The sequence below is a fragment of the Pipistrellus hanaki genome (assembly GCF_964339955.1).
Source record: "Pipistrellus hanaki genome assembly, chromosome: 2".
In the NCBI taxonomy this organism is placed as follows: Eukaryota; Metazoa; Chordata; class Mammalia; order Chiroptera; family Vespertilionidae; genus Pipistrellus; species Pipistrellus hanaki.
The window spans coordinates 185,522,282-185,581,022 of NC_140504.1; the positions used below are offsets into that span (position 1 = coordinate 185,522,282).

A 58,741-nucleotide genomic window follows, 5' to 3' on the forward strand; every position below is an offset into this window, starting at 1 on the left:
AGAGTTAAAACTTCCTACCTAGGAGATGGGGAGGGGGGAGAGGTAAGAGGGGAGTGAAAGGCAATGTGAAATAAGCCCCAAAGGAGAGGCACACACCAGTATCCCAGCAACTGAGAGGGAGCAGAGACCCTTCGGGACTGGAGGGATCAGGAAATTTCCTGGAGAGAAAGTGAGGACCTAGAGGAATATTCAGGGAAGAACAGGATTACACAGGCAGCAGGCAGGGCAGTGTACCCAGTGGAGGGAAGAGCACGAGTGTGGAAATAACAGTGAGAACCTGATTCATCTGGAGGATGATGATGAGGGAAGTGTAGCTGGGAACATAGCCGAGCAGGAGAGAAAGGGTTCCTGTGAAAGAGGAGCATGAGCAACCCTTTCTGGAGAAGGTGGCGGCAGTTGGGGAAGGCCTTGGATGCCAGGCTGAGAAGTTGGAACCTCACTCAGTAGGTAGTGGGATGTCATTGAACGTTTCTGAGCTGCTTGAATGATCCAACTGTCTTTTTGTTTTAACGTTATTTTTACAATATTTTTGGAAGTACATGTTTTTTAAACATGTTTTTAGAGAGAGAACTTTTGATGAGAGAGAAACATCAGCAATTGGCTGCCTCCTGCACAACACCTACTGTGGACTGAGCTCACATGAGCCCTGACCGGGAATCAAACCTGTGACTTCTTAGTTCATGAGTTGATGTTCAACCATTGAGCCACACTGGCTGAGCTTAGCTATTTTTACAGATGTCCTCTCCCCCCACCCCCACCAAATTTCTTATGGAAGCTTACAAGACTCTTGAGGATGTGGTCCTGCCTATTCCTCAGGTCTCTCTCTCTCTCTCTCCCTCCCTCCCTCCCTCCCTCCCTCCATTTTATCCCTCACATTGTGTTCCAGCAGAGTGTAAAAAGTTCTTCCCACTCCTTGTATTCCTAAATTCTATTCCTTCAGTTTTCAACTTTAACTTCTAAGAGCTCTAAGAAGCCTTGCTGACTTCATTCCCCTTGGGAAGGTACCACCTTTCAAGGCTCCCACAACCTGCCGAGTTCCCCCATTCCAGTACATATCACTGTGTGAAATTATTTATTTGTTGGAATCCTCTGCCAGACGGTGAATTCTTTTGAGGCTGCGGATGGCATATTGCTCACCAGTGTGTGCCTAAGTACCAGCACAGAGCCAGCAAGGTGAGGGTGGATGGAGGGATGGGGCACGGGAGAACCGTGATCCCTCACGTTTCTCTTGTTCCTGGAGAAGGACAATGGCAACTTACTAGAGCCAACAGGTAACGGTTGGTAGGAAATGCGCACTTTACTTGAATGATCAGTCTCTTATTCTCACAGGCAACGAAGCTGGGGCGGGGCGGAAACGAAACAAGTTCCCACCTCCCTAAAAATAGAGCAAAGCCACGCTATTTCTCGGCACGCCTGGGAATTATTGAAGGAACAGTGAGGCTGACCGTTGCTAATAGGACTAAATGCAGAGCCTTGTCACCATGGAGGTGGCTCCTTAACCACCAGGGGGAGACATTGCATCGCATCGCGGGCCTTGGGCGGTTTCTCCCAACGACAAAGGGCCGCGTAGAACTATGGGAAGTGTAGTCCTCGGGTAGCAATGATCGATCTTGCGCGGTGCACCACGGGAATTGTAGTTCTAGCTAGAGAGTCGGAACGTGCTTCGTAAGCACCAATGTTGAGTTCTGGAAACTACAACTACCACAGGGCCGTGGGCTCCTGGGCAGTTTCTCGGTTCCGTCGAAGTGACCGTCTGGGCTGTTTCTGAGAGGTCAGCCTGACTGGTAAGTTGGAGAGGGGGAAGCTCCCGTTCTGAACGGAGGTGTCCGCAGGCTTTTTCACATCCCAGCCCGGTACGGTGCTCTTCGTCTCCTCCCAGGAACTTCTTATCAACCTCTCCTCCTTTCTGGCTCCTGTTCGGACGCCTCCAGGAGCCGCCCACACCCTGACTCTCCCCCTGTCTCCTCCAGCCGGCGCTCCCTCCCCGCGCCCCTGGAACGCCTCCGCTCCGCGCTCTGGTCTCAGGACCCAGCCCCCCAAACCCCGCTCTGAGCCCCAGCTTCACCGCTCCGAAGCCTGGACTTCTGCGCCTCGCCCGTGTGCTTCCCTGCTCCCCTTCCTTCGCTGTTTCTCATGCTGGTGGAAGGAGGCTCGCCATGGCTTCCCAGTCCGGGGAACGCCCAGCAGGACTGGAAGTCAGCGGATCCGGGTTCCAGTCCAAACCCTCAGCTCGGACCTTGGGCACACCATCCTTCCCCATCCACCGAATGGAGATGACAGTGGTGCTGTCACTCCCAGGAGGAGGCTGTGCTGTGCAGCCCATGAGCTCGTCTGCGGGAAGGTGCTATGTAAACTGTAAAGCCTCCGCGAGCGAGGGAGATTATTTTTATTAGAATGATTAACGCTCTGGAACCATCTTATCTTGGCTCCCTTTTTTTTTTTTTTTTTTTTTTTTTTAGCTCTGCCCCCTTGTTGCCCAAGCCTGTCCCCCGAGTGCTGGGTGTCTCTAAGCGCAGGATGATATTTCCTCACTTCCTCCAGAGACCAAAGGTCAGACTAATGAGCTCTCAGTCCCCAGAGAGCGTTCCCTGAAAGGCGGCTCCAGAGAAGAGCTTATCTTGGACGCGGGCCTGAAATAGTCAGAGTTGAGAAGTCCACACAGCTGGCGGAGGGAGGCTTCTGCTGCCTGGAAACGGGCCGGCAGGAGATGGACAGCTGCGGCCTAAGCCTTATCCCTGCCCTCTCGGTTCTTCTGGGCCTGGTCTGCAGATTGTGCTCTCGCAGGGCTGTCTCAGGCAGGAAAAGGCTGGGAGGAAAGAATGCATTTTGCCAAAGACTTTAATCCAGAAAAAAAAAATTAGAGACCTTGGCTTGGGATGATAAAAGAGAGACATAGCATTGTTAATTAATTCCTAACATTTTATGAGCACTTCGAATGTACCAGGCCCTATGCGATATTAATTGAAAAAAAACATTTTTATTGACTTCGGAGAGGAAGGGAGAGGGAGAGAGAGATAGAAGCAACAATGATGAGAGAGAATCACTGATCGGCTGTCTCCTCTACTCCTCCTGCTGGGGATTGAGCCTGCAACCTGGGCATGTGCCCTTGACCAGAATCGAACCTGGGACCCTTCAGTCCGCAGACCGATGCTCTATTCACTGAGCAAAACTGGCTAGGGCTCAATATCAGTTTTTTAATTTAAGTTTTACTGTGCCCCCATTTTATATTCTGATTCCAATCCCAAGCATTGTTCTCTGTGGGGTAAGACCAAACCTCTTCCCATAAGAAGCTGCTGTCATTCTACCCAGTTCTGAAACCTGACTCCTAGTTGGCTCTTCCTTCTCCCTTGACTCCCAAATCCACTCAGTTGCCAACTCTTATTTCTACTTTTCAGTCAATCAATAGATATTTCCTGGATACTTTCTAAGAGCCAAGGACCACACTAGGTGCTTTAAATGCATTATGTCGTTTATCCCCATAGCAACCCTGTGAAGATGGATAGTATTCTCATTGTACAGATGGGGAATCAGGCTTAGAGAGATCGGATAACTTGCCCAAGGTAAGGAAGCTAGGCAGCAAAGGAGCCAGGGCTCCACTCCTGAGCTAAAGAAGCTCTCTTTCTGAGAACTGCACTGTTATCTGACCCTGCACTGCTGACCTCTTTTATGGCGGTTAGAACGCTCTGCTGCTTCACTGTCATGTGGGTGGCATGTGTCTTGTGCCCTTGTGTAGGTCTTCCTTTTGTATGCGGTCAACAACAGGGGAAAGGTCATGTCTGAGACTAAGCAGCACACATGCAATTTCACAGGCTACATAGTCCACCGATTGCATCAGTCATTTCTGACATATGTAGCCATAGTCCATTCCTGCACATGCCCCGTCTGGCCTGGGGATCAAACCTGCAACCCAGGGACATGCCCTTAGCTCAGCTTCTTAAAAAGAATTGAGTTTACTTTTAAATTTGCTTCAGAGAAAGGAAGTCTGTAATAGAAAGGAAGTCATTTATTATCTTCCAAAGTTAAGTAGATTGACACTAGGATTATTGGTTGTTTGGGGTTTTCCACTGGACCAGATGGTTGGCAATCAGGAGATCTATGAGTGATAATAGTTCTGCTTGTGACCTTGAACTGCTCACTTAACCAAGTTGGACCTTGACTTCTTCATTAGGAAAGCACATGTAGGTTACTGGGCCAGTGGGGAGGTGGGGGAGGGCGAAGATGATTGTGAGAAGGATTGATGAAAATTATCTCTAAGTTCTCTTCTTCTTCCTTTTTTTTGTTAATCCTCACCCAAGGAAATTTTTTCAATCGACTTTTAAAAATAAATAATTTTTATTGATTTCAGAGAGGAAGGGAAAAGGAGAGAGAAATATCAGTGATGAGAATCATTTATCGGTTGCCTCCTGCATGCCTCCTACTAGGAATCGAGCCCAAAACCTGGGCATGTGGCCTTGACTGGGCTTGAACCTGGGACTCTTTCGTCTCCAGGCTGATGCTCTGTTCACTGAGCAAAACTGGATAGGGCTCCATTGACTTTTAGAGAGAATGGATGAGAAGGAGGGAGTTGGGGGGTGGGGGGAGAAAGAGAGAAACAGAAACATTAGAAACATTGATGTAAGAGAGACACATTGATTGATTTGCCTCCTGTGTGCGCCCCACCTGGCCTGGGGATTAAACCTACAACCCAGGTACATGCCCTTGACTTGGAATTGAACCCATGATCCTTTGGTGCATGGGCCAAGGTCTAACTACTAAGCAACACCTGCCAGGGCTAAGGTCTCTTATTGCTTTGACTTGTACTTTCTTCTTTTATTTTTTATTTTTTATGAATTGAACTTTCTGATCTATCTCAGAGTAATGTAATGATTAAAAATGTGGGCTTAGGGCCCGTCTAGCATTGTTCAGTGGATGAGCTTCAACCTATATGACCAGGAGGTCATGGTTAGATTCCTGGTCAAGGGGACATGCCTGGGTTGCAGGCTCTATCCCTAGTGTGGAGCGTGCAGGAGGCAGCTGATCAATGATTCTCTCTCATCATTGATGTTCTTTCACTCCCTTTCTAAAATTAATAAAAACATATAATAAACAAATAAGTAAAATAAAGAGATGTGGGCTTAGAACTGTTTAAATGTGTGTGGTGTTTTAATTGATTTCAGAGAGAGAGAGAGAGAGAGAGAGAGAGAGAGAGAGAGAGAGAGAGAGAGAATCATCCATCACTTGCCTCCTGCACACCCTACTGAGGATCCAGCCCAAAACCTAGGCATGTGCCCTGACTGGGAATCCAACCATGACCTTCTGGATCATGGGTTGATGCTCAACTTCTGTGCCACACTGGCTGGGTGTCAGTGTATCAGTTTAGATGCTTTTGGTTCAAGCAATAGAAATCTAAACTCAGTTGGTTTAAACAAAAAAGGGGATTTATTGACTTATGTAACTGGAAAATCTAGGATTGGGTCAGGCTTCAGGTGTAGTCTATTCCAGCGATTCTTAATGCCTGCATGAATGTGACTTTCTCTGATTCTCTTAGCTCTGCCATCCTCTGCAGGTAGCTTCATCCTCAAGGTAGCAAAGTGGCCACAACAGCCAATTCAGGGCTTCAGATCTGCACATTACTCTAGTTCAAAACAAAGCCTTTTCCACCTGTCACCATCAAACCAAACGGATCAACTTATGTGACCAGGGGATACCAGGGCTGCTGATTGGCTCAGATCAATTAAGGCCCAACTCAAAAGGTTAGGGATCAGTCAGCCACCACCAGATCCCGAAGCTATTGTGTTAGAGGGCAAGATAGAATGGATATGGAGAGTGACAATCCTTTCCTCAGGGGCAGCCATATTACCCATGATCAGATTCAGGTTTTGCTAGCTGTATGTTCTTGGATAAACTACCCAACTTTATCATGCATCATGTTCCTCATCTGTAAGAGGAGATAACAGTATCTCAGAGGATTGTTGAAAGGATTCAATTAAATAATTCATGTAAAGCATCTAGTGTAGCTCCTGGCACAGAGTAAGTGTAATGATGATGGTGCTGGTGGTGATGAGATTGAAGAGGGACGGGGAGCCATGGCACTGGCCCCAGAGCAGAAGCAGCCAAGTCACAGGAATGTCTTCTCCGCAGAAGCGTGCGCAGCTGCCACACTGAAGGCTCCCGTTGAACTACTGACCTCATCATCCAATTTCCTATTTCTGCCCCATTTTTCTCTTTTATTATGTCCTGTCTAGAAATGTGTTTTTTTTTCTTCCCCACCTCTACGTCTTCCTCGTGTTTCAAGGCCCAGCATAAGTGCCACCTTTATAACCAATAGTTTAAGTCAGTGATTCTATAAATATACAACGGCTCTTGAACAATGTGAGGGGATTAAGGCTACCAACCTCTCATGCGGTCAAAATTCATGCACAGCTTTTGACTCCCTCAAACTCAATTACTGTTGTGTCTCAGCATCTGCAGGGGATTGGTTCCAGGACCCTAGCCCCCTCCTCGATCTGCAGATGCTCAAGTCTCTTATATAAAATGGTGTAAAGCAATGCACACAGTCAGCCCTCCCTCCTGCAGATTCCCACACACAGATAGAAAATGTTGTTGGATCTGCAGTTTGTTGAATCTGAGGATGGAGGGTTGACTGTATATTTATTGGAAAAAAAAAATTCAGGTATAAGCGGACTTGTGTGGTTCAAACCCATGTTGCTCGAAGGTCAACTGTTTCACATGAGCAGGATCAGTAAGGGTTGAGAGCTCAGGTCCGGATTAGACTGACCTGTGTTTTTCCACCTGTAAGCAATGCGACTTGGGCACATTATTCAACTTCCCTCTGCCCTGTTTTCCTCATCTCTATACCAGGGTCTTAGTGACTAAGCACCTTCTGCAGCTGTTTGTTGAGAGAAGGAAATGAGGTGGTTTATGTAAAGATCTTAGTTCAATGCTGACACAGTAATATATGTCTAAGTAGTTATTATTCTTTGCCTCATGAGGACAAGGTTTGTGCTAAATTCTCGCAGCAATTACATCTTCTTACCACCCCTCCCCCATCAACAACAACATCAAAATCTTGGCAAAGGCAGGGTAGCAAAGCAGACGATGTGAAAGACTGAAAGAGCCACCCTGGCAGAGAGATGGGGTGATAAGGAAGGGTGGTCAGGGGGGCAGATGACAGCAACAGGAAGCTAAGAGGGAACCAGCGAGAGCTTGTTCTGTGTTCCACCCTCCAGCATCAAGGTCAGCACTGCTCAAGCCGTTCGATTCAACTGCTGATGAGATGGGGGTCAACCAGTCCGTGGGCTTTCCACCTGTCACAGGACCCCACCTGGTGGGCTGCGGGGATGTGATGGAGGGCCAGAGTCCCCAGGTGAGTGTCTGCAGTTCCAGCCCTGGGCACCTGCACTGCTTCTGCTGCGGGGTGACTTACCAATAGCCATTCTGACGTTGCAGTTCCAGGGCCAGGGAGGAAGCTGGGTTAGAGCTGGGCTGGATTCCGTTGTAGAGCCCCCAGGTCTGTCCTCCGGGATTTTTCTTACTCCTTTCAGTGAGGAGCCTCTCATAGGGATGAACCTCAGCAGAGTTCTTTTTCCAGCTGGGAACCAAGGGGGTTCTGCCTTCAATAGCAGCTTTCAGATCCTTGCTCCCATCTTGAGAGCAGATGCCTAATCCTGGAAAGGTTTCTGATCTTCTACTAATCTGAGTGTCAGAGGAGAGCAGTGGACCATTTGCCATTGGCCTATGACTCCCAACCTGGATGGGAAGACAGCCCCTTTTCCTCCTCTCCTGCCTTCATTTATTTCCCCCTGCTGCTTTGGTTCCAGACTTTTCCCCCAAGAGTTCCCAGGTCCTTCTCTGCTGGCCCTCGGACTCCACTCTCTCTTGTGAGAGGCACACACTTCCTGGTGAGCTCTGGCTGCTGTGTGAGAGGAGTGTGCTGCTGCTTCTGAAGGGCCAGCCTGGAGGTGATCCCTCAGTGCCATCCCATTCAGCACGCGGGCTAATTTCTCACCCCTGGGGTTCCTCCAGGCTTGGGCTCATTTGCCAGATCTTTCTTTCTTTCTTTCTTTCTTTCTTTCTTTCTTTCTTTCTTTCTTTTCTTCTTCTTTTTTAAAAAAAATATATATTTTATTGATTTTCCACAGAGATGAGGAGAGAGGGATAGAGAACTAGAAACATCGATGAGAGAGAAACATCAACAAGCCGCCTCCTGCACACCCCCTACCAGGGATGTGCCCGCAACCAATGCACATGCCCCTGACCGGAATCGAACCTGGGACCCTTCAGTCCGCAGACCGACGCTCTACCACTGAGCCAAACTGGCTTCGGCTAGATCTTTCAATGTCCCAAGTACTGAAAATGCTTTGGTGATCCCAGATGTAATTCAAAATACAGTTAGCTATTTGAAATAACATAAGCCTTATATGTATTCTAAAAATAAAATTGCTTCTTCCTGGATTTTCTGAATGCAAAATTCAGGTTCATGAATTGAAGCTCAAGGTTTCCCATGTTGGTGCTTTGCTCTTGCCCCGGACACCCACAGAGTGTTTGCTGGGAAATCTAGCAGCGCCGGGGCCTCTAGCTGTGAGAGCCGCTCTCTTCTTCCCCACAGGGGAGCTTCTTCCGACTCTTCTACCCCTGCCGGTCAGAGACCATGGAGCAGCCCCTGTGGATCCCCCGCTACGAGTACTGCGCTGGCCTGGCCGATTACCTGCAGTTCAATAAGCGCTGGGGGGGTCTGCTCTTCAACCTGGCTGTGGGTAAGAGCTGGCCTTGCCCCCAGACGCTTCCCAGCTTCTTGGTTATGGCCCTAGGACATCGCCAGGGAGACGCAGTACCTTACAGCTAGCTTTGTCCAGCGCCTTTGCAGCGGGACATCCATCAGCCAGCATGGTGCGGAGAGCTGGAGAGGGTTATATAATAAGAGCTTTTATTCTAGAGTTAGGTTGTCCTGGATTTGAGTCCAGACGTGATCATTTACTAGCTGTAGGGCTTGGGCACGTTATGTAACCTGCCTGAATATCTGCCTTTGCAGCTTCTGGGCTGTGGTGCAGGTAAAGCCTCTAGAGCAGGGCCTGGGACAGAATGTGTTCCAGAAATGGTGGCTATTACTCATTCATCCGGCATGTGATTCCCACTCTGCCAGCTGGGAGAGCAAAGAAACGTGCCTAACTGCCAAAGACCGCACCGTCTCCCGCAGCTCCCCCTCCAGCTCTCTCCTCTTCTCGGGAGGGTCACACTGAATCATCCAGTGACCCCACCACCAGGAACTCTACCCACTGCCTCGGCATCTCAGGGATTTACCCCCCTTTCTTCCCATTCAGATTTACCTTCCCATTTTCTGTTGTGTTCATGCTGGCCAGGGAACACAGAAAAGGTGATTGGTTACCCTGGGCTACTCAGGGGTTCATGCTAGTCCTCCAGAAAGGGGATTACAGCTTTTGGGAAGCCAGAGATTCTCTAGCTCCTGTCTCTGCTAGGATCTTGTCGCCTGCCTGTTAGCTGGAATGGCCCTTTTAAGAGAAAGGACTCTGGATACCCTTTGATCATCTTCTCCCACGGCCTGGGAGCTTTCAGGTAAGAGCCCTTCCCCTCAGGCCTTGCCATGTTCCTTGCCTGGTGACAGCTGTTGAGACTGACTCTGAAAGGGCAGAGAAACAGACATTCCCATCTGCCAGCTGTCTTACCTACCGTCTGCCTCATTCCCTGGCCTGGGGTCCACCTTCTCTCAAAGGCCTTTTTAAAGTTCCTTTCACCTGATGGAGCCTTTCAGTGGGCTTCTCATGTTCCAGCATTTATATAAGTTAATACTTCTGGTTTTCTTTCAACACAACAGCACAGGCATATTAGAAGGAGTTTGAACTTTATAGTCAGACTAGAGGCCCAGTGCATGAAATTTGTGCACGGGGATGGGGGTGTCCCTCAGCCTGGCCTGCACCCTCTCCAATCTGGGATTCCTTTTGCAATCCAGAATTACTGGCTCCTAAGTGCTCACCTGCCTGCCTGATGCCCCTAACTGCTCCCCTGCAGGCCTGATCCTCCTAACTGCTCTCCCCTCCTTGTCTGATCCCTCTAACTGCCTATCTGTTCTCCCCTCCTGGCCTAACGCCCCTAACTGCCCATCTTCTCTCCCTTGCTCTCCACACCTTCAGACCCCGGCGCAGGAGTACTGAGAGCTTTCTGCCGAGGCCCTGCCCCCATCCTGATGCCCCCCTCCAGGCCGGGCATCATGCACATGCCTCCACGGCGGGGGTGGGAGAGGCCCTGCAGTAGCTTCATGTCCCAGTGGCGCAAGTCCCGGCCCTGTCCCCACCCACCAGCTCCTGTGCTCACACAGCCTGTTGAACGGTCATGACTGGGACACCATTATGACCAATTAGCATATCACCATATCACCTCTTTATATATATAGATAGTTATTTATTCAACATAACTAGTCGTTGAAGGACGACTGCACTGAATGAGAGGCTCACTTCCTGCCCTCATGGAGCTCTCAGCCTCACCTCCAAGTCTTGGCCAGACCCCCATGCTCTGTGTGAGCTTGGGTGGCTGTAGAACTCCTTCACCTGTCAAATGGGGACAGATGCTGCTCCCACCGGGCAGGCTGTGAGGATTCAGTTGGACTGACTAGTAGGAGCACACACGCAGTTCTCTTCATTCTAGCTGGAGGAACATGGGCTGGTGAACTGTAGGGTCCCTGTTACCAGAGACTCTTTAGTGTTTGTAAGCTCCATGAAGACAGAGACCATACCTGTCTTCTCTCTCTCCCAGGGCCGAGGGCAGTACCTGGACAGTAGTTGTTTCCCAGTAAATATTTATCAAATGAAATATTTTTCTAGGTTCTCATTCATTCAGAAAATACCTGTGGAGTACCTGCTCTGTGCCAGTCTCTTGGTGTGAGAGGAAGGTGGGATATACAGATATAAAAACAAGGAATTCACATTCACTAGAGATGCCTGAATATGGACTCACATGACTATAGCTTATGGCAGGAAGTGGAGAGTTGATGTGAGATGAGGGTAGAAAGACAAGTAGATGGTTTTCCATATTGCTTTCTTGGTCAATAAATTAGTATCTGCTGTGTGCCAGGACTTATGCTGGGATGGGGTACTCAGTAGTGAATGAGATAGAGTACCTGCCCTCAGAAAGATCGTCTAGTGGGGAAAGAAGCTAAGAAACATTCTCTCTCGTGTTCACAGGTATTTATATAGTCAGCAGGAAAGCACATGACTTTGGAGAGTGATCTTTTTTGGTCTCAATCTGTATTGAGACTTCTCACCTCAGTAGACCTGTGAACTCGTTATAAATAAATACTCTTCTTTAACCTGAGCAAAATTCCAAGGAAAGGGGAGGGAAAGGGACATGGTTTCCTTTCGTAGTTTCTGTGGTTGATTCAAGCTCTGAAACCCACGTCCCATAGACTCATGTTTCCCATCCCAGGGCAGGGAATGTGCTTTCCACGCTACTTAACCATTTGCAATGTGCCATTGTCTCCCACACCGCTGGCTTCCACACCGTCCTTCGGGGCAGGCAGGGGAGGGTGCGAATTTTACAGAGGAGCAGACAGGCTCAGAAAGGCATACTTGCCCCAACTGACCTCCCTGAATCAGTTAGGACATGGGGAAGTTGTATTTAACAGAAAACCCCCAAATAATAGTGACCTAAAGGACACTGATTCCTTTGGCAGATAAAAGACAGCTAGAAGTAGACGGCTGATATGGAGCTCCGTGCAGTGTTCAGAGAAGCAGACTTCTTTTATCGTCTTGCACTGCTATGGTGGCTTCCAGTTATGAAGATATCATGGCCCGTGGTGGCTGTTTTAGCTCCAGCTGTGACATCCATATTCTGAGCAATGGGAAGGGCGTGCTCTTCTTTTTGAGATTTCCTCAAGAATAACACAACGGCTTGGCTCCCATTGACTAGAGCTGCTATGCCCGCTATAATAACTTCTAGCCACATATGGCCATTGTACATTTGAGATATGGTTGGTCCAAAATGAGATGTGCTATAAATATAAAATATACACTGAATTTCAAAGGTTTTGTATTTTTCAAAAGTAATAAAACACCACATTATTTTTTAATTTAAAATATATTTTTATTGATTTCAGAGAGGAAGGGAGAGGGGGAGAGAGAGATAGAAACATCAGTAATGAGAGAGAATCATTTACTGGCTTCCTCCTGCATGCCTACTACAGGGAACGAGCCTGCAACCCGGGCATGTGCGCTTGACCAGAATCGAACCCGGGACCTTTCAGTCTGCAGGCCGATGTTCTGTTCACTGAGCCAAACTGGCTAGAGCTTTAAATTTTGTTTGTATGTTGAAGTGATCATGTTTGGCTGCATTGAGTTACATATATTATTAAAATTAATTCTACCTGTCTCTTTTTACTTTTAGAAATATATCTACTAGAGAATTTTAAATTACTCAGGGTAGTATTACATTTTATTTTTTTAGTATATTTTTTTATTGATTTCAGAGAGGAAGGGAGAGGGAGAGAGAGATAGAAACATCGATGATGAGAGAGAAAATCATTGATGGGCTGCCTCCTGCCTGCCCTATACCTGGGATCCAGCCTATCACCTGGGCATATGGCCTGACCAGAATGGGAATTGAACCATGACCTCCTGGTTCAAAGGTCAGTGCTGAACCACTGAGCCATGCCAACTGGGCCAGTATATTTATTTTTCTGGACTAGAATTTAATCACAATCAAACCTGGTTGTAGAGGAGGCTGGGAAATGTCATATTTTGATGGCATGACAATGTCTTTAGCTGACATTAGATTATTTTATCAAGGAGGAAGAAAATGTTTGGGATGGGCAGTTAGCAGTGTTTGCCATATTCTTTTTTTCTGTTAAAGCTGGACAGACAAAAATTCCACATGCTAAATCTCAGATGCAGATTTGCATATTAAAGAAATAGCCAGAATCCCTGTTTTCAAGGTACTTACCAACAAATTTGGGAGACATACAATATAACAATAAAAATGCAGTTGCTAAAGTAGCCAAACTGTATTGGGGACGGTGTGGGATGGAGTGTGTGTGTGCGTGTGTGTATGTGTGTGTGTGCGTAGGGTTGGAAGATACCATGGATTAATTTGCATGTGTTTTCTAGTGGAGGACTGTGGGGCTGTGGTGAGAGCAGGGATATTTTGGCTGGAGAAAGCACATTGAAAAGGGCTGCTACAAATGGAACTTCCTCCATGCAGTCTTTTGAGATGGTCACTAGCAGAATAGTTAGAATGGGGGCAAAGGGTGGGCCATTTTTCTGATCACTTTTCTCTGTGCCTTCCTGAATCTCTAGGACACTATATTCCGCCTTCTGCATGGAGCTGGCCTCCCACGGCTTTGTGGTGGCTGTGCCAGAGCACAGGTGAGCAATGGCAGTCACAGTGAACTGTGGTGGATTGGGTGCCTGCTGTGGACTAGGATATAGGTTAGTCCCCTCATCCTCACAGCAACTGTGCCAGTGTCATATCCCTTTTAAAGGTGAGGAAACCAAGGTTCAAAGATGTTAAATAGCCTGGCCAGTGTGGCTCAGTGGTTAAGGGTTAATTTATGAAACAGGAGGTTGGGGTTCGAATCCCAGTCAGAGCACATGTCCTGGTTGTGGGCTTGATCCTCAATGGGAGGTGTGTAGGAGGCAGCCGATCAATGCTTCTTTCTCATCATTGATGTTTCTGTCTCTCCCTCTCCCTTCCTCTCTGAAATCAATTAAAAAATACACTTAAATCAGTGGTAGTAAAGCTTTAAAAAGAGAAATAAAATATATTAACTTTTCCAAAGTGACACAGCTGAGTTAGAGTTCAAACTCAAAATCCATGTTTTTTCCACTCCCCTCTGCATGCCCTTAGATTTTTCTCCCCTGGCAGCTGAAGAATGAGCCGGGGTGTTTTGGGTGAAAAGGAGGATTTGGTAAAGGGGAGAAATAAGCTCAAGAGTGTCTCCAGGTTTCTCTCTGGTGACGTGTATTTCAGGGATGGGTCAGCTGCCACCACCTGTATCTGCAAGCAGGTCTCTGAAGAGAAGCAGCCCTCGAATGAGCTGCTGGAGGAGGAATGGATTCCCTACCGTCCAGTTAAGGAGGGGGAAAAGGAATTTCACGTTCGGAATTGCCAGGTAGGTTTGTGCCAATTAGGGAAGAAGAATGAATAAGGCTGTCCTCCCTGTACTACACTCACTAAGAAGACTTATCCAAATTCCTCTCTTGCAATCTCAGGTGTAGTGTGAGTCTGCGCTTGCACATCAATAGGAGAAACGGGGTATTAATCAAGACTGTTCATAATTGCAAGTGACAGAAACCCAACTTATGCTTGCTGGGCAAGAAGGAGAATAGATAGGCTTACGTAAGTGGGCATATAGGATGGGCAAGACCACTGGAAGCAGCCTCAGAGGCCCTCAGGACTTGTCTTTCGTTCTCATCCCTGTGTCCTCTGCTGGTTGGTCTCATCTGCAAACTGACCTACTTTAAAGTTAGAGCCACAGTTCTTGAGCTTGCATATGTTTGACCTCGCCATCTGAGAGAACGGAACTGTTTGAGGTCGCTCCCTCAGTCCTTACCCCTGCCCCAAGCTTCAGTATGAAAAATCCCGGAGAGACTCCTAGGCTGGGAGAAGTACCAAAGTGAGAAGTTCCCATCAGGAAAACATTGTTAGATTTTATTTTTGTTTGCAGGGTGGGGGGCAATCCTCAAAGGCAGGGTTAACAGAAGTGGAGCTGGTAAGTGCTAGGCAGACAAAAACAGTAGATGTGGCAATCAATGATAAGTAGAATCCAGTACTGGATTGATAATAACAGCACCCTAATGTCCTTTTGTTTTCAAAGTGCTTTCATATACATTGTCTTATTTGGTCCTCCTGACAATCCCAAGGGTATGTGGATAGAGTGTGAATAGCAGGTCGGACCCTATTGAACCATTAGGTCTGGGGTGGGGACCTTTTTTCTGCCAAGGACCATTTGGGTATTCGTTTACAGGCCATACAACGTGATCAACTTAAAAATTAGCCTGCTGTATTTGGACAAACATTTATTTTATTTTAATTTTTGAATATATAGCTTTTTATTCATATGTATATATGCATATAAAGTATAAAAGGATATATCTTAAATTTTTAAAAATATATTGTATTGATTTTTTTTTTGCCCCCCTCCTTCCCTTCTTCCCATACATACCCTCCCTCCCCTGAGTTTTATGTCCATTGGTTGTACTTATATGCGTGTATACAAGTCCTTCAGTTAATCTATTATCTCTCCCAGATCTCCCTCCCCTCCCCACTGTAAATTGACAGTCTGCTTGTTGCTTTACTGTCTCTATATCTATCTTTTGGTTCATCACTTTATAATGTTCTTTATTATCCATAAATGAGTGAGGTCATGTGGTGTTTCTCCTTCATTGATTGGCTTATTTCACTTAGCATGATGCTCTCCAATTCCATCCAGGTTGCTGCAAATGATGAGAATTCCTTCTTTTTTATGGCAGCATAGTATTCCATTGTGTAGATGTACCATAGTTTTTTGATACAATCATCTGCTGACGGGCACCTAGGCTGTTTCCAATGTATTTGGACAAACATTTAATTAACTCACCCCTAAGGCCTTGGCAGGGCCAGACCAAACGATTTCTCAGGCCTTCTGTGACCCAGGGGCCAGACATTCCCCACCCCTGCGTTAGGTGATGCTCATGTGAGCTGCTAAGAAGGAGCTGAGCCTTTCTCAGCATGTGGGGCCCAGGGGCTTGCTGAGACATGGGAGGGCAAACTCCCCCCGCATCCTTCCTTGGCTCTGTAGGGGAGTGAGTTCTTCTGGATGGTTTGTGCAGTGTTCCCAGCTCCCACTGGGACTGTCTCTCTTGCAGGTGTATCAGCGGGTAGATGAGTGTACTCGGGTGCTGAAGATCCTGCAAAAGGTCACTGCTGGGGAGCCTGTCCTCAACATCTTGCCTGATGGGTTGGATCTGATGACCTTGAAGGTATGACCTGAGCTCATGTATTCATTAGGACTTTCTTGGTTACACGTAATAGAAACTTACCTAACTTACCAGCTTAAACTAAAAGAGATTTACTGACTCGAGTAACTACAAAGACCAAAGGCAGACTGGCTTTGAGCCATGTAGTTAGATCTAGTGTCTCAAACATTGCCATCAAAGCTCTGTCACTCCTCTTCCTTCGGTCTCAGTTCCACTCCATGTATGTGGGCTTCATTAGGCAAGAAAGGTTGCTGGTAGCCAAGCCTGCATTTCAGCTCAGCTCCAGATGTAAAAGGAAAAGAGACTCTGCTAGCTTCCACTAACCTGGGGAAGGCGGTGGCCCTGCTTGAATCAGATGCCTGCCCTGGGCCAATCACTGCCAAAGGGATAGGATAATCTGATTGGCCTGCCTCAGTTACACACCCACTCTGACAGCCCACAGCCACGTGGATGAGGGAGAGATGGTTCCTTCCCCAAAGTCCTATTTCCTGAGGCTAACACCTTTCTTTGTGGGAACCCCCAGAACCCTCAAAAGGATAGAAATTGCTATTTGGTGCCTATTAGATATTTTTTTCTCCCCACCCAGTTCTTTTTCTCCCCAATTTCAAAAGTAGCTCAAACACTAAAAAACTAAGAAATCATACAAAAGCATAAAGAAAAAGAAACAAAATTTTTTGACATTTTGATGTTTGTCCTTTCAGTTCTTTTAATGCATTACACACACACACACACTCACACACATATATATACATATATATTTGTATATATATCCTATATAATAAAAGGCTAATATGCAAATCGACCAAATGGCAAAATGACCAGTCGCTATGACATGCACTGACCACCAGGGGGCATATGCTCAACACAGGAGCTGCCCCCTGGTGGTCAGTGCACTCCCACAGGTGGAGCGATGCTCAGCCAGAAGCTGGGCTCTCAGCTGGCTAGTGCAGCAGCAATAAGGACCCCTCCTAGGGGGATGTCTGCCACAGGGGCACGGCCTAAACTGGCAGGCAGATATCCCCCTAGGGGTCCTGGACTGCGAGAGGGCCCGGACTCCCCTGCCCCACAGTGCACAAATGTCGTGCACTGGGCCTCTAGTATATATATTAATATATATATGAAAATCTAATGTTATTCACTCTAAGCGGTTTTGTGGCCTTTTTTCTTTATTTAGCAAATATATATAAAATAACAGTTACTGTTTTATGAGTATTTACTATGTAAGAGCAGCTCACACAAATGTATGCAGTAAGCATAAGCATCTCTTCACATCGAAAGAAATAAAAGATCAAAGAAGCTAAGTAGTTTCCCAATGTTACACAGCTAAGTGAGTGGCAGAGTTAAAATTTAGGTTGAGCTTTTGGATCCCAAAGACTGTGCTGTGTGCCCCAAAGCCTCTTTAGAAAATATCTTTAAAGGCTTTGGTGAAGTCTTCTAGAAAGACACACCTGTAGGGAAGGCAGAACTGGAATCTGGAGTGCTTCACCGGCCCCCACCAGATAAGCGGGCTCCCAGGCAGAGGCCCAGGCCTGCATGTCACTGGGGAATGGCAGGCTACAGTATAGTTGGGTTAGTTAAGAGGTAGCCTTTTGGAGAAATTCAGAATAAAGAAGGTAAATCTTCACCTATCAGACTGAGTAAGATCTGAAAATTGGTTACTCATTCTTGTTGGCTAAGCCGTAGGGAAGTAGGTATAATCCTACGTTGCCCGTGAGAGTGCAGATTGCCCCATGTGTGGGGCGGTTTGGCAATAGCTATTAATGTTAGCTGTTTTTTGACACAGAAATTTCCAGTTTTGGAAATTTATTCTGCAGATACCTGCACCCATGCAACATGATAGATGTGCAAGGTTATTCATTTCAGTGTTGTTTATAATAGCAAAAGATTGATAGTATCCTACATGTTCACTAATAAGGGAGCTAGTTCAATAGATGATGGAACAATGGCTATATTCATTTGGACAATGCTATTTGCTATGACACATAAATCCCCAACCTCAGGGGCTTAACATAATAGAAATTTATTTCTCTCCCACATAAAGTCCAAAAATGGGAGCTCAGGGATCCAGGCTACTTTTATCCTATACTCTACCCTCTTCCATTTATGAAACCCAGCTTCACTGTGCATTAAGCCAGGAACCGGAAAGGACATGGAGGTGTGCACAACAGAGTGTGCATGGACTAGGCCTGGAACTAGAGATTTCACTTCCACATCTAACTGCTGGGAAATAGAGTATAGCAATGTGTCTAGGAAGAAGAGGAACAGATTTGGAGATCACTAGCTATTTGTACCATGGTAAAATCAAATGTAGCTGTAAAAAAAAAAAAAAAAAAAAAAAAGATAAGGAAGCTCTTTATGTATTAACATCATTATGCAAAAGGGTAAGATATAATATCCCTTGTGTAAAAAAGGGAGGAAGTAGCCGAAACCGGTTTGGCTCAGTGGTGGAGCGTCGGTCTGCAGACTGAGGGATCCCTGGTTCAATTCCGGTCAAGGGCATGTACGTTGGTTGTGGGCATATCCCCGGTGGGGGGTGTGCAGGAGGCAGCTGGTCGATGCTTCTCTCTCATTGACGTTTCTGGCTCTCTCTCTCTCTCCCTTCCTCTCTGTAAAAAATCAATAAAATATATTTTAAATAAAAGGGGGGGTGAGGAAGTATATATTCATGTTTATATATATGTCAGTAAGTTCTTCAAAGACATGTAAGAAACTTACCTGTTTGGGTGCAGAGAGTGGAAAGGGAATGTGGTAGGTAGGAGAGTTCTTGGTATATTCCTGATTTTATTTAATATTTTTATTGACTTCAGAGTGGAAGGGAGAGAAAGAGGGAGAGAAACATCAGTGATGGTGTCATCAATTGGCTGCCTCTTGCACGACCCCTGCTGGGGATCAAGCCCGCAAGCCCAGCGTGTGCCCTGACCTAGAACTGAACCATGATCTTCTGGTTCATAGGGCAGTGCTCAACCACTGAGCCATGCTGGGTGGGCTACTCCTGATTTTAGAGTTATATTAGCCTCTACCAATACCTGAACAGGCCACCAACCAAGTTGCTGATCCGGAGGCACTGAGTGAAGGGAGAATTTAAATATAAAATCTTGGGCCAGAGGCTGGGCAGCGAAGCCTACAGAGACCTCCCAAGCCCCGTAGCAGACAGCTGCCGGGGCTCGTTATGTAACTGTGCCCTGAAGGCTTCTGGAGGCAGCTGGAAATAGGTACGTGCAGAGCATGTTCCTGCAAGCACACTCCCTCCGCTGCAGAAAAGCCGGACAGAGACCCAGAGGAAGTAGAACCTGAGCTGGTTTCTCCACAGGCAGGTCTTGCTTCAGAGCAGAGTGGACGGGCAGCAGGAGCTCCCCATCCCGCCCTTGACTTGCGTGTGTCATCCCGTTGGGCCGGTTTTAAGACAGGGGTCTACCCAATGGAGAGAGTTCTTACTCGTCATGTGGTCTCAGATGGATGGGTCAGGTTGGAATCACATCATTTTCATCTATTCATCTATTCATAGACATGTTTTAAATGAAGAAAATAGTTTTAAAATATACTTGTATTGATTTCAGAGAAGAGAGAAAGGAAGAGAGAGAGAGAAACATCAATATGAGAGAGAAGCACTGATTGGCTACCCCCTGCACACCTCGCACCGGGGGATCGAGCCAGCAACCCAGGCATCTGCCCTCACCAGGAATCAATCCATGACCTCCTGGTTCATAATTCAATGCTCCACCACTGAGCCACACTGGCAGGGCTATTCATAAATATTTGAATGTCTACTCCACTCCAGGCATTGTACCGTGTTTTTCCGAAAATAAGACATCCTCCGAAAATAAGACCTACTTACAGGTTTCCTTCTGAGTGAAATATAAGGCATCCCCCTGAAAATAAGGCCCCCCTAGGCTAAACATGAGAGATTTGGTCCACTGATTCTGAAAGAAATGGAGTCACAAGGAAATGCAGGAATTGGGTTGTTATGATGATGTTCCAGAAGATGATGACATGATTGTCATTGAATAAATGAGTAAATTCTTGATACTGTAGGATTCACAGTTTGTCTGGTTTGTGTTGACAACTACTGTACTACCGTACCGTATACAGGTAATAAATTTCCTTTATTTTCATTTAACAATAAATGTGTACCGTATTCTTCTTCATGTAAAAATAAGACATCCCCTGCAAATAAGACCTAGCGCATCTTTGGGAGCAAAAATTAATATAAGACACTGTCTTATTTTCGGGGAAACAGGGTAGGTGTTAAGATGGCAAAAATAAAGATGGGAACCATGGTTTTTGGAATTTCTGCCTCCAGAAGGCTGTTCAGTCCAGGGACTGCCTGACAGGCTGCTCTCCCGTCGGCAGGTTCTTTCCTGTGGTGGGGGCGGGTGGAGGTGCTGGAAACTCACTTGCTGAATGGTGGTTCTGCATTATCTCGCTGTTTCTCTTCTCGCCCCTGAAGAAGTCCTCAGAAAGCACTCCTCAGAGTCTGACGTGGCTAAGTTCTCTGCTTTCCTCAGGGCAGCATCGACATGAGCTGTGTGGCTGTAATGGGACATTCGTTTGGAGGGGCCACAGCTATTCTGGCTTTGGCCCAGGAGACCCAGTTCCGGTGAGTTTCCCATAATGCCGCTATAAGCTCCATACCCCGTTCAGCGTATTCGTTCCGTTAAGTGTCGTGTTTTGGGGGCTGGGCATTTAGTGATGAACAAGAAAACAAGGCCCCTGATTTCATAGAATTTGTGGGAGGAAACAGACTAGTAAGATAACAGATAACCAAATCCCCAGCAAAAAGTGCAAGGAAGAAACTAAAATAGGCCGGCATATAAAGGTCTAAGGAAGATCATTCTAGGCTGAGGGAACCGCTAATAATGCAGAGGCCTTGAGGTGGAAGGAGCTTACTGTGTGGGTGTGGGAGGAGCCGGTGAGTGAAGGGGAAGAGGGGAGAGATGTGATCGAAAGATAAAAGGGCAGATCGCTGGGCCCTTGGCCAGAGTGAGGAAGTTAGGTTTATTCTAAATTTGATGGGAAACCATTGAAGGATTTAAGCAGAGAAAAAACAACTTATTTACATTTTAAAAGATCCCTCTGGCTGCTGTGTGAAGAGTGAAGAGTGGCTGAACAGAAAGCAGGGAGGCTAGCTAGAGGGAGCTATTTCGGGGTCCAGGTGAGATGATGGCTTTGCATTACGATGGAGGCAGTGGGGTGGAGAGAAGTGAATGGAGTCAGGACATGTTTTAGAATTTTCAGGACTATGTGATGTATGAGGTGAGGGAAAGAGAGGAATCAAGGTTTTTCATTTGTGTATCCATTATTTGAATGAGATGATCGCCCTTTACTGAGATGGAGAAGGCTGGAGGAGCATTTTTTTTTTTGGGGGGGGGGAGAGTATCTTAGGGCCTTCGTTTTGCCCTTGGTTACTGATTGTTGACACACTGGCTAGATCTCTGAATTGTGTCACCAAGAGGCTTTGCCTAGCCTCCGCCTTGTATGGTCTGGGCTCACTTAGCAGCTTGTGCAATCAGGATGCTAGGCTGTATTTTTTTAATTTGTCTGTCCTGCCTCCCTTTCTCGACTGGGACTCCTTGAGAGCAAGAACTTTGTTGTTTAGCCCTAGCTGGTTTGGCTCAGTGGGTAGAGCATTGGCCTGTGAACTGAAGATTGATTCTGGTCAAGGGCTTATTCCTTGTTTGCAGGCTCCTTCCCCAGCCCTGGTTCAGGCACGTGCAGGAAGCAACCAGTCGATGTTTCTCTCTCTGTCTCTCCCCCTCCCTTCCACTCTCTCTAAAAATCAATGGAAATATATCCTCAGGTGAGGGTGAAAATAAAAACAACAGAACTGTGTCATTTTTCCCTATATCCAGAGCATAGGGCTAAGCACAGAGTAAGTGCTCAAAGAATGCCGAGTGAAGGATTAAATGAACGAAGGTCCTTCTGTGCAAGGGAGGCAGCTGCCTGAGAGCAGGTCCAGGGCCAGGAGAGGTCTGACCCCTGCTCTCAGTGAGTTTAAAATGTAGAAGGATCTTTGGCAACAGGCGAAAGTGGTCTCTATCCGAGATCCTAACTGAAGGGTGTGGAACCTGGTACCTCCTTGGCTTTCTGAACCTTCAGAAGGTCTCAGTGCCTTCCCCCATTGCCCTAACTGCTTCTGCATGGCAGTTTTCAATGTCTGGTCCTGTTGCAGGTGTGCTGTGGCTCTGGATGCTTGGATGTTCCCTCTGGAACGTGACTTTTACTCAAAGGCCCGAGGCCCAGTATTCTTCATCAATGCTGAGAAATTCCAGACAGTGGAGAGTGTCAACTTGATGAAGAAGGTGTGTGCCCAGCATAAACAGTGCAGGATCATCACTGTCCTGTAAGTAATCTCCCAGGCCACGCTCCCAGTGCCCTGCCACTCCCTTGATTACTTTGGGTTATCCAGAAGCTCTGCCTGTTAATGGGATACCTGAATGCTTCCTGATTTTCAAAACCTTATTTCCTTTAGAATTTCATATCTGCTCTTCTCTGCTTCGTTCTGCAGCGATTCCTTCACCAGTGTACGTGACAGGATTTGTCTGCTCACTCTGGGAAAGGGGAGTTGTGGGATTGTGTGTTGGGGAGGAAAGTGAGGGTCTGCGTGGACCCCAATATCTCTGACCTCATTTGGGAATTTTATTGGGTCTTTTAAGAATGTGGGTAAAGCCCGGCCAATGTGGCTCAGTGGTTGAGCACTGACCTATGAACCAGGAGATCACAGTTTGATTCCCGGTCAGGGCACATGCCTGAGATGCGGGCTCGATCCCCAGTGTGGGGCATGCAGAAGACAGTCGATGATTCTCTCTCATCATTTATGTTTCTATCTTTCTCTCCCTCTTCCTTCCTCTCTGAAATCAATAAAAATGCATATTTCTTAAAAAAAGAATGTGGATATGACAGACCTTTGACATTAATAAGACAGATTTTTAGAGACCTTCATGACTACCTAAATTCCGACATCTTCCAGAAACCATCTATGTTCTGGCTAAAAGAAACCACACTTCACTCCATCATCAGCACTATCAGCTTTCTTTCATAAGCTATTTTTCACAGAAAATTTTTTAGAAATTTTAGTATATGTGCTGCCGAAGCGAGCACTTAAGAAATTTTAAGAAACATACCGTGCATAGGAAGTGGCCTGGAGCTCCAGGTGCAGGCTGAAGCCTCGCTGACGAGGCTGTGACTTGCTCCTGTCCTGCACGCGAGCCTAAAACCCATGCTTCAAGGGTCCCAGACCCCATTAAAGCAAAACAATAAGTAACTGCATGCCACAGACCTTGGAATCTTCCAGAAACCCTTTCAGGTAGTTAAAATGCCATCTTCACAGCCCCCTGAGGATAGGAATCTGCTCAGAACTAGCGGCCAGTCAGATTCAGGATCATTGTGAGCGCAGAGGAAAAGGCGGTGGGAGCAGTTGGGTACACAGGGGATTTGACTGCTGGTAATGTATTCTTTCTTAAACTGAGTGCTGGACATTCAAGTATCCAATATTAGTCTTTATGCTTTTTCATGTACTTTAAAAATACATTAAAAATATTTTTATTGATTTCAGAGAGGAAGGAACATCAAGATAAAGAGAATCATTGATTGACTCTCTCCTGTAGGCCCCCTACTGGGGATCGAGCCTACAACATGGACGTGTGCCCTGACCAAGAATTGAACTGTGATCTGCTAGTTCATAGGTCGAATGCTCAACCACTGAGCCAAGCGGGCCCGGCCAAAAAACACATTTTTGTAAAGTCAGGTGTGTTTTTGTTTTTTTTTTTGCATGATATCAAAATTTAGCATTTAGATTTTTCTTCCTTATTAATTTGACTAATGTTAGTTTTTAGTAATGTTAGTTTTAAGTAATTTAGCCCCAAATGAACATAGTCATGAAATTCTATGCATTACATGTATTTGATACCAAAGGACCTAAATTCTAATCCAGAAAGCCTCTTTTTCAAGCACTTGCCCTCACTTAAGTTCCTTTTTCCTGTTTACTTTGTGGTACAGTTCTGAAGACAGGAGCTGACATGTTTATGAATGTTCGGAAGTCACCAGGTAAAAGCCGTGGTGTTGCAATTTATGATAACAGGAATAGCAGGTGCTGCAGACCTTGCCTCCTTGGCCCTGTCCCCACTCTGGCTAACTCAGCCTTTTCCCTGCGCCATCAGGCATTGTGGTCCAGGTGCTGAGGCCTCTCTGAAGCCAAGCACACACCTGTGTTCAAATCCTCATGCTGTCCCCCTCACTAGCTGTGTGACCAGGGCAAACCATTTCTCTCCTGATTTTGTCAAAGGGGAATATTCTTCCCGTATTGTGAAAATGAAATAATGCACATAAAGTACCTTGAACATAGTAGGTGCTTAACAAATATTTGTGTGCCCTGACCTCAAAACTACCAGTTATTTGTTTTTCTTTTCCTCTAGTGGTTCTGTTCATCGGAGTCAAACTGACTTTGCTTTTGTGTCTGGGAATTGGATTGGCAAATTCTTCTCCACTCAAAACCGTGGGACCTTGGACCCCTATGAAGGTCAAGAGACAGTGGTACGGGCCATGCTGGCCTTCCTGCAGAAGCACCTTGGTAAGGACAGAACTTGGACTTCTGAGGCAGCCTGGGGCCCCTTAGATTTCCATGCAAAGTGGTCTATACTGATAAGTCTCGGATCAGGGAGATTATGGCTAAAGGAAACTCTGACTGAAGGAGAGAGTTACACAGACTTATAGAAATAACACTTAGCTGAAAGTCTGGAGATTCTGACTCTGCCTCTTACTACCTCAATGACCTTGACTTAGTCATTTAACTTCTCCGAGCCTTGGTTTCCTCACTGTAAATGGAATATTCACATCTCTCTACTCCACTACCTCTGATCTAACTCATCACTTATCTGTATGGTGGAGGAGGTAATGATAAGAAGTGGGTTAAATTTGCAGAGTGCTTTAATGAAAAACAAAGCACGGGAAGATTGTGACTAATATCATAAATCACCCCAGCTAAATGGCAAGACCTGCAGAGAGAGGTCTTGGATCCAGCCTCCTGTCCTTAGGAGATACCCTCTCCTATCCTCCCTGCCACACAGTCCAGCAGCAGGGAGAGGGCTCTGCCACAGCGTCAGCCCTCACCACCACTGGAAACTTCAGTGGTTTGGAAGTTATATTGCAGGGTTACAAGGACTAGAGAGATTCGCCGATTTACCTCTACTATTCTGCCTGTGACTCTCATGACCCATGGATGCGAGTACTCAGTCTTCGGGAGACAAGAGGGAAAGGAGGCTCCCTAGACAAAGCAAACAGAGAAATAGGAAGAAACCAGATCTAGAATCCCCTGCATTTGCTGAAATAAGCTTGAATTTCCCCCCACAGACCGTGAGAGTCCTTGGGTTCTAAACAGGGGGATGTCATGATTAGACTTGTATTTGCATTCCAGCTGCAACGTGGAGGATGGGCGAGACGGGGCAGGTTGAGAGGCAGAGAGCCCGGCTGGGAGGCTCTTGAAGTATCTAGCTGCTGAGAGATCAGACAGAGTCTGAGAAAAAGCAGAGCCTCTGCTCCAGTTAATTAGCTTTGCAAAGAGAGAAAAGCTTTTTGGTGGCAGCACAGTAGCTTGCCACATGGGAAACTAAAATAGGCTGAAGAGGCTTAGCAGAACTTCTCACCACTCTTAAAAACACCACCGAGCACACATTCCAACGACACAGGGATGTTACTGTCCCGGAGGAGATTGGGGCTTCTCTCATATTAGCTACACGCAGCTCCTGCCCCCACCTGGTCATTGTCTCTCCTCCTCTCCTGGAAGACTGTTTTACACCTTCTCCTTTATCTTCACCTCCGCACCTCATCCTTTTTGGTCTGCTCAAGATGGTTGTGCCAGCAATTCTTTTCCCTTTACCATCAGGGTGGGCAACCTTTTTTCTGTCAAGGGCCCTTTGGAAATTTATAACTTCCTTCAAGGGTCATACAAAATGATCAACTGCCTGGCCGGCATGACTCAGTAGTTGAGCGTCAGCCTATGAACCAGGAGTTCACGGTTCAATTTCCGGTCAGGGCACAAGCCCAGGTTGCAGGCTCCATTCCCAGTGGGGGGCATGCAGGAGGCAGGCGATCAATGACTGTCTCATCATTGATTTTTTTTTTCTCTCTCTCTCTCCCTCTTCCTCTCCTTCCTCTCTGAAATCAGTAATATATATATATATATATATATATATATATATATATATATATATATATATAATGTCCACTTAAAAATTAGTCTGCTGTTTGCTCAAACATTAATTAATTAACACACCCCTAATGCCTTGGCAGGGCCAGACTAAATGATTCCTCACGCCTTAGCTGAATCCAGTGGTCAGTTCCCATTCCTCAGCTCAGTGGGGCTCTCAGCGCGGCTGACGGAGCTGTGATGCCATCCTTCCAAGACAACCCACTGTGGCTGTCTCCTGTCTCAGGATTTCTCCTCCTCCGTCTACTTGGCTGCTTCCAGGGCTCAGTGCTAGGACCTCTCCGCTATCGATGTCCTAATGTCATCTGGTCTCATGGCTTTAGATGCCATCTCCAGGCTGGCAAGTCCCCAGTTTATATCTCCATTTTTATCTCCCCCATGGATTTATATAACCCACTTACTCCACATCTAATAAACATCACAAACAGAGACCAGTTTCAGGTGCAGTCTTTCTCTTCTCAAAATAGTCACTCCATCCTTGTAGTTACTCAAGCCTAAGTCCTCATTAATCTCTTCTCTCACACCTCCCATCCCATCCCTTAGAAACTCCTATCAGCTCTACCTTTCAAAAACCACCTGTCATCACCCCACACCTGCCATGCTGTGCAAGTCAGCTCTCACCTAAACTTAAATTACTGAATCAGTTTCCTACTGGTCTCCCTCCTGTCAGCATGCCTCCCTACACAATCTTTTTTTGTTTTTCTCTTAGTGTTGTCACTTTTTATTTATTTACTTTAAACTATTTTTTAAATTGATTTTAGAGAGGAAGGGAGAGGGAGAGATAGAAACATCAATGATGAGAGAGAATCATTGATTGGCTGCCTCCTGCATGTCCCCGGAGATCGAGCCCGCAACCCAGGCATGTGTCCTTTTTTTTTTTATATATATATATTTTATTGATTTTTAACAGAGAGAAAGGGAGAGAGATAGAGAGCTAGAAACGTCGATGAGAGAGAAACATCGACCAGCTGCCTCCTGCACATCCCCCACCGGGGATGTGCCCGCAACCAACGTACATGCCCTTGACCGGAATCAAACCGGCTTCGGCAAGGCATGTGTCCTTGACTGGAATCAAACCTGGGACCTTTCAGCTCACAGGCCAATGCTCTATCCACTGAGCAAAACTGGCCAGGGCCCTACACAATCTTTTTAATATGACAGCCAGCGTGATCTGTTAGAAAGCAAGGCAGATGTTGTCACTCCTCTGCTCAGAACCATCCAGTGACTCTCCATTTCTCTGAGAGTCAGAGCCAGTGTCCATTGTCCTGCCAGAACCCATGATGTGGCCTCCTGAACTCACTGATCTCTTCCCCTGGCCTGCCTCACTCCTGCCATACAAGCCTCCAACACTCCGGGCACTCTGTCTGGCTTCAGGCCTTTGTAGTGCTCTTCCCGCCTGGAACTTTCTTCCTATGCAGTCTTGTGGCTCACTCCCACCTCCTTCAAGTCTTTCCTCAAATCTCACCTTCCCAGTGAGGCACACCCTGTCCCGCCTTTTAAAAACATTATACTGTCCCTATCTTCCTCACCCCCTCCTTGGCACCACCACTGCTTCTCCTGTCTGGCTCTTCCCCCCTTAGCACTGATCCCGTCCCCACATCCTATCTAATGTATGATGTCTGTTGTTATCTCTGCCACTGGAGGGTGAGCTCTATGAGGAGGAGGATTTCTGTTTGTTTGTGGATGGACTTTCTGGAACCACGAACAGAGTGTGGCACATATGGGTATGTTCAGTATTTTTTGAATTAATGAATATGTAGCATTTATTTGTTGAGGATCTATCCCATTCCAGGTTCTTTTGAAGGAGAGTGGGCCCTGCCTTCTGTCTCAGGTTGCATTTTTTTGTTTGTTTGTTTGTTTGTTTGTTTTTTAATATATTTTATTGATTTTTTTACAGAGAGGAAGAGAGAGGGACAGAGAGCTAGAAACATCGATGAGAGAGAATCATCGATCAGCTGCCTCCTGCACACCCACTACTGGGGATGTGCCCGCAACCAAGGTACATGCCCTTGACTGAAATCGAACCTGGGACCTTTCAGTCCCCAGGCCGACACTCTATCCACTGAGCCAAATCGGTTTCGGCAGATTGTGTTTGTTTTAAACAAGAAGGTGCTTTGCCTGCTTGGTTGTGCCCTTCTCCCTCAGCCTGAGGCCGTAGACCCTTTCTGACTGTTCTTACCGTGTAGTTAGACCCACCTGCCCGTGACCCCAGTGCCCTCTCTTGGATCATTCCCAGTGTTACTTCATGATGTTGCCACCCTCTTCCTTCTGTCCTTCACTGAGTGGCCCTGGATTTGCATCCACTGGCTGGCATGCAAAGGACCTTTCCTTGCTCAGCATCATCTTCGAGACTGGAAGTAGACTTCCCATTTCCTCACCCTTTCTGACCAAGGTGTGAACTCTGTCACTTACTAGCTATAATGACATTGGAAAACTCAGGTAGCATCTTTGAGCCTAGTGTCCTCAACTATAAAGTAGGGCTAATAACAGTACTTAGCTAATAGAGATATTGTGAAAATTAAATCAATCAGTGCATGGGCAGCACAGTTCCCACAATGAGTTATTTTTCAACAAATATTACTTTTTTGCTATCATTATTGAGTTATTGTGGATTAAGCAAGTCATTTATGAAGCATCTTCATAAAGGCACTGAATGTATAGTAGTTACCAACCATTACTGCTACCACCATTACAACCAGTCCTTAGCATCCCAGGTGCTTCTCTCTAGGATGGCCCCTAAGTTTGTGGTCAGTACTCTTTGATCTGACCTTACAATGACTTACCTAATCTTCCTGGGGGGTTTTGTGTGTTTTTTCCAGACCTGAAAGAGAACTATGACCAATGGAACAACTTCATTGAAGGCATCGGACCATCGCTCACCCCAGGGGCCCCACACCATCTGTCTAGCCTCTAGACACAGCTGGGCTGAATTCTCATTTGGGGTCTGCCCATAACCTCCTATCAGGAAATGGTCGTCAGCCCTTCTTCACAGATCCAAAGGATGTAATCACACTGCTGATTGGATAATGGGGTACTTTGATGTTAGACTTATTGATCTTAAATTCATGGTGGGACTTGGATCACTTACTGATTGGCACACTGACTTTCGGGGGCCTGAGGCCTGATGGCATGGGGTTGGAGCAGTTGGGGTGGGGCTGGGGAGCACCCAAGCCTTAAGCTGAGCACCGTGAACACTATTAACCCAGCAAGCCTTCTCCCTCACCTTGGGCCAGTGTGGCTTCTGCAGTGGAAGAAATGGAGCCAAAGGAAGGAGTGAAAATTCCTACCTTCAGGACCTTTAGCCAACCTGGCCCTCTCTCTTCATACCTCTCAGCCTTCTCCCTCTCAGGGCCTCCTGGTGAGTTCTCAGCACTTTGAGCAGCTTTCTAGGATATGGACCACTGTCAGATTTCCTGTTTATTTTCAAGCCTTCTCCTGCATGAAACATAGTCCTGGGCACTAAGGACTAAGTTATCCTTGTGAGCCCATGGGGGAGGGCAGAGAGCATTGCCCTCGCAGCATAGGGCAAGATGCTGAGCCTCTGGAGCTCTGGATGTCTCTGGATTTTGCTAAAAATGTATTTTGACACCAGGGGGTTGAGTTGGAGAATAACAGTGTTAAGTAGCCTTGCCACAGAGGGGTGTAGTTTGGTAGCTAGAGTTCAGGAGGCCAAGCATAAAAGGTTAGGAACACTTCGGTCTTGCCTCTCACCTCAGGTATTGTGGGCTCCACCTTGCTCAGAATCGGGGTGCTGTCAGTTGTCTGTCTTCTGGCTCTGAGGCCCTAACCCCAAATTTAAGTCAGGATATAGGATGAATTTTTATTCCGTTCCATTTATATAATATGAATGATCTTAATACTCATGTTTGCCTGATGATATGTTGGGATATTCTTTACTTAATCTGCATTAGAGCAAGATGGGGAGCCATCTGGAAGTAACTTTTCCTTCTGTCTTCCTTTGTTCGCTTACCACTGTGCCCACGCGGGGAAAGAACTTTAAAAAGAAAGGAGGTCTTCCTGGGAATCTAGTTCAAAGCTGTCTGGGAAGATCAGCCTGAAAGACCCCTCTCCATTACTCTAGACCGCTTACCTCAGTTCAAGTAGGGGACCCAGAGGAGCAAGAACTAAAGGGACACGCATCTCTACACAATAGGGCCAAGGTCCGCGCCTCCACCACACTCTGGGACTGGGTCTCCCACCCCTTCACAGTTGCTATAAGAGGAGAAACATCAGATCTGTGGAGGCTCTGAAACGAAGGAGGATCTATGAATTCCAGTGAGATGCAGCGTAAAGAGAATACACTAACGCCTGGGTTCTAGAGTTCTCTAGGCTGTTTTTGAGTCCTGGTTTCACCATGATTAACTGGGTAAATGTGAGCAAATGTTCTCTTTCCAGTCTCGGTTCCTGCATTTCCAAGATGCATTATGATAGTTAGGAGGATTAACTGAGAGGATGTATATGCATATGGATTATTTAAAGTACGTTTCCTGTTTTCCAAATATACACTTTTTTTCCAGTTATCCCATAGCTGTTGTTCTCAAGTTTAATTGCTTTTGGTCAGAAAAAAATGACCCATATGGTTTTCATCCTGAAACTTGCTTGTGGGCCCGGCATGAGGTAAATTTTGTAAATGTTCCTTGTACACTTAAAAAGACTATATTCTCAAGTTGTTGGCTCACTCAACAGCATGGTGGTTTTCCTTCTGTGAGAGTGCAGACAGATATGTAATCGGGCCTTCCACCCCCCGTTGGGGACCAGGGCCCCTCAGCACTGACAGAAGCGTAGATGCCACCCGGGCACATGGACTGGTTCTGCAGCTTTAGCACAGGAGACCGCCTTCGCTCTGCCTGACATGGTGTAGGAATATTCTGTAAAGACCGCAGCCTCGCTAGAGAAAGAAGTTGTTTGGAAACTGGATCTGTCTCTCCTCCATTTAGTTCATATTCTGTCCATGGCTTGTTTATCCAGCAACATTGGAGCAAGTGGATTTTCCCTATAATTGGAAATTATATTTTAAGCCACAAAACATAACATTGACTATTTTGAATGGTAATTTACTAAAAAGATAGTGCACATACCTTTTAATGTGATTGACCTCATTTAAATTTTAGGATGTTTCAGTCAGAATAGATTATATTATATGGTTGTAGCAAGCAACCCGGAAATGCAACAGAAGTTTATTCCTTGTCCACGCTACTTGTCCTCTGTGGGTCAGCTGGAGGGTTGTCTCTGTGTCATTTATTTACAAGATATATTTTTATTGATTCCAGATATAAAGAGGGATAGAAACATCAGTGATGGGAGAGAATCATTGATTGGCTATTTCCTTGCACACCCCACACTGGGATCAAGCCCAGAACCTGGAAATGTGCCCTGACTGAGAATCGAACCGTTCACAGGTTGATGCTCAATCACTGAGCCATCCCAGCCAGCTCTGTGTCATTGTTATCCTTACCTGGGGCCTCGGGCTGGCAGAGCTGCCACCGTCTGGAAGTGTCGGAAGAGCATGGGAAAGCTTTCTGCCCGGAAGTAATACTCATTCACATGTCGCTGACCCAAGTAAGCCATCTGGCCATGCCTGACATCACTTAGCATCCCAAGGAGCCACCATATCTGTGGCCAGGCCCAGTGGCGGTGCAGTGGCACCCTTTGGCCCGTGAAGACAGGATAGCTCTTTGCACCTACACTACGTGGTCCCAGCAGCTCTGCCAGCCTCTTATCCTGTGATTGCATTTCATAGGCTGTGTCATCTCCCTGTGGCCCGGTGGCCAGCCATTACTCTTCATTGCCTTCGATGTGCCAGCCCCTAGCAGCTCTCCCATTCACTTCAGTTTTATTCAGATCAGCTACATTATTTACAGCCGTCTACAGTAGAAGTCGATAGTTACTGAGAGAGGGCATTAGGGACTCTCCTGCAACTAAGATACACCGTCTTTAGTGCTTAGGATTTATAACCCTATGACTGCTCAGAGGGGGTATAGCAAGGTTTTTGGTCCTTGGCCTTGGTTTTTGGTTCGATTCCAGGGAGTCGAAAAACACCAGTACATGGCCTTTAGAAAAGCAAGATAATCTACATATCCATTGTCATGGGCTGATAAACTGCTTCCTAGTGACTCTTTTCTGGAAGCAAAGGTGTCTTGGGTTTCGCTTGCTTCTTGTTCCCATGCCATTATAGAACTGCACTCATGGGGGCCTCCTGGTGGTGAGTTGTGAAGTTGCTGGGCAGGGCAGGGTTAGGAAGGGAGGTGAGCCAGTACCGGATGGAATGAGACTCCTCATCCCTCCCACTTCCTGGAAGCGTTAGGTTGGGGCTGGTTGGGTTCTTGTTTTCCCTCCAACACAGCTGCCCCTTTGCCCTTCCTCAAGAAGTCCACTGGGCTCTTGAAATATCATGTGTTGGCCTTGTGGGGACCTTCATCTGCGCCCTTTTTCTTCTGGGGCACCACTGACCCCTGCACCTGCAAAATGACAGTGACAGGAGGCGCCACCCACTGTACTGGGCACCCAGTCCTTATGAGGAAGCTCACTTTCTGTCCCATCACAGCCAGATGCAAAGATCAAGTGCCCCTGCCATAGCTGCGTGGCAAAATGACCATGACGATGACACGATGACAATGATGATCGACACTGTAATAACCAGCGTTGATTAGGCCCCAGATGTGTGTCCAGGACTGTGCTCAGGGCTTTACATGCCTCATCTCACGTGTTTTCACAGTGACCCCCGGAGGTCAGGTGGCTTTAGCCTCGTTTTGTGTAGGAGGGGGCAGAGCCACAGAGATGTGATTTGATTAAGTTCTCACAGCAAGAATTTGGCCAAGCTGTGATTTAGGCATCAAAGTCTAAGCTCTCAGCCACTGGGCCATCCTGCCTAATACACATACTTGGTTTTGCACCTCCCCCTGCTTCTTTAAACTGTCAGGTTATGAGGGAATATAATTTCACAATAGATCGAACAAGAATGTCAAATTTTCCAGCAATTTCTTTTTTTTTTAATTTTTTGTTGTTAATCCTCACCTGAGGATATTCTTTCCATTGAGTTTTAGAGAGAGTGGAAGGAAGGGTGGGGGGAGAGAGGGAAAGAGAGGAGGAGAGAAACATCGGTATGAAAAAGACACATCCGTTGGTTACACTCCTCTACCAGGGCCCAGGGATTGAACCTGCAACCCAGGTGTGTGCCCTGGACTGGAGGTCAAACCCGTGACCTTTGGGTGCACGGGCCAACAGTCTAATCACTGAGCCACACTGGCCAGGGCCAGCAGTTCCTATCTGACTTTTATTGAGATCCAGTAATGTCCTTGGCACTACTGAGAAGTGGATTGGAGAGAATTGAGCTTCATTGAGGACTGTGGGGTGGGTGTTCTCACCCGTGACAGGTGAGGGAAGCAGTTTAGGAACTAAGAACATGGTTATAAAATCAGACAACTCCAACACTGTTATCCCTGTGACTTCATGATAATTTATTATATGAGCTTCAATTTTTTCATTTATAAAATGGCAATTCTAACAGTGCTTCCCTCTTAGAGTTGTAATAAGCGAAATAATGCATGGGAAACATTTAGCATGGTGTCTGTACTAAGGGGTTATTAAACCCGAGAGGCCCGGTGCACGAATTTGTGCACGGGTGGGGGTCTCTCTGGGGGGCCTGCGGGGATTGGGTTCCAGCTCGCACCCCCAGGCTCAAAGCCCCAGCTTGAGCCTCCAGCCTTGTAGCCCCGAAGCCCTGCCTGGAACCCTGCTGTGGCCTGGCACCACCCCCTCACCTGCTCCACCATCCCACCTGTGGGGCTGTCGGTTACAGCCTGGACCTCCCTCTCCCCCTCCCCCTGGCTCCCTCAGCGCCTGGGAGCTGAATGGTGGCCTTGCCACCCATCTCTGTCTGTGGGGCAATCGGAGGGGTGATCAGGTCCTGCTTGCACCTGCCATGGCCTGGTGCCGCCCACTCACCTGTTCCACCATCCCATCATGGTCCTGCTCTCATTGGAGCTGGCAGTGCCTGCGATGTCCCTGGTGGTCAGCACACATCATAGCGAGCAGTCTAACCCCGGGAGAACAATTTGCATATTAGGCTTTTATTAAATAGGATTAACTGTTAGTGTTATTTTATTTGGTCCTCCTTAGACCTATAAGGTGAGGTATAATTTGCCCTTATCCTCAACAGCCCCAGATGGTCTTGGTCTAAGTTCTCATCCCACCTTCTGTTTCACAGTGACCTCCCTTACATGAAGCCTGCTAACCCCCTCTCAGCTGCTACCTCAGGAGCTAGAGGAAGAGAGAGAACTTTTCCATTCTCTTTGCTCTCATTTCACTGCTCCTCAGAGCAAACGTCAAAATCCACACTGAGGTTCTCGCCTCGCGGGCTCTCTTTACCACGTCTGTGCATATAAAGGAAAGGTCCCACAGTGGTGAATGGGGTACTCAGAGGAGCTCTGTGCAGAGGACGCAGGGATAGGAACTTGTTGGAGGGGCCGGTTGTGTTCATTCTTGTCTGCTGCCTCTGAGGTGGGGGTCAGGGGAAAGGACAGGAGAACCCTCCCCAGGCCTGAGAATGGCCTGCAGTTACCTCTGCAAGCTCTCCCCTCAGGGCCGCATCTGATCTCCTGCCAGGTTCTTTTGTTTCTTCCCACTTGGTGGCTCTCACTCCCAGCCCATCTTTTCCATTTCATTGGAGCCTCGTCCCTCCCATGGACTCACCCTGAAGTCATTTTACAGTCTCCTGGGTGCCTAATTTCTCCTCTCCTCTGCATTCTGCTGCCAGATCTGCCTGAAGCACCACTTTTATATAAAAATGCCCGCCTGGCAAGGTGGTCCAGTGGAGAGAAGACCAAACTGATTGGAGCCCTGGGTTTTTTTTTGTGTGTGTGTGTTTTTAAATATATATTTTATTGATTTTTAACGAAGAGAAAGGGAGAGAGAGAGCTAGAAATGTAGATGAGAGAGAAACATCGACCAGCTGCCTCTTGCACACCCCCTACTGGGGATGTGCCCGCAACCAAGGTACATGCCCTTGACTGGAATCGAACCGGGGACCTTTCAGTCCGCAGACCGACGCTCTACCACTGAGCCAAACCGGCTTTGGGGAGCCCTGGGTTCTTGTCTCAACTCTCAGGCTCTCGATCTGTGGCCTTGTGCGCATGCGCTTATGCTTTTCCTCACGACGTCAGCTTCCCTAACGATAAACTGGATGCAGGGTGGTGGTTGAATTGGCTGGTCCTTAAGGAGGACTGGCCGTCATGTCTCCGTCACTGTGTTGTCTAGACTCTACTGGACTCTCTTTTCCCTGTGCGATTGCATCTCACCCCCTCGTTCTCTCTGGTCTTGCCCCACTTCTGTCGTCTGCTTCCTCCCAGGCACTCTGGTGTTTCCGCAGCCCCCACATCCCCACCCGTTCCCCAAACAAGCAGGCTCGCCCTTTCTCCTCATCTTTTCCGGCTTGCAGGGGGCCCTCCCAACTTCCTCTCTGTATCCAACTATGGCTCATCCTTGGGCCTATTTCTAGTTCCACCTCTTCTATGAAAGCCATTTTTATGAAATTCAACTAACATTTGATCTCTTGGCCTCCTGCTGCCCAAGAGAAATGTATTCTGTGCCATATCTAGTTTTGTGCTTTATCACAGCATTCCAGGAGCAGGCCCTGCATGGTGGACAGGGAAACGCATCCTCCTGTTGACTGACATGGGGAGCAGGAGTGCTGTCCCCTCCCCCACCCCCTCTCCCCTCATCAGCAGGTTCCTGTTCCCCAGCCAGACTTGGGAACAGCTGGTGTTTGCAGCCCTCTGATGTCTCCAGCTGCCCCTCCTCCTTGTCTTTGGTTTTCTCAGATCCCAGCTGTGGGGCCCAGCGCAGAGCCACCGGACGATGCGGCCAAGGGCAGCTGGAGCAGATAAGGTTCATGGACATGTAGCAGTTGAGAGTTAGGAGGAAGGCGGAACTGAGCACAAATCACACCAGTGTTGAAAGTGAGGGAAAGCAGTTTGCAGCTTATTTTCCCCATCTCGCTTTCATCTAAAAAAAGAAGCCGCTCAGAAATGCAGTCCTCCTCAGCCTGCTAGGCCAGGTGGTCCCCAGATTCTTGCCAACTGTGCATATATAATTATTCATCTTCATGGATTCACACCCCGGTCTGAATCTAAACACTGATACTGCTTTGCCATTTGATCTGGAACCAGCGACCCTTTCTTTGTCTACAAAATGGGGTCACTAATGTCTGCCTTGTCCCCTCCGTGTTTTTTGTTGTTGTTGTTGTTGTTGGTTTTTTTGGGGGGGCGTTCCATGTAAGATGTAAGAGCACTTTGTAATTTATAAAGCACTGGACAAATCTATGTCGCTATGAATAGGAAATGTGCCATATTTTATTTTTACTGCAGTGTGCTACTAAATGAGCGCTTATTCTCTGCCAAATACTGTGCTAAGTGCTTTACATACATTGTAAATACATTGAATCCTAACAACTTTCCTGTAAAATAATGCAGGTTATCTCCTTTCAACAGACCAGGAAAGCGAGGTACAGAAGGTTTGGTGCTGCAGCCAGGATTTGAACTTAAACTCCTGGGTTCCAAAGTCAGTGATCTTAATTCCTGTTCATTCCTATCTCACAAAAACAAAATGCTTCTTTACCACGTGTAAGCTAAAACAGCCCAGTTTAATCTCCAGTAAGTGCCCTATGCAGCTGGGTCATATAAAGAGTCATTTTTGTCGAAGACATGACTGAGTCCTGACAGTACACCTTGAATTGCTTTTCTTCCAGTAGAGATGGGCTGGCTCCATCCGTTCATCCATCTATCTGTCCATCCATCCATCCATCTGCCATCCATCCAACTACCTCACATAAAGTTAACCATAAGTGCCATATTGTACAAACCAAGCAACTGGCAGAATGGTATTTTTAAATCTCTAACTCATATATTATAGATTAGTGATTCTCAACTCTAGATGCACATCAGAATCACTTTGAAGCTACATAAGAGTACACATATCCTACCGTGGCCAGGTAGCTCCTTTGGTTAGAGTGTCTTCCCAATACCTCAAGGTTGTGGATTCAATCCTCAGTCAGCGCACATACAAGAATCAACCAGTGAGTGCATAAATAAGTGGAACCAATAAATTGATGTTTTTGCTTCCCACCGCCCACCTCTCTTCCCCTCTTCCTCCCTTCCACTCTCTCTAAAAATTAATGGAAAAAAAATATCCTTGGGTGAGGATTAACAAAAAACATGTTCTGGCCATGTCTCCAGAGATCCAGAAATGCTGATTCAAGGTATCAGACCTGAGAGAGAGAGAAAGAGAGAGAGGGAGGGGGAGAGAGAGAGAGAGAGAGGGTAAGAGGGGGAAAGAGAAAGAAAGAGAAGCTCCAGGGGTATTCAGTCAAATATGAGAACCTCAGCTGTGATTTAAAGCTATTAGCTTTGCCCTGGCTGGTGTGCTCAGTGGTTAGATTGTTTCTCCCTCTCTCCCCCTCCCTCCTCTCTACTCCTCTATCCAAAAAACTTCCTCACTCCTCCGGTGAGCATTAAAAAGAAGAGAGATAAAACTATTAACCTATTTTCTCTTTTATGAAACAGGAGTATTTGCTGAAAGTAATAGAATCATTACATTTTAGACTCAGAAGAGCCCTCACCTCAGTTGGCTCATGAGGAAACCATAGCTCAGAGAACTTCAACAAGTAGCTGGCAAACTTGAATCAAAATTCAGATCCTCTGACTCCAGTCGAGTGTTTTAGATATGTGCATGGGCGCCAGGAGAAAAACCCCAGGACCCACTGACCACGGCATCCGTGATTCCCAGCCATCACACCTTGCAGTTTTTGTGTAAGAAGCAGCTTGGCAAGAAGGCCTGTGAGAAGCTACTGAGATGGCAGTTCTCATGTGCGTGCATTTACTCGACAAGCACTGACTGCAGGACCGTGTGCAGTGGCTGGCACCGCCCCAGGGACTGAATCTGGAGGACAGCGGGGGCGTGCTGTGACAGGGCGTGTGTGAGGCTAGAAGTGGCACAGGTGCGCTCAGCCTCAGCAGAGTAAAAAGGCTCCACAGAGTAGCATATACTTGAGCTTGGTGTTTGTATTAGTTATCTATTGCAGCATAATAGTCCCCAAATTTAGCAGTTTAGAGCAACAAGCATCTCACACTTCCTGTGGCTCAGGAATTCCACAGGGGTTTGGCTGAAGGTCTGTCATAGATGCCAGCTGGGCCTGGCCAGCATGGCTCAGTGATTAAGCATTGACCTATGAACCAGAAGGTCATGGTTCAATTCTCAGTCAGGGCACATGCCCGGGCTGCAGGCTCGATCCCCCTTGGGGCGTGCAGGAGGCAGCCAATCTATAATTATCTCTCATCATTGATGTTTCTCTCTCTCTCTCCCTCTCCTTTCATCTCTGAAATGAGTAATATATATTTTAAAAGATGCCAGCTGGGCCCTAGCTGGTTTGGCTCGGTGGTGAGAGCATCGGCCTGTGGATTGAAGGGTCCTGGGTTCAGTTCTGGTCAAGGGCATGCACCTTGGTTGCAGGCTTGATCCCTGACCCCAGTTGTGGAACATGCAGGAGGCAAACAATCGATGTGTCTCTCTCACATCGAAGTTTCTCTCCCTGTGTCTCTCCCCACCCCCTTCCACTGTCTCTGAAAATCCATGGAAAAATATCCTCAGGTGAGGATTAACTACAAAAAAGACGCCAGCTGGGATTCCTATCCACTTCCCCAACGGCTCACTGACATGGCGGCAGAGGAGGCCTCGGTTTCTCAACAGCGGAGCTCCATGGGCTGCTGCGCAGGACGTGGCAACTGGCTTCTCCCACAGCAGTGACCCAGGGGAGTAAAGGGAAGCCACAATGTCTTCCCACCTGGGCAGTCATGCTCCCTCACTTCCACAGTCACCAGGCCGGGGGACCTCAGGCTGTGCCCCCCGCCCGGTGGGTGTTGGAGGGGACTAACGTTGTGGGGTCCCCATAAGTGCCAACGTAAGGAGTGGAACATTGTGTGGGGGGTCTGTTAGTTGCCAGTGACAGAAAGCAGACTGGATCCAACTTTTGAAGTGGGGCTGTTGGCTGTCTGCATGGCTGCCAAGGTAGTGGCCAGACTCCACAATCCCCAAGGAAGATCTTGTCGATGTTCTTTCCCATATTATTGGTCCTCGTGGAAGGAGGCGACTCTGCTTGGATCCTGTACGCACCTCTAGGGTTGCTGTGGACAGGTGATCAGCACTGAAATGGTCCAAGCCTGAGCCATGGCCCAACTCTTACACCAGGGCAGGCACAACCCTGTGACTGATGACAGTTTACCAGATATGTGGGGGATGGCAGAAGGACAGGCAGCCCCCCTCCCCTCCGCAAAGGGCAGAATTCAGGCAGACAGACCACCCATATCCTCGTGAGGATCCTAGAGCAGCGGTCGCCAACCTGTCGGACCTCACGGGCCACCGACTGGCGACCACTGTCCCAGAGTATTCATTCCCGGATAGGCCTCCTCTTTCTTTCCCTCTGGGACCTCTGGCTTTTTCACTTGGGAGCCCTCCCTAAGGTCTTTCCCTTGAGAAAGCACTTCCAATACCTTCAGAAGACTTTAAAGCAGTCATTCAACCATGGATGCATTGATGCAGCACTACTCATATAAGGACATTTACCCTAAAAACCAAAATCATTGGATTTATAGCTTTAATATATTTTTACTTTCAAGGGCACATGTAAAGCAAACATCCTCACTGCCACTCCACCCAATGCCAACTCTCACCTCTGGAAGTTGGGAGTGACCCACAGTGGAGAGGGGCTCAGTGGCATGGTGGAAATCAGGAATAGAGTCAAGGTCAGTGGTGGGATGAAAGTTAGGGGTGAGGTGAGCATCAGAGGAAAAGGGCTGGCTATGTCTTTCATAAGCTACTTGGCAATTTTGAAATGGACTAAGGCAGTAACTTTATATTTTGACTCAGTTCTATCAAAATTTCTGCCGTGTCAAAATGTCCCCCATATCAAATTGGCTTTGCCAAACTGCCCTGCTCTGAGACACAGTTGGACTGAGACCCAGATGGCTGACTCCCAGGCCAACACTCTTATCAGATAGGGCCCCGTCGCTGGCAGAGTGGGCCTGGGACCAAGCAGGACAGGTTCCAGGCCCAGATCTGCCCTCTTTTGTCTCCCTTGAGCGGCCTGAATAGTTGGCCTGAGCAGAAGCTCCACCCGTTCTTTGTCTTCCTCCCCCAGCCCTTCCTCTCCCTCCTGGGTTGCAGATCAGGGAGGTGAGGGTGGAACGGGCAAGGGTGTGCTTCCACCCATACCCCAACCCCAGCTTCTGCAACTCTGTCTCTCCAGCCTCACGTCCTCCAAAAACAGAACTATCCCCAGAGGATGCCCTCATCTTCCTGCTCCACCCAGTTCAAAACACCCAGTTCAAAAGCTGCAGAGCCTGTAAGACTTCCTCTCACCTGCTCTGGGTGGCCTGGCAGAGACCCACGCTGCTGTCAACAGGGCCGCTGACTCCCCAGGAGCCAGTTCCTCTTTACTTTAGGGTCTCAGCCTTGAGTTGCTATTTTTATTTTTATTTTTTGTTTGTTTTTTGTTTTTGCTTTGTTTTGTTTTGTTTTGTTTTGTGTTAATTTCTCTTCGTTCCTCCCCGCCACACACACACACACACACACACACACACACACACACACCTGCACTGTGTTTGACTCCCACCCCCACCCCACCATTCCCATTCTTTGAGAAAGAGATGCTGTATTAATGTCAGCAGAGGCTGTCATAAAACACCATCAGTTGGGAGGCTTCAGCAACGAACAATTATTTCTCACAGGCTCACACTGGGGAGTCCAAGATGAAGATGCCAGCTGACTTGGTTTCTGGTGAGGGACCTCTTCCTGGCTTGCAGACAGCTGCCCTCTCAGTATTCTCTTGGGGGGGGGGGGGGAGGGGAGTAAGAGGGGGACAGAGAGAGAAAGAGGTCTGGTGTCTTTTCCTCCTCTTGTAAGGGCACTAATCCCATCATGGGGGCCCACTCCCATGACCTCATATAAACCTAATTACCTCCAAAAGGCCCCACTCCAAATGCCATCTCATGGGGAGTTAGAACTTAACGAATACATTTGGGGAAGAAACAAACATTCAGCTCATAATAGATGCTTATTGTAAAATTTTTGAAAAATACAGAAAGTAAAACAGAAGAAAGGCACAACCTATTCTACCATCTAAAGGTAGTGTTGTAAACTCTTAGCATATATATATTTAAGAATAACCTTTTTTTTATATAAATTTTTTTCCTATTCTGCTCTTTTTACATTTTCTTTTCTATTTCTTTTTTTTTTTTAAATATATTTTATTGATTTTCCACAGAGAGGAAGGGAGAGGGATAGAGAGCTAGAAATGTCGATGAGAGAGAAACATCGACCAGCTGCCTCCTGCACACCCCCTACCGGGGATGTGCCCGCAACCAATGTACATGCCCCTGACCGGAATCGAACCTGGGATCCTTCAGTCCACAGACCGACGCTCTATCCACTGAGCCAAACCGGCTTTGGCAAGAATAACCTTTTTAAAAAAATATATCTTTATTGATTTCAGAGGGCAAGGGAGAGGGAGAGAGAAAGAAACATCAATGATGAGAGAGAATCATTGATCAGCTGCCTCCTGCACACCTCACACTGGCAATCAAGCCGGCAGCCTAGGCATATGCCCTGACCAGGAATCAAACCATGACCTCCTGGCTCATAGGTCGATGCTCAACCACTGAGCGATACCAGCCGGGTCAAAAAGTTCCTTAAAATCCACTATTGTGGACATCTTTTCTATGTACATGTGTACATCTCAACTTCTAATTATTTCCTTTGAGCTGTCATCCGGGAAGCCTTGGGCATAGAAAATGGGTATCTATGTCAACAGAGGTTAGGGGGTAGCCATACTCACAGACTATCCTATGAAGCCAAAATGCCAGAAAGCCAGAGCACTCATTTACAATGAAAACTGTCCGTGGAGGAGACCAGACCTCCCGGCACCCGCCTGGTCCATCGACCTGTGGGCCCTCCGCTGGCAGAGGCCACATTACAATCAGAAGCTTGGTGGTAAGGATGCAGTCAGAGCAGGGGGATTAAGTGGCATGACCCACATGTTCACAATATCAGGCTAACGCCCGCTGTACACACCTCCACAGGAGAGCTAAGCCATGTCATCCGGGGTAGACTGACAGGTTCTCGGGCCTCTGTAACTCTCCCCGGGTTTAGGAACCCCTGTTCCAGTCAGTATATTGTTTATTTAGCTGTGTGATAGCCAAATCCTGTCGGCTGGGAGCTGACCTCATTAGAGCATTTGTTCCTAACCCTTGGTTCAGTGGACTTCTGGAAGGTTCTAGAAGAGTTCCCCTGAGAATATAGTCAATAATATTTTATAACCATGTATGGTGTCCGATGGGTGGGAAATTTATTGGGATGATCCCCTAGTAAGTTGTATAATATCTAACCACTGGGGTGTATACCTGAAACTAATAAAGTACTGTATGTCAACTGTAATTGAAAAATTAAACAACGATTTAAAAAAAAAAAAAAAAAAAAAGAGCCCCCTGAAATTGTGTGTATGGTCAAATGTCCATTTTCCTGGAGAGAGTTTGCGATGTTCACCAGATTTTCAGGAAAGGATATCCATTTAATAGTGACATCATGAGGGTTTTACATACATACATTATCGCATTAGATTCTCACTGAGGTCAAGAAACTTGCCCCACGTTAACGTTTGGGCGAGTGGCAGAACTGCTGCCTTAAAGAGGCTTTGTAAATCCTTTCTCTGGTTCATTCGATGCCTGTGCCACAGGGAGTTTATCTCCCGCCTCTTTATCTTCCTCAGTGAAGGAGAGAGTGTTGCCAGCAGGCGCACACGATCCGGCCAGCTGAAGCCGGGATGGCTTTGTGGGTCCTTCCTGGAGACTGAGCGCTGCTGTCCGCCCCAGCGTCTCCCGTTACCTGTTTTATTCTCTCATTCACAGATCGCTTTGTGCACTTAAATTAACTTGTGAACTAGCACCTCTTATCGGCCGCTCACCCACTTTGACAGCTTGGATGCTGTCTTCTATAAACGCCCTTCCTACCGAAAAGCAGGCCGGCTGTCTGTCTGCCCTCCCTCTCACTCCATCAGGGTCTGGAAACTTCAGGTTTTCTAACGGACCATGGGGTTGCTTTTTATTAAAAGCGGTGTGCTCGGCTTTCCAATAGAAATCAGGCGAAAATTATTCACCGAGTTCTCATCCACTTTCCAGACACTGTTCTAGGCATGCGGATAGCCCGAACGGCGTGGCTCAGTGGTTGAGCACCGACCTATTAACCAGGAGATCACGGTTTGACTCCTGGTCAGGCCACATGTCTGGGTCTCAGGCTCGATCCCCAGTGTGTGGGATACAGCAGAGGCAGCCTATCAATGATTCTCTCTCATCATTGATGTTTCTCTCTCCCTCCCTCTCCCTTCCTCTCTGAAACCAATAAAATATATATATAGAGAGAGGAAATGGATAAAAATGTTTGCCCTCATGGAGCCTAGGTTTTAGGGGAAAAAATAAACAAATAAACAAGTAAAATATACTCCATCAGATGCTTTAAAGTGCCTAGGAGGTAAATAAGTAGGGTTGGGATACAGAGAGGGCCAGGGGTGGAGGGTGCATGTTTACTCGGGTGGTCAGACAAGGCCTCACTCAGAAGTGACACTGAGCAGAGACCGCCGTGGCAGAGGGGAGAAAACAGGTTTCGGGCTCAGACAGGCTAAGTTCAAATCTTGACTTTTTTTTAATTAAGAGCCTTGGACTAGACTCTTAGACTGAGCTTTGGTTTCTCTGTTCTCAGCAGACAGATAAAGTCCCTACGTACGAGGATGTGAACGGCTGTCTTGAGGGTCCATCCGGTCCAGAGTCTTACCTGGATCCAGAGGCCCAAGGGGAGGGGCCGAGTCTGGCAGCAAGATGAGGTCTAAACCTTCTCTCCTGGTGATTGACAAGGAAGTCACTCTGCAGCAATAAGAACACTTCTCTCTGAAAACAGAGGGGTTTTGTCTTTAGGAAAGACCCCTCACAGCTCCCTCTTCTCCCTGCCTGCTAACGACGTGGTCCTCAATCCAGTTCACTGGTTGCGAAAACCTGGCTGGATTCAGCACCCTGCACCTATTTTCATCTCTCCATCCACCACGTGCTTAAAATAAGGAGCTCATTGCTATGCCGCCCACGGCAGCGTCTAACTCATAACCGGGCTGGGAGTGGAATACATTTTTCTCTCTTCTGCTAAATATCATTCTTATCTTGGCGGAGCCCACAAGCCAGACAGCAGCGTCCGCGTTAGCAGTCCGTGCGCGGGGCTGAAGGAACAGAAAGGTGTTGGGGGCCCCTCCCCAGCTCAGAGTGGGCATCCAGCCCCGTGACCTGTTTGTTCCCCACTGAAAATTCTCCTGCACCCCGAGCCAGCGAAAGCCACCGTCCGCGCTGCCTCAGTCCCTCCTCCTGTTCCCACCATCCTCTGCCCTCCGTGCGGGCAGGGCGTTTGGGAGCCTGGGCGCCTCCGATTTCTCCTGCGAAGGCTTGAATCTAAGCCCTCTCTGCACTGATGTCTCCCCCTTTTTGACCCGTTTATATAAGAGGTAGAAAATTAGCAAAATGGAGAATTCAAGGAACTCCAAAAAGCAGTTTCATAAGCAGGAGTTAAAGGAGATTCTTGTCCTAGCCGGTTTGACCCATGGATAGAGCGTCAGAGTGCAGACCAAGTGGTCCTGGGTTTGATTCAGGTCAAGGGCACCCATCTCTTGGTTGCAGGCTCTTCCCTGGCCCAGGCCCTGGTCGGGGCTTGTGCAGGAGACAACCAATCGATGTGTTTCTCTCACATCTGTATTTCTCTGTCTTTCCCTCTCTCTTTCATTCTCTCTAAAAATCAATGGAAAAATATCCTGGGGTGAGGATAAAAAAAATTTTTTTAAAGAGACTCTTGAGTCCTAAAAGGAATGATGTCATGCTCTAAATTCAGCCTGAAACTCATGCTTTTTCATCTCCAGCCCTCTCCCATCCACACCTAACCCCTCCCACGTACCTGCTCTCCTCCTCCTTCCCCTGAGAAAGGCTGACACCATTACCATCGTTTCACCGACAGTCCAGTCAGCCCCGCCGGGGCAGGTCCGTGGCTGGGGCCCGATTGGGGCCCAAAGCTCCCCTGAGGACAGCTGGAGCCTGAGGTGTTCCTCGACTGTGTCCTTATTTTAATCATTTTGTGTGTTCCCTTTTCACTCAGCCCTGTGCACCTGTGATAAGAAATCCCTGCAGACCTCACGTATGACGGAAGGGGGAAGAGTAAGCTCCCCATTCTGCTGTGGGGGAACTGAGAGTAGCTGGGAACACAAAGGGTAAGGGCCCAGAGAGAGGAACGCAGGAAGGGGGAGTGACAGCTGGCCCCCGCCTCCCAGCCCCAGCCATTCAGGAAGGTGCTGGGCACTGTCACGTGCGGCGGTTCCCAGCCGTGGAGGTGCAGAGCTGCGAGCCAACTGCAACAATGGCAAGAAAACGCGCCCAAGTGAGCCGGCCTCTAGCGGATCCTGACTCTGCTCTACTTTAGCCGTGTCACCTTGGACAAGTTACCTTGCCTTTCTGAGCCTCAGTTTTCTCACCTGTAAAATGGGGATAATAATGTTTCTGCCCTGGAGGACTGCCCTAAGGATTGTATGAGGTGACACAGTGCAGTGCTGAGCTCCAGCGTCCCATCCTCTCCGTGGGCGCCTGGTGTTGGTGGTCGGTGGTTCCTGAGAGAAAGAGGGTCCACGTGTGTTGGTTGGCTGCTGACCGGTGTAACCTGCCCCGCCAGGCAGGGATTTCTGCCAGGCCACCATGGTAGGAGCTGGCCACCCACTGGCCAGCCCACCCCGGTCCGAGCAGGATTGGTTTTAATCACAGCCCTCTGCCGCCTTATGCAGAGAGAACGCAGGACACCTTCCTCGGAAGGGAGTGGCGCAGGGACTCCTCTTCTAGAACTCGCCGCTTGGACGACATTTAATCTTTGTTGTCTGTTCTCTGAGCCCTTTTCAGTTGCGACATTAGGGTCCAAAGTTGCCATTTCATGATTCCTCCTCCCCCCTCCCCCCCCCCCCCCCCCGCTCCTTTCATTTACCCCAAATTTCATGCAGTTTTTCCTATGGAGAACTGTCATTTCTCCCTTGGACAGAGAGAGAGAGGGAGCTGAGAAGGAATTGTTAGAGGTCACGGTCCAACTTACTGTACAGATGGGGAGACTGAGGCCCAGAAAAGGTGACAGACGTGCTTAAAATTGCCCAGCAAGTTAGCTGCAGGGCTAGGCCTCGAACCAGGCCTCCGAACTGCAGTCGGAGTGTTTGGTGGATATAAAATGGTATTTCTGTGCCGTCGAGGTGTTCGTGAAGGCGCCTGCTGAGCACAAGGCCGTACAGGGTGCCGTATCCTGGGAAGAGGCAGCCACGTTATTGCTGCCCTCCAGGGAGCTACAGCCAGGTGCCAGAGCAGAAACAGAAAGATAGCTGTCCCACTTAAACCGGCCCTGAGGGCCCGCGCTCAGCGGCTGGAGCTTCGACCTGCAGACCAAAGGGCTCTGGGTTCGATTCCGGTCCAGGGCACCTACCTTGGTTGCAGATTCCTCCCCTACCCTGGCCCTGGCCAGGGCTTGTGCAGGAGGCAACCAATCCATGCGTTTCTCTCTCTGTCTTTCCCTCTCTCTTCCATCTTTTTCTCCATTCATTTACCCATTGGCAAACGTATCCTTGGGTGAGGATTAACAACAACAAATAGAAATAAATAAAATGGTCCTGCCGGAAGCCAATACACTGAGTTACATTTGACTCAGCCCAAGGCAGAGACCTCGAAAGCTCTGAGTGCCTCCCTGACCCTCACAACCTCTGAGAAAGACGACATCGTGATGCTTTATGTTTTAGTTCTGTTAGAGCCAGACAGGCTCCAGCAGGACTCCTGGGCCCAGCCGTGAGCGGGCAGAGAGCAGCGAGGAGCCTGCGGGCATGGAAAGGGGGAGTTGGGGCCGCCTTGCGTGTGGCCTGTTCCCTTAGCCATCTGTTCTTGCGGATCCCTAGAGCAGCCAGAGCAGCTAGGAAGAGGGGCAGGGGCCTTTGAAACACAAATCATGAGTAATTACAGAGCCACGGGGCGTGAGACCGTGTCTCCTCTCCACAAGTGGAGATGGTTGTCAAAGGACAGGGGTGCGTTTTTTCTGGCTGGCCCCGTGTCCCTCCGACCCAGTGCAAAGGGGATGGATGCTGCCAGAGGCTCCTGGGAGTGGCGGTGGACTGGCTTCCAGAAAGACAAGTTAAAACCCAGCTCCAAGGTAAGCGGCAGAGCCGGGATCCTGGCAAATTAGTCTTTTGGCCTGGTTGCCATGGAGACAGACAGGCAGCAGCTGTGAGGGAAGAGGGACCAGCAGCTTCCCCGACATCTAGGATTCTGAGGCAGCCGTGATGGGGGAGGGGATTTGCCACCGGCCTTTCTCCCCCAGACACAGAAGCTCCCGTCTGCTCCTGCCGCCCAGACACAGGATCTGGTGAGTTGCCAGGGTCCCAAAGGGAGACATGGCAGCCCTGGCTCCTGGAACCCCAGGTTTTCTGCTTCTAGGCGAGTGCCCTCCCACCGACCACAGCTGCCTGCTTTGGGAGCAAGCATCTCCCAGGGAGGAGCGCCTGGGCCCTGGGAGGTTCCCAAGCTCCCTCTTGTCGATAAAGGTGACTCTCACAGTGGTGGCCACTGGAGGCCGATTTGGCCCCTGGCTCTCGCCATCCCCCTGGAAAACTTGGCAGAGGCCTATGGGGATGTGACCAGCCATTGTCTGGGAAAGGAACTTGAAGCTGAGCCCAGAGGGAACTCAGCAAATGATGGTGTTTATTGTGTTCCTGTCTGATGCCACACTGATACCATTAATGTGTGGCTTCAGCCCCGTCCTCGCTGGCCCTCCCCTCCCCTGCCCTCCTGGGGGTTATCTCTGGAAACCGAAGGTGGGAGAGAAGGGGCCTGGCGTCCAGGTCGCCTGAGTCCACTTTCCCCGCAGAGCAGCCAGGAGGGCAGCTTAGCATCTCGGCTTCCTCCTCTCTGGTAAGAGGAGAAACGAGGCCGGGGCTGCCTGGGGCTTTGCGCTCCTGGGCGGGCGGTGCACGTGAGCGGGCCGTTACCTAAGAGAACCGAGTCCGAATGGAGGAGGGACAGTGGAGCTGGGGAAAAGCAGAGGATCCCACCCACCTGCCGGGCTTTTAATGTTGTTTTAATTATGACTTAATATAAAGCAAATGGATAAAATGTCCCAACCCCTCATTCCTGCTGGAAACTACTGGTACTACTGTTGTGAATCTTTTCCGATCTTTCTCTAGGCTTATACTCCCCCCCTATATTATTATTATTATTATTATTATTATTATTATTATTGTTATTTTAATTACACACTTATGTGAGAACAAATTTTTATAAAAGATGGGAACACCACAGATAAATGTAGTTAAAAGCAAAAGTGATCTCCTAGTCTTTTTCCCTCCAGCAGAGACAGCTATTGTTAACCATCTGATGTTTTCCAGACAGTCAGCTTTTCTTTCTGTACCATACATGCAGCCAGAGCAGCCACTTTGGTCTGCAGGTAGCTTTTCCCACCACAATAATGCTACCCTGTAGATTTTTTCCATGTTGACATACATACATACCTACCCCACTCTCCGTAACTGTTGCTTAATCTTCTACATTGAGGGGTGTTCTGTACTTACTTCAGTGGTTTCCTCTCAGAGACACTTGAATTGTTCACAACCTTTTGTTATTAAAAATGCTCTGAGCGCTTGTGCATCTGTTTATACAGGGTTTCTTTCTAAAAGTAGAATCGCTGTGTTAATATGTCTGTAGATCTTTAATGTGTCTAAATACCATGGGGATTTATTTTTGTTTTTTCTCTAAAAAATTACCCAAGACATGGGTGCCCATTACAAGAAAATAAAGAGTGAAAAGGGTTGGCCAAAACCGGTTTGGCTCAGTGGTAGAGCGTCGGTCTGTGGACTGAAAGGTCCCGGGTTCGATTCCGGTCAAGGGCATGTACACTGGTTGAGGGCACATCCCCAATGGGGGGTGTGCAAGAGGCAGCTGATCGATGTTTCTCTCTCATCGACATTTCTAGCTCTCTATCCCTCTCTCCTCCTCTCTGTAAAAAATCAATAAAATATATTGGAAAAAAAAAAAAAAAAAAAAAAGAGTGAAAAGGATAGAGAGCTACATAGCGGGGATTAGATCACTCACAATCCCTGCACCCAGAGGTCGCGACTGTTTTCCTTCTAATTATTCTCTATGCCTGCTATTGTCACCGTGCTCAGATTATACTGCACAGAGAGTTTTTTATTTTATTCAATGTTATAAGCATTTTCCTGTGTTCCTAAGGTATTTTTGTAAGTGTCTGTTTTATTATTTCGTGATAGGTATTATGTGTACTTACCAAAATTTTCTTAGCTATTCCCCTGTTGTTGGATTCTTAAGTTGCCTACATTTTTTCACTCTTACACCCCAGTGAATATTTTTTTGTATGAATCTTGGTAATTTCCTTACGCTAGATTCCCAAAGACGAGAATTACTGGGTCTAGAGGTAGGATTTTAGTGAATCTATTTTTTAAGTGGAATTTTGAATTGCTAATATGGTCACATGGTACAAAATTCCAAAGGTTATAAAATGGGGGAAAAAAGTCTCTCTCTGACTTAGCTGTGATTTTCCTCCTTAAGACCAGTACTAATCCAGGAGGCAGCAAAGCGTTAAGCAATTCAAAGGCAACACTATTTTTCTTAGGAAAATGATAAAAAAAATGAATACACACATACATAAACATACATTCCTTTTTTCATATAGAAATAACACATCAGATACATACTTTATACTTTTCACTTAATATTTTTGATGATTATTCCATATATAAAAAAAAATAGAACTGCCTCATTTTCTAGAAATATTTATATAGAATTTCTATAGCCCAGCCAGATGGCTCAGTGATTGGGCATCCACCTATGAACCAGGAGGTCACAGTCTGACTCCCGGTCAGGGCACATGCCTGGGTTGTGGGTTTGATCCCCAGCGTGGAGTGTGCAGGAGGCAGTGGATCAGTCTCTCTCATCATTGATGTTTCTATGTCTCTCTCCCTCTCTCTCCCCTCCTCTCTGAAATCAACAAAAATATGTATATATAAAATAGAATTTCCTTAACTGTATTTATCGTAATCAATCCTGTTGATACATTTCGAGGTTGTTTCCCTTCCTTTCCGGTTTGAGCAGTGCAGTGGTGAGTGTCTATGTATATGCCATTGTGGCCATGTGCGAGGGCATCCATCTGTAGAATGGATTCCTTCCCGTGCAATCGCTGGGCCCCAGGGAGTGTGCATTTTACATGCTGACAGCTTCTGCTGTCGGTGACCATCTCCTCGTTAAAGGGGACGGACAGTTTTGTAGTTCTTGATTCAAATGGCTAAACTGCTTTCCAGAAGCGTTACCTATTTACAGTCACCTGCAATACACCAATTACTCCTCCCACTATTCAAAAATAATACGGTGATGTTTGCAGAGTTCATTCTCAATTGTCATTTTTTTCAAAAGGATCTGTGAAAGATTACCAAAAGTGAGCAAATAGTTAATTAAAAAAAAAAAAAAAAAAAAAGCTTTTAGCCGAAACCGGTTTGGCTCAGTGGATAGAGCATCAGCCTGCAGACTGAAGGGTTCCAGGTTCGATTCCGGTCAGGGGCATGTACCTTGGTTGCCGGCACATCCCCACTGGGGGGTGTGCAGGAGGCAGCTGATTGGTGATTCTCTCTCATTGTTGTTTCTGTCTCTCTATTCCTCTCTGTAAAAAATCAATAAAATATATATTTTTTAAATCTTTAAAAAAAAAAAAAAAAGCTTTTAAATAAAAAAAAAAATAAAATAAAACAGCATCTGGGAGAATGTCCTAACCCATTTTTGCGGCTATATATGTGTGACCTTGGGGAATTGGTATCCTCCCTGAACCGGTCTTATGTTGGAGTTGTCCTGAGGAGGAAATGAGGTCATACACCAAGGGCTTAAAAGGAGGGAGCTAAGAAAAAATGTTTAAGAAAAAAAATGCTGGCCCTCCAAGTAACCCAACTGAGAGCGGGCCTTCTGGGCTCTGAAAGTAGGCTGGCGGGGGCCAGCTTCGTTCTTTCTCCCAAACCCTCCCGCGGGCTTTCCCGCCTGGGAGAGGAGAGTGGAAATCCGCCGCCAGCTCCGGGGGGAGAAGCATTCCACACGGGGGCTGACCCGGAGAGCGCCGGGCCGGGGCGCCCCTGTCACCCTGGGCCCCTGGGAGGAGCCCCAGCAGAGTGTCCTCTTCCCCCTGCAGAGGGCTCACTCCCTGATGGAGCCTGGGGAGGGAGGAGCGCGACCCGGCCCCCAGTTCTCACTGGGAGCGCAGGGACCCGGCCCCCAGTTCTCACTGGGGGCGCACAGCCCCGGCCCCCAGTTCTCACTGGGAGCGCACAGACCCGGCCCCAGTTCTCACTGGGAGCGCACAGTCCCGGCCCCCAGTTCTCACTGGGGGCGCACAGCCCCGGCCCCCAGTTCTCACTGGGAGCGCACAGACCCGGCCCCAGTTCTCACTGGGAGCGCACGGACCCGGCCCCCAGTTCTCACTGGGAGCGCACGGACCCGGCCCCCAGTTCTCACTGGGAGCGCACGGACCCGGCCCCCAGTTCTCACTGGGAGCGCACAGACCCGGCCCCCAGTTCTCACTGGGAGCGCACGGGCGCCTGCAGCGCAGTCCCGGGTCCCTGGCTCCGGGGCGCGCTGGGCGCTCCGGCGGGAGGTCCGGGGGCATCTTCGCACCGCGTCCCGGCTGCAGGCCCGGCCCTCGGGGCGCTGCCGGTGAAAGGGGGGCCCTGGCCTCCGCGGGCTCCGCACCCACCCGCCCAGCGGGCGGCCTCCCCTGCGCCCGGCTCAGAGCTGCGGGCGGCGATCCGCGCGGGGGGAGCCAGTCGGACGCGGAGTCGCTGGGAAGCTGCAGGTGCGTCTGCCTCGGGAGGGCGAGCAGACCTGTGCGGCGGCGGAGCCATTTTCTGGGAGGGTTTGGCGTCGTTTCCACGGTAGTATAATAATATAATCACCATCTTGGAGAACCGCAGCCCCTCCCGCCCCGCCGCCCCGCCCCACGCACTCGCCGCTCTTTCCCTGGTTTTCACGGGGAGGACTGGCAGGGACCACGTGGCGTGGTGCAAAGATTGTAAGACAGAAGCCTTCTCATAAGTACAAATGTAAGAAGGAGTAAAATCAGACCAAGCGTTGGTAAGGGTGTGGGGAAATGGAGGCTCTCCATCTGCCCTTATCCAGGGAAGCTGAAGGTCTTCCTGCCCTGGGCCCTGACGGTCCTCTCGGCTTCTGCCCTGCGTTACAGGAGGCTGCCCAGTGCAGGACCAGAGCGAATAACCACTGAAAACAGCTCAGTGGCCATCAACAGGGAAAGTTTAAGTAAAATAGCGTTTATATTCATGGCGGGGTCCCTGTTGTGGGGTTGAACCCTGGGTTCAAAATGAGACCACCAGAGACTGCTGACTGATTAAAAAAAGCAGGCAAGGATTTATTGAACTGGCCAGGACAGCCGCAAGAGCACCACACGCAGGTGGAGTCCACACGACCACATTGTTTCAGGTGTAGGCAGTCCTTTTAAAGGTCCAAATCACAAAAATTTTCCTTTGTTCTAAATTCTAAATGCTGCGAACAGCCCGCAGGGCAGCTCCCAGCCACATCCTGCTGGATGTTGAAATGTGGCCCTATCTTGTGAAAGCAGATAGTACAGAAGCAGAGCTCAGCGGTTACTCTCTAAAGGTTATCTACAGTTTCTACTCCTGAAGCTACTGAGTCAGTGGGAATCCATCTCCTGTGGTCCCGGTCCACAGGCACAGGAAAACTGCCTTAGCCTGCAGGCCTCCGTCTGGAAGCTGAGGCAACTCCCCTATTGTTTAAGCAAGTAAGCGAGTGCCGAAGCCAGAACAGCAGGGTTAAAATTCAAACAGCAGTTTTTACCTAAGTATGGTTGCTACCATACTTCAGTCACTATATCACTGTTAGAAGGAGTAAGTTAGATCTATAGAGGCAGGGACATGGACAGAGCTCAAAACCTACTAAGTAAGCACAGAAAATTGCAGAATAATGCACACACCATAATACTATCAACAATAAGAAATATATTTAGAAAGGAAAAAAAAAAAGAATTACAGAGGGCCTTGTGTGCCATGCTAGATGCTAACATTTAAAAATCAGGAGAGTTCATAGGAAATGCTAAATTCCAGCTTCTCTGGTCACACATTGTTCCAGGAGAGCCCTCAGGCAGAGCTAAGAGGGAGCCGCTTCTATGGATTGAATTGTGTCCTCTCAATAGATGCGGAAGTCCTGACTCCCTTGTACCCATGAAGGTGACCTTATTTGTAAACTAGAGGTCTGGTGCATGAAATTCGTGCACGAGTGGGGTCCCTAGGCCTGGCCAGCAATCAGAGCCCATCTGTGGGTGACCAACAGGGTGATGGGGGGGGGGAGCACTCGCACCCACCTTGGCTGGCCTGGTGCCACCCACCACTACTGGTCAGGGTCTGTGGGCTGGGGACAGCTCCTGCATTGAACGTCTGCCCCCTGGTGATCAGTGCACATCATAGCAACCTGTCGGTCCTCCAGTCAATTTGATTATTGGGGTTTTATATAGGTACATTGCATCTTTGCAGATGATCAAGTTAAAATGAGATCATCAGCCAAAACCAGTTTGGCTCAGTGGATAGAGCGTTGGTCTGCGGACTGAAAGGTCCCAAGTTCGATTCCGGTCAAGGGCATGTACCTTGCTTGCAGGCACATCCCCGGTAGAGGGTGTGCGGGAGGCAGCTGGTTGATGTTTCTTTCTCATTGACGTTTCTAGCTCTCTATCCCTCTCCCTTCCTCTCTGTGGAAAATCAATAAAATATATTAAAAAAAAGAAAAGAAAAAAAAAAAGATGAGATCATCAGGGTGGGCCTTAATCCAATATGCCTGGTGTCCTTATAACAGGGAGAAATTTGGACACAGAGACCGACACACACAGAGGGGAGATGACGAGAAGATGTGGGGCAAATGCGACCTACAAGCCAAGGAACCCATGAGGCTGCCGGAAGCTGGAAGGGAAGCGTGGCAGAGTCCCCCTCACAGTACTCAGGAGGAGCCAACCCTGCTCTCACCTGGGTTTGGGACTTCTGACCCCCAGAACTGGGGCAATACATTTCTGTCAGCTAAACCACCCAGTTTGTGGTACTTGATCAAGGCAGCCCTTAAAAAAGCAATACAGCCCTTCCTCCCGCTTAAATGGGGCCTGCACATTCCAGTGGTTTGAGTTGGCAGGTGCCCACAGTGGAAATGGAGGGAGGGGACCCATTAGGAGGCTGCTGTGGAAACCCCGTGGGCCTGTGAACGCCCTGCGGTGCTGATGCAATGCTAACCGATGCCAGGGCTTAGCCATAAGCCCCGAAAGGTCTGTCAATCACCCTGACTTCCAGTGGCACATCTTTTCTCCTCCTCGTGTATTTTCTCTTATACAACATCCCACCCTTCTCTGCCTTATACCCCAGCCACCCCCACCTTCCAGGCTTGAAATCTACTCAGTGTTTACTCCCCCCCCCCCCCCCCCCCCCCCCCCCCCCCCCGCCTCGGAATGGGTGTGAGTTCAGCAGTCTTGGTTTCCACTTCCTGTGAGAGCTGTAACCTCTGTTCTCACTGAATTGCTAAGGTTGCTGAGGAGGGCCAACTGCTAGGAGTTTTTGTGAGTCCTGGGAATGTGTTCCCATGCCGGGCCCTGGGAAAATGGGCTATGGAATGACCCAGGAATTTATTGAATTACAATAAAAGTAACTGAATAAGACCCACTCCCTGTTTTTGATTTAAATAAATAAGTATATTTTATTTTTATTGCTCTCAGAGAGGAAGGGAGGGGAGAGAAAGAGATCAATGATTAGAGAAAATCATTGGTCTGCTGCCTCCTGCACGCCCCCAGTGAGGATTGAACCTGCAACCTGAGCATGTGCCCTAACTGGGAATCGAACCATGACCTCCTGGTTCATAAATCGATGCCCAATCACTGAGCCACACCATCCGGGCTGTTTTTAGGCCCACCAGTGCCCATTCAAGAAAAGGACTTGATCTCAAATGAACCACCCTCCTGGCTCCCAAAGCTCAGCAGAGGACGAGTGCTCCGACCTGACCATCCCCACATCATGTTTCTTGCTCACGTTTTGATTATTTGGAAAAGGTGGATTGGAAGAAACAACAGAAAGCAACCACCTTCAGCCTCCACATAAAGTAAATGTCACTGGTTAAGGAGACGTGATGCCACATGCGAGGTGGCGTCCTGAGCTGGGTCCTCAGGGGATGCCTGGCCTGCGAGAAGGGGCACAACTGGAGGAGGAAGGGCAGAGAGAACACAGCCCTTCAAAGGGCAGGGCCTCGGGCCAGGGCCCTCTTTGACATGTCTACAGAAGACACTGTCCCTGTGCCTCAGTTTCCATTAGGGTAACCAACTCATCTGGGTTTTTCCTGGGACTTCCCCAGTTTTAGCACCAGAAACCATGCATCCCAGAAAAAGCCCCCCGCCCCAGGCAAACTGAGATGGTTGGTCACCCTGTTTCCTCACCTTTATAATTAGGCTAATAATAGCTCATAAGATTGTTAATGAGGACTAAATGAGTTACTACATGTGGAGCAATTAGACCAGTGTCTGTTGCATGGTAAACATGCTATGAGCATGTATTAGCATGTTAGCTATTATCTTTTCCCCCCAATTATTTTCATTGTAGTAAAATACACATAAAATTTGCCCTCTTAACAAATTTTGTTACTTTAAAAAAAAACATTTTTAAGTGTTCAGTTCAGTGGTATTAAATACATTCACAATGTACTTAATAATAGCCACCATCCACCTCCATAACACTTTCATCTTGTAAAATTAAAAACTCAATTCCCGCCGAAACTGGTTTGGCTCAGTGGTAGAGCGTCGGTCTGCGGACTGAAAGGTCCCAGGTTCGAGTCCGGTCAAGAGCATGTACATTGGTTGCAGGCACATGCCCGGTAAGGGGTGTGTGCAAGAGGCGGCTGGTTGATGTTTCTCTCTCATCGACGTTTCTGACTCTCTCTCCCTCTCCCTTCCTCTCTGTAAAAAATCAATAAAATATATTTAAAAAAATAAATACATAAAAATAAAAACTCAATTCCCATTAACTCCCTCTCTGTCCCTCTCCCCAGCTCCTGGCAACCACTATTGAACTTTCTATTTCTATGATTTTTAAAAATGTTTATTTATTGATGAGAAAGAGAAAGAGAGAGAGAGAAAATTGGTTTGCTCTTCTACTTATTTATGCATTCATTAGTTGCTTCTTGTATGTTTCATGTATGTGACCGGACTGGAGATTGAACCCACAACCTTGGCATATCAGGACAATGTTCTAACCAACTAAGCTACCCAGCTAGGGCTCTCTGATTTTGAGTAAGTATCTCATATAAGAGGAATCAATACAGTATTTGTCTTTTTTGTGACTAGCTTATTTCGCTTAGCATAGTATCCTCAAGATTCATCCATGTCATAGCATGTGTCAGAATTTCCTTCCCTTTTAAGGCTGAGTAATTTTCCATTGTATGTATCTACTACATTTTGCTTATCTGTGTATCTGTCAATGACATTTGAGTAACTTCTATATTTTAGCTGTTGTGAACATGGTTGTGTAAATGTCTCTTCAAAACTCTGCTTTCAGCCGAAACCGGTTTGGTTCAATGGATAGAGCGTCAGCTTGGGGACTGAAGGGTCCCAGATTTGATTCCAGTCTCTATTTTATTCATTGATCTAAAAAACAACAACTCTGCTTTCAGTGATGTTGGGTGTATACCCAGACATGGGATTGCTGGATCATATGGTAATTCTGTTTTCATATTTTGAGGACTCTTCATACAGTTTTCCACATTGGCTGTACATTCCTGCCAACAGTGCACAAGGGTTCTAATTTCTCCACAGCCTCTCCAACACTTGTTATTTTTTCATAGTAGTCATCCTAATGGATGTGAGGTGTATCTCATTGTGGTTTTTATTTGTATTTACCTAATGTTAGTGATGTTGAGCATCTCTTAATGCACTATTACTATTTGTATGTCTTCTTTGGAAAATGTCTATTCAAGTCCTTTGCCCATTTTTGAATTGGAATTTCTTTTTAAAAATATATATTTTTTATTGATTTCAGAGAGGAAGGGAGAAGGAAAGTGAGATAGAAACATCAATGAATAGAGAGAATCATTGATCAGCTGCCTCCTGCACGCCCCCTCCTGGGGGTTGAGCCTGCAACGCAGGCCTGTGCCCTGACCAGAAATTGAACCATGACCTCCTGGTTCCATGTTTAATTGCTGAGCCACACCAGTCAGGCCAACATCATTCTTTTACATGAGGATATCCAGTTTTCCCAATATCATTTGTTGAAAAGACTGTTCTTTACCCCACTGAATGATATAAGCATCCTTGTCAAAATCATCGGACCATATAGGCAAGGGTTTCTTTCTTGGCTCTCTATTTTATTCATTGATCTATATGTCTGTCTTTATGCCAGTACCACATTATTTTGATTCTTGTAGCATTATATTGAGTTTTGAAATCAGGAAGTATGAGTCCTCCAGCTTTGTTCTTCGTGTAGCTATTATCATTTTAAAGGTTCCATTCTACTAGAAAATGATAAGTTTCTATAATCGGAGGCATGAAGGGTGAGAAAGAGGGGAGAGTTGAGTCTGACCAACGTTTTAAACCTGGAGGGCCAGAGTCCAGCAAAGCCACTAGCTGAATAGGAAACCCTAGATGTTGTTGGTGGGAAGATGTCAGTTCAATGTGACTCATATGGAAGTTGAGGGCCTTATGGGGTAGGGGCATCCATGAGGAGCTGTCCTTTAGGATTTAGAAATGGTGTGGTTTTGGAGTTCAGGAGAAAAATAGGAACCCAAGAAACAAAAGGGAGCCATCCCCATAAAAGGAATCATTAGAAGAAGGCATGGACTTAGATAAGAAGGATGAGGGTTAGAACATGGAACGGGAAGACCAGCAGGGGCAGTGACATCTTGACCCCATTCTACTCATCATTTAATATGGGCTTACCATATTTCATTGACTCAGAATTACATTGATTTTTAAAAAATATATATTTTATTGATTTTTTACAGAGAGGAAGGGAGAGGGACAGAGAGTTAGAAACATTGATGAGAGAGAAACATTGACCAGCTGCCTCCTGCATACCTAAAGAGACTCTTGGTTGCCTGCAACCAACGTAATGCCCTTGACCAGAATTGAACCCGGGACCTTTCAGTGCGCAGACTGACGCTCTATCCACTGAGCCAAGCTGGTTTCGGCGACATTGATTTTTAAGACATATCATTGTTTTATGTACCACTAAGAAAATATGCTGTCCATAATTATGACATGTTATTTATTGACTATGAGGTACAACTGATTTCAAAGATACAGAAATGTGGGACCACTACATCTTAGAATTAATTATGTGCCAGGCATTGTGCCAGGCATCAGGAGGAAGGGATAAAGCTCTGAAAAAGACCCTGCCCTCAAAAAGCCTCCAATCTCATAGCAACACCTA

At 47.6% G+C, this 58,741-nt stretch overlaps 1 protein-coding gene across 2 annotated transcripts; it reads left to right on the plus strand.

Annotated features, from left to right (window-relative positions):
• Positions 1–1,684: 1,684 nt before the first annotated feature.
• Positions 1,685–30,669, plus strand: PAFAH2 (platelet activating factor acetylhydrolase 2). Of its 2 annotated transcripts, XM_084875024.1 has the most exons (12): positions 1,685–1,784; positions 7,209–7,345; positions 8,588–8,735; positions 9,456–9,552; positions 13,281–13,349; positions 13,954–14,095; positions 14,651–14,695; positions 15,831–15,944; positions 20,447–20,538; positions 22,111–22,281; positions 24,353–24,507; positions 28,962–30,669. In XM_084875024.1, exons 2-12 carry the CDS (start codon positions 7,256–7,258, stop codon positions 29,054–29,056), a joined length of 1,218 nt encoding a protein of 405 aa, XP_084731150.1. In that variant the 5' UTR covers positions 1,685–1,784; positions 7,209–7,255; the 3' UTR covers positions 29,057–30,669. The 2 variants fall into 2 exon arrangements, with proteins under 2 accessions (XP_084731150.1, XP_084731151.1); XM_084875025.1 differs by lacking the exon at positions 14,651–14,695.
• The last annotated feature ends 28,072 nt before the right edge of the window (positions 30,670–58,741 follow it).

Bases quoted from the DNA above. Each gene is read 5' to 3' on its own strand.
- PAFAH2 (XM_084875024.1), top strand. From the start codon at position 7,256: ATGGGGGTCAACCAGTCCGTGGGCTTTCCACCTGTCACAGGACCCCAC. The intron at 9,553-13,280 runs GTAAGAGCCCTT...CTGAATCTCTAG, and splicing joins CACGGCCTGGGAGCTTTCAG to GACACTATATTCCGCCTTCT. The intron at 22,282-24,352 runs GTAAGTAATCTC...CTTTTCCTCTAG, and splicing joins TGCAGGATCATCACTGTCCT to TGGTTCTGTTCATCGGAGTC.